Genomic DNA, 54,033 nt, shown 5'->3' on the forward strand with positions numbered 1-54,033 from the left:
TCTGCAGCAGCTGAGGTGTGTAATATGAGATTCTGCAGCTAAGACGTATTGAGATTCTGCAGTAGCTGAGCTGTGTATTATGAGGTTCTGCAGCAGCTGAGGTGTATTATAAGGTTCTGCAGCAGCTGAGGTGTATTATAAGGTTCTGCAGCAGCAGCTGAGGTGTATTATAAGGTTCTGCAGAAGTTGAGGTGTATTATGAGGTTCTGCAGCAGCTGAGGTGTATTATAAGGTTCTGCAGCAGCTGAGGTGTATTATAAGGTTCTGCAGAAGTTGAGGTGTATTATGAGGTTCTGCAGCAGCTGAGGTGTATTATAAGGTTCTGCAGCAGCAGCTGAGGTGTATTATGAGGTTCTGCAGAAGTTGAGGTGTATTATGAGGTTCTGCAGCAGCTGAGGTGTATATTATGAGGTTCTGCTGCAGCTGAGGTGTATTATGAGGTTCTGCAGAAGTTGAGGTGTATTATGAGGTTCTGCAGCAGCTGAGGTGTATATTATGAGGTTCTGCTGCAGCTGAGGTGTGTAATATGAAGTTATGCAGCAGCTGAGACGTATTGAGGTTCTGCAGTAGCTGAGCTGTGTATTATAAGGTTCTGCAGCAACTGAGGTGTATATTATAAGGTTCTGCAGCAGCTGAGGTATATTATGAGATTCTACAGCAGCTCAGGTGTGTAATATACGGTTCTGCAGCAGCTCAGGTATAGTATGAGGTTCTGTAGCAGCTGAGGTGTGTAATATGAGGTTTCGCAGCAACTGATGTATGTAATATGAAGTTCTGCAGCAGCTGAGGTGTATTATGAGGTTCTGCAGCAGCTAAGGTGTGTATTGTGATGTCTACCTTACTACATACAGTAGAAATGTATAAACTGCAGCTGCTGAAGAGCCTCTTTTTGAACCCTTGATTTGCAAAAGTTCCATTAAAAGTAATTATTTTATTATGAACCTTTAGGAAATCTCAGTTTTTACATTAGTTTTGTAGAATAAAGTCTTTCTTGGATGCTGCTTCCGTTGCATTATTTCCCATTGTGATTATGAAGCTTTCCTAGATCTTCATTTATTATTATTTTTACTTCCTATTTTCTTTGGGTCCCGTCCTGCACTCCAGCCATGTGCCAACACGCGTCCGCGCCATTTTGGGGCCGTCTGTACCATTTTTTGGCAGCACATTAATCCATAAACCGCACGCTATTTAGAAATCCTCCCGATTGGAATTGCAAGGAAACTACTCAGTCTTATGGAGGCAGAGCTTTGTCCCCCACACTGGAGGACCGTGGGGTGGATTTAGTGCACTGACCCCCTCTCTATATACCAGCACCCTATAGGATCCGTCTGACACTACATCCCGCCATGCACCGGATATTCTCCACACTCTTCATTGCTCGGATGTCGACATTTCGGCTCATGGTTATAAGTCGCCTCAGTTCACCTTAAAGTTTTGATTCCTGCAATGAACAAAATCGACTGACTCACAGGACAGATGGTAATAAGGCGGATTATCAGACGGCGTTACACAACACAGCTTTACGGGAAGGAATATACACACTGACAGCGACATTTCATCACAGGATGTGCAGTCACAGCATTCATTATCGTATTGTAATACCCTGCACTAATGGGAATTATGTGAACTTCCCCTTTAAACATTGGACCCGATTACCTTTATGCACTGTGATGACGGATCGGACGCCCTGCATTCATGCACATAGCTATTATGTAGCTACATATACAAGCACAAGGATATTGCTCCCTATAAAAAAAACACATTTTACTTACAGGATGTAGACTCCTTTTTTACTTAAACATCTGTATTTTTTGCTAAAAATCACATTTGCTATTGGGTTTCATTAAGAAATTTGCACCGTTTGCCTTCTATATTCTGTTTATGGCACGAACTACTGCTGCTTGGAGAATCGGAGAATGTGTAAGTGAGGTCTTTCTAAAGTTTGAAACTCTTCTGTCTCTTTCTGAGTTCTTCTCAACTGATCTATCACCACATCAAAGTGCAGCTCAACTTTTATGAAGTCATAAATCAGCACAGTTAAAAGACAGCTAAAGTATAACTTTCTCTGTTAGAATGAGCTCACTGACAGTTTCTCAGGTAAATTATTCAAAACGCATGCATTTAAGTAAAAAAAAAAATCCTTTAAAGTGTGCATGGAGTTTCAGGTGACCTTTTAAAATAAGCTGTCCTGTATGTTGTAAGGTTGCAGCCGAACAAGTTTTGGATGGAAGGTATGTGTCACCGAGTTGGCTAGCATCGATGATGTAGGATCCGCAGAAACAGGCTCCAGCATGGATTTTGCTGAGAGTTTTTTTTTTTTTTAATGGGTCCAGGTTTTTGGAATGGTCAGAAGAGCTAGGTGGGACTGGCAGTTCCAATACCTCCAGTTCCAGGACTTGGAACAGCCTATTTAAGACAATTCAGCTCAGGGTCTATGTGTGGAGGTAGAAAAGACCTTGTTTATGTTGCTGGCCTCTGCCAGAGGACTGGTATCTGAACGGGCCAGCCAAGCCCATGCTATGATATGGACTGTTTAATTTAAAATAAAGTAGCACTATGGGTGTAACTAGATGACATGAGACATATTGCCACTCAAATTAAAACCCCATCAACACCCAAAAGCCTCAAATAGTAAAAAGTCCAATACTAAGATGAGTCTCACCAAATAAGTCCTCGTAAGTGGTCAGACCATGCAGCCCCAACACGCGTTTCGCGTGGGCTTCCTCATGGGGCTGTACTTTGTTTTTATTGTCTGATACTATGATAATGCTGCAATAATTTTATAAATATATATATATAATGTTTTTCTGCATTATGGTATTTAATATGGTCTCCTTATTCCCGGTCCATATATTATTGTAACTGAATCAGATCTTCTGTTTTGTGTCCTTCACTTTGCTAGTTTGTCCATATAACCTGTTTAATAATACTTTTTGTAATTATGTCTATGTGAGTAATCAATAAATTATTTTGTGATATCTATATGGGTATTTTGTACTTTGTACTATTGTACTATTTTGTTTTTGTTTACATGAATCTAAGATCAGGAGGCAGTCGGGAAGGAGAAGTGGCTCATAAGTGGAGAAAGAAGCTGATTTCTCTGATTAAATCTTGCACTCACTTGTATTATGTCTTTATTCAATTTGTTAAAAGACATTGCCCAATTAAAGAATCACTAAAGAAATAAGCAAATTGGGCTGCCGATTTGATCCCTCTCTAGAACTTAAATGTGCATGCACAATGTGTACCATCAGCCAAAAAATAAACAAATAAAGTGTGCACAAAACTTGATATCTCATGGATCTTCAATCTGGTCTCCTGGCCTAATTCTCAGCCTGTAGGAGCTTTCCCATCGAAACACTTCTGTTGGGTTTAGAAATCCCATACAGAGGGCGAGATGGACAAACCCAAACTGTACAGTAATGGGCCACAGAGCGAACCTGAGAGGTGCGGTAACGTCACTGAGGAGGAAGGTCCTGGTAGGGCTCTACATACAGTAGATACTTACTATAACAGCATCCATAGAAATTAGCAGATGACTATCTGGAAGAAAAAGACCTCAAAGTTTTTCTCAAATCTCAACCATTGCAGTAAGTATGAGGCCGCCGATCGCGATTCTGTTCCTGAGGATTTTTTAAGGACCTGCGAACTACACAGTAATATCAAAATGCGCAACTAGGGATAAAATAAGGCCAGAGCTATGTGAGTATGCCACTTTTCTTTTCTGTCTTGTAGTATTCGTTACATAATATTTCAAAATGGCACACGTGGTTCATGAGTTTTGTGCAAAGTCAAAAATTATTTTTGTCTTTCACCTTTTTTTTTTTTTTTTCAACTTTTAACTGCAAAAAAGTCACATTATGCAAAATGTCCCAAAAAATTGAACAACAAAAACTCACTCCGGGAGAGAAGATGGGAGCACAGGGACTTTTAGAAAAGTCACAAATGATGGCTCAACCACAAATATCTGGATAGCAAACATAAAAAAAAAACATGTGAATAGACTTTAAAAAGATGCAAATTAAAAGAAAAATAAATGAAAAACACAAAAAAATAGACAAATAAAGGCACAAATGCACTAATGAGTCAGACTCTCGGGCTCTCAATTGTGAAGAATGATGCTCCCATACATTGGGGCGATCCTGGGAGGAACTGAGACGTGACATTGTGGAAAGTGACCGTGGAGCAGTAATGCTATTATCCGGCGTTTTGACAGATCGGACTTTTGCAAATGCAGCAATACTAATAAATAAGCTTTTATTGTCTTGAGAATAATGAAAAACATAAAAGTATAAAGACAGGAGAGATCTGATGCTAAAGAAAGTATAAAGACAGGAAAGATCTGATGCTGAAGAAAGTATAAAGACAGGAGAGATCTGATACTGAAGAAAGTATAAAGACAGGAGAGATCTGATACTGAAGAAAGTATAAAGACAGGAGAGATCTGATACTGAAGAAAGTATAAAGACAGGAGAGATCTGATACTGAAGAAAGTATAAAGACAGGAAAGATCTGATACTGAAGAAAGTATAAAGACAGGAGAGATCTGATACTGAAGAAAGTATAAAGACAGGAGAGATCTGATACTGAAGAAAGTATAAAGACAGGAGAGATCTGATACTGAAGAAAGTATAAAGACAGGAGAGATCTGATACTGAAGAAAGTATAAAGGCAGGACAGATCTGATACTGAAGAAAGAATAAAGACAGGAGAGATCTGATACTGAAGAAAGTATAAAGACAGGAGAGATCTGATACTGAAGAAAGTATAAAGACAGGAGAGATCTGATACTGAAGAAAGTATAAAGACAGGAGAGATCTGATACTGAAGAAAGTATAAAGACAGGAGAGATCTGATACTGAAGAAAGTATAAAGACAGGAGAGATCTGATACTGAAGAAAGTATAAAGACAGGAGAGATCTGATACTGAAGAAAGTATAAAGACAGGAAAGATCTGATACTGAAGAAAGTATAAAGACAGGAGAGATCTGATACTGAAGAAAGTATAAAGACAGGAGAGATCTGATACTGAAGAAAGTATAAAGACAGGAAAGATCTGATACTGAAGAAAGTATAAAGACAGGAGAGATCTGATACTGAAGAAAGTATAAAGACAGGAGAGATCTGATACTGAAGAAAGTATAAAGACAGGAAAGATCTGATACTGAAGAAAGTATAAAGACAGGAGAGATCTGATACTGAAGAAAGTATAAAGACAGGAGAGATCTGATACTGAAGAAAGTATAAAGACAGGAAAGATCTGATACTGAAGAAAGTATAAAGACAGGAGAGATCTGATACTGAAGAAAGTATAAAGACAGGAGTGATCTGATACTGAAGAAAGTATAAAGACAGGAGTGATCTGATACTGAAGAAAGTATAAAGACAGGAAAGATCTGATACTGAAGAAAGTATAAAGACAGGACAGATCTGATACTGAAGAAAGTATAAAGACAGGAGTGATCTGATACTGAAGAAAGTATAAAGACAGGAGAGATCTGATACTGGAGAAAGTATAAAGATAGGAGAGATCTGATACTGAAGAAAGTATAAAGACAGGAGAGATCTGATACTGAAGAATAGGAGAGCAAAGTAAAATGTTACTTTTATATGAAAAGCAGTGACAGTCAATGGAGTTTTACGCCAATGATATACAGTAATCTGTTCCAGGGACGGGTCTGGAGGTGATTACTGGAATCTTCCCTCTACTACCTGTTTCCCCGAAAGTAAGACCCTGTCTTACATTAATTTTACCCCAAAAAGTCCCACCCTGTCTTACTTTCGGGGGAGGTCTTACTAGCTGAAAAAAAATGACAATTTCTTTTTAACCAATAAATTAACATTTATTAACATGCTGTTATACCCCATAACAGTGCCGTATCCCACTGCACACAGCCCCACACCCCATAACAGTGCCGTATCCCACTGCACACAGCCCCACACCCCATAACAGTGGCGTATCCCACTGCACACAGCCCCATACCCTATACAGTACATGTTTCCCTACTTGGTTTTTAAATGCTGGACGTTTTCCTCTGCGGTGCGGCTGTGGGTGCGGAAGGCCTGTGCTGCAGGGAACGCTGTGCCAATCAGCAGGGAAACAGCGGTGACGTGGGGCTGGGGCGGCCAATTACAGCCCAAGCTGCTGGACCAATCAGTGCTCGAACCGGGGGCCGGCGGTGACGTGGGGAACGGGCGGCCAATGAGCTGTTGAGCTGGGCGGATTGCGGGGTTAACACGGCGAGTTAACCCCATGAGCGCTGGACCCGCCCAGCTGCACCTGAGGACACCTCTGGAGCCTGGGGACCCAATGGGGGACAGCGGCGGCCCAAAGGTAAGGGCCTTACATTTCACAGCGGCCCCCAACCCTGCCTTACATTCGGGGGAGGCCTTACATTGAAGGACCCCCCCGTAACCCCCACCCTGTCTTACTTTCGGGGGGGTCCTACTTTCGGGGAAACACGGTAGCAAAAACTGGCTCCGCCACAATCCTATCCTCGTGTGTGGGACGGAGCCAGATATTAGTGTGGGGGATTTAAAACAAAAACAAAAAAACAAACAACGTGAAACTCATGGAACAGCGGGAATAAACATGAGGGCAAAAAGTGGACACTTTTGACACATCCCCTTTATGGCTTATTCACATGTTGCATTTTTTTCCACTTTTTTTTTATCGGTTCCTTTTTTTAAGGGTAAAAAATGTTGCAGTTTACAGAACCAGCAGAATTAATGAGATTACTAAATTCTCCTGCTGCTAGTTTTTTCCTTTTGCAGTTTAATCATTAAAGCATTTTGTCAAATCTACAGCGTGTCAGTTTTTTTTTCGAAAATGCCCATGAAGACACATTAAAAAACCATGCTCGATGTATGTCAGGGTTTTTTCTACCAACGCCCTGTTTTTTGATTCAGAAAAATCCACTGCAAATACTCACAGTGTGCACATAGCCTTATAGAGGAGAGCGGACCTGGAGCTCTGTCTCATTGATTGGGTTGACTTGTTCACATAGTGTTTTGTTGCCTTTTCTTTCTGCATGAAAAACACAATTTTTTGTTTCTTTCGCTTCTAAGTGTCTTGGAACTCAATGGTAAAATTGCTGACAAAATTGAAATGGAAAAAATAGCATTTTTTTTTTCTTTTACTGTATCAAGCTGCTTATTTGCTGCTTTTTTCCTCTTATTTTTACAGCCAAAAAAAACAATAACTTGTAACAGATTTACAACATAGAATCATAGAATGGTAGAGTTAGAAGGGACCTCCTGGGCCATCTGGTCCAACCCCCTGCTCAAAGCAGGATTCGCTAAATCATCCCAGTCAGATGTCTGTCCAGCCTCTGTTTGAAGGCTTTCATTGAAGGAGAACTCACCACTTCTCGTGGCAGCTTGTTCCACTCATTGATCACTCTAACCGTCAAAAAGTTTTTTCTAATATCTAATCTGTGTCTCCTCCCACTCAGTTTCATCCCATTGCTTCTAGTCTTTCCTTTTGCAAATGAGAATAAAGTTGATCCTTCTACAATGTGACAGCCCTTTAGATATTTGTAGACAGCTATTAAGTCTCCTCTCAGTTTTCGCTTTTGCAAACTAAACATTCCCAAATCCTGCAACCTTTCCTTATAAGACAGGGTTTGCAGACCGGTCACCATTCTGGTCGCTCTTTTCTGAACTTGCTCCAGTTTGTTGATGTCTTTTTTAAAATGTGGTGCCCAAAACTGGACACAATATTCCAGATGAGGTCTGACCAAAGAGGAGTAGAGGGGGATAATGACTTCACTTGATCTAGACTGTATGCTTCTGTTAATACATCCTAGAATTGCATTTGCCTTTTTTGCTGCTGCATCACACTGTTGACTCATATTCAGTCTGTGATCTATTAGTATACCCAAGTCTTTTTCACATGTGCTGTTGCTTAGCCCTATTCCTCCCATTCTGTATATGCTTTTTTCATTTTTATTGCCCAGATGTAGTGCTTTGCATTTTTCCCTGTTAAAAAACATTCTGTTAGTTGCTGCCCACTTCTCCAGTTTATTTATATCTTTGTGAATCCTCTCTCTCTTCTCTAGTATTAGCTATCCCTCCTAGCTTTGTGTCATCAGCAAATTTAATCAGTTTACCCTCAATTCCTTCATCTAAATCATTGATAAAGATGTTGAACAATACAGGGCCCAGGACAGAGCCCTGTGGTACCCCACTTGAGACATTCTTCCAACTGCATGTGCAGCTATTTACGACCAATCTTTGGGTCCGATCACTAAGCCAGTTATGAATCCACCTAACAGTTACCTTGTCCATTCCATACTTAGTCATTTTTTCAATAAGGATTGTATGAGATACTGTATTGCCAACTGTTCAGCAATAAGGTTCGGATACGGCTTTAAAGAAGGCTACTACTTGGATATGACACAAATTTATTATACAATGATTATAAAACACCAAATTAATGGAATGGCAGATATAATATTATCCCGTTTTGTTAACTAATTTCATGTGAATCATACAGTCAATATGAATTATAATACATAGAGAAATAAGTATCCATACTATACATTACCAAGTAGTATTGCAACATCACTTCTCCACTGGAGGGACCACAGTGTCAAATGAGAAGGAAATGCTCTGGTCTTGTCGTCACAGAAACCGTACACCCACGATAGCTTCTGGAAATGTCCCTACCTCACTGAACTGGGTCCAACTTTTTATACACAAAATTCCCACATTCCCTCTGTGCAGTATGTTTAGGCTGAGTCATCAGAGTCTTGAAACTGCACAAGACTTCAAGGTCTGTTTGTTATACAGTAGACTACTATAATCTTAGTTTGTTTGAGATTCGTTTGTCATTAGCATGTCTCTTAACAATAGCACAATGCATTACTACAGATTATAACCCAGGCTCTGTTTGCCTCTGGTCAACTTGTCAAAGTTGTCTATCATTGTTCAAAGTTCAACATATGTTGCTTGTTACAAAGTTAACTCTTCATGCTCATAGCATAATGCTCTAAGATGGGCAGCATGACTTCCATAATCACCTATTCTGAAAACTGGATACCTATCGTAACTCAGACACACACTCAGACATGTCAAGATATGTATCACAATCAGTCCTCGATTATTGATGTCATGCATGACCCAATATTGCTACATGAGACCATAAAACATTTTGGTCTCTCTTGTTAATCGAGAATCATACTATTATTGAGCACAAGACTTCCTTGTTCAAGCAGCATAAATATTCATTATCTGTACAGTTGTTATTCCTATTGTCCTAGCTTATATGTAAGAATGCACCACACAACTCTTATATTAGAATACCACACAGAATTAGTTGGAAAGCTCCTTGTAGAATTCCCATCAACCACCCCCCAAGTGAAATATTCAGTATCTATCACTGTTTGTCAACAGGGGTCACTTGTGTGCAAATCAGGATAATGAATCTTTGAAACACAGAGCTTCAAAGACCACAGAACAATTCCTTGTCTTACGGTATTGACACAGAGCAAACGCTTTGTGTCTCAGTATCAAAGTCCAGCATTAATGATATTACACCCTAGTATATTGCAATATTGTGTTTGGATTCAAACAACCATATTTCATATTTGCAATACTTTCTACCCTTGGTCTAATGACCACACTATATCAAAGCATATAAGCAATATATTACAATATGTAGGCTATAAGATATCCATATTTTTATTAGCACCACAGATACTTTGTCAAATGCTTTGCTGAAGTCAAGATATACTATATCTACAGCATTTCCTTGATCCACCCAATCAGTGATTCCGTCATAGAAGGAAATTAAGTGAACAAGTCCATAGGAAAAGTCCATAGGATAAGGCAACAAATCTGTATTAATTTTCAAGAAATGTCGTTTGTTCAGTATTATTCATCAGTACCAGCGGTTTAACCCCTTGGATGCCACTGCCAATCATGATATCAGAATTTAAGAGGTTGTAAACGAGGCAAAGTGCCCCTTCTGATGCCCATGTAGCACTCACACCATGATTGTGGGGTGATTATGGTATTATCATTGGAGCTGGGGGGAAGTCTATGACAGCGATCATTTCACCCCTTCTTGCTGCAGACAGTTTTCGTCTTTGTGCTTTAGCTTTTTCCGCAACTTCTCCCAAGAGCTACAAGTATTTTTAATTTTCCGTTGACAACCCTTAAGAGGACTTCTTTTTTTTTGTAGTTTTGAATGACACCATTTACTTAACCAATATAATGTATTGGAAAAAAGGAAACAACAAATTTCAAGTGATGAAAAAAAATTAATTTTGCTATTGTATTTTGTGATTTGTTTTTACAGTATGAGGTCTTTACTTTGTGTATTAAATGGGTTAATTAATTTTGTATTTTGATAGATCAAACTTTTACAGATGCAGTAATGCCGGATATGCTTCTTTTTTTCATTGTCTTTGTTACGGCTCATTCAGACATCATTTTCTTTGTAAAAAAAAAAAGTTTTTATGGATAGAACTCGTACTTATTATAGTCTATGGGCCTGCTGATCCATGTAATCTTGTGGATCGAGTGATCTACACAAAATCACGGAGACGATCTGAGTTTTGGATCATTCTGACCAGTGCAAGTCCATGGGCCAGTGAAAATATCGGACGGCTCTTGCATGCCAATGTCGAATCTGTCAATCTTGCTGTTCCCTGGCAAATGCCAATTGCCATGCATGGTGTTGAGCTGTGAGCATAACACCTATTTGTGGACATCAGACCCTCATACCAACCTCATGGAGTCTGTTTCTGCCAGTTTGAGCAGACACATGGATGTTGCTGGAGGTCATTTTACAGGGCTCTGGCACTGCTCCTCCTGTGCCTCCTTGCACAAAGGAGTACGTAGCGCTCCTGCTGCTGGGTTGTTGCCCTCCTATGGCCCCCTCCACATCTCCTGGCCTGTCTCCTGGTACCTGTTCCATGCCCTGGACACTATGCTGACAGACCCATCTACCCCTCTTGCCACAGCTCACATTAGTGTGCCATCCTGGATGAGCTGCACTACCTGAGCAACTTCTGTGAGTTGTAGACACCGCCTCATGCTACTGTACAGTACTTCTAGAGGTGAGAGCAATGACAAAATGCAAAAGTGAACAAAATAACAGTAAACAGGACGACAACAGAGAAATGGTCTGTGGTCACCCCCTGCAGAACCGCTCCTTTATAGGGGTTGTTGTACTAATTTCCTGTCATTTCTACGTGTTGTCTGTTCCATTTTCACAACAGCAGGAGAAACTGATTCACAATCATTGTAGCTTCATAAATGGACATGTTGATTTCACAGAAGTGTGAATGACTTGGAGTTCAAGCATCTAATCAGCGTGTGCAAAGGTTATTGGGTAGGGAGGGATAGAAGGGTCAGATTTGATATCTCCTATTGTCACTGGTGGATCCTGTGTTATCAATAGTGTATAGAGATTCTACTTGTAATCCTGCCTCTGCTGATAATGAGCAAGCTGAAAACTCTTCTTGGAAGGAATGGCAGTAAAAATGTAATATTGCCCTAGAGGCCAGTGTGAAAATTACAAGAATACACATTTTTTTATGTCTTTATTAAAGATATAGGGGTATAAACAAAAATCTTTGGCAATTTTTTTTTTTAAATACATGTAACCTAAAAATCTAATTTAAACAATGGTCATTTTCTGATGAAATTTTCACGATGCTCAAGTTAAAGCTATTGACACTCCACCATAAAAAGGTTCTGGATGGGTCCAATTATCCAAGGTGACGGCTCCAACATGGCAGCGATGACAGGCGCTGCCAATACCTGCAGTTCCTATATCAGTATAGACTAATATCATCAATGTCGTCGCTCTTGCACCATGTAATATATGAAGTAACCAGGAATGCCAGGTAGATAGATCCTGTAATCTCTGGCTTATTGTGACTCACAACGCAGTTACGCTCCCGTGTGCTGACTTTAAAATCATAGGGACAGACCATGAAGAAGCATATGTTCTCCATAAGTCACATATGACACGGGTGACTTATCACAGGACGAAAAGTGAAATCCAACCAAACAGCCCGGACATGTGTTAATTATTTGTCGGCTGGCAGCTAAATCTGCATTAATTACCTTGGAGCGCAGCCAGAAAGCTGATATAACACATTATTATCTGAGCATTGTCAGGTTGGACACATTGTATTCATTACTGTACTCAAATAACTTCATTTAAGCAAACAAGTGGTCAGGCCTTTGCTCTGTGATTTACTAAAACTGCCTAGTATTATTTAGCATTGTATGGCAGTATTAAGGGTTTGTAGTTTAAGTAGTATTATCTTGGCCCTATATGACGGTATTATGTAGGGTAAAATAAAAAAAAGTAAAAAAAATAATAGGGCACGAGTGGGGTGAATATCACTTTATTTTCTACCCAAAGCCTCAGTTAGAAGATCATAGAAAACACAAAGTCAGATCAGCGGCGCTTCTGCCATATATACAATATACACTAGTCTAGTAATATGAAAGTTCTGGAGGCAAGACTGATGATTGGTGTTTATCCTCGCAAATAAAATGTGTAATAAAAAAAGGAGCTAATGCGTAAACCCTTCACCTCAAAGCCTGTTTTCACCTTCCAGACCGGGCCAATTTTTTCAATTCTGACAATTGTCACTTTATGTGGTAATAACTCTGGAACGCTTCAGCGGATCCCACTGATTCTGAGATTATTCTCTCGTGACCAGATCACAGGTCTTATGGCGTCCACAGTCCCACCATCTGCCTCATTATAGGGAATCTTCCGCCAGAGGTTCTGACTGAATCTTGTATTTCAGATTTACACAGAAGCCCCAATGTAGGCGCTCAGTTGAGAGCGCAGGATAAATGTGTGTCGAGCCTTTCTGTGATCTTTGGGAGACAGAATGGAAAAATCAACAGCAGGTGAATTGTTTTTATTTATTTTTTACGCCATTCCTCTTGTGGTATAAGTGATTCGGCGACTTTATTCTTCGGGTCGGTGTGATTACAACGATACCAGATTTATATCGGGTTTTTATGTTTGGCTGCTATCACACACTAAAATACGCATTTTATTGTGAAAATTCGTTTTTGCATCCCCATATTTTGAGAGCTATAATTTTTACATATTTCGCTGACAGAGTCATGTTATGGCCTGTGTTTTGCAGGACGAGTTGACATTTTTATTGGTACAATTTTTGGGCACATGACATTTTTTTATCATTTTCTATTCCGATTTTTGGGAGGTAGAATGAACAAAAACCAGCAATTCAGGAATTGTTTTTGTTTTGCTTTTTTAATACTGTTCCACGTGTGGTAAAATTGGTAAGGCAGCTTTTTTCTTCTGGTCAGTATGATTACAGTGATACCCCATATGTTTTAACGCTTTTACACAATAAAAACTATTTTATAGAAAAAAATAATTATTTTTGCATTGCTTTATTCTGAGAGCTATAACTTTTTTATTTTTCCCGCTGACGGAGCTTTATTGCAGCTTTTTTTTTGCAAGACAAGAAGATGTTTTCAGCAATACAATTTTTATTTACATTTGTCTTTTTGATCGCGTATTATTGCCCTTTTTGTTCAGCGGTATGATGATAAAGCATTGTTTTTTGCCTGTTCTATTTTATTTTTTACAGTGTTCACTGAAGGGGTTAACTAGTGGGACAGCGTTTTAGAGCAGGTCTTTATGGGCGCAGCGATACCAAATATGTGTACTTTTTTTGCATAAATGTATTTATTGGAATATTTTTTTTTATTTTTTTTTGTTCTTTATTTGGAGCTTTCTTTAAAATATTTTTACACTTTTCCTTAACTGTTAAAGCAGTATATGGGGTTAAATCAGGTCAAGTTAAGTGGTTGGTGCAGTGTTGTTGTAGTAGTGTTCTGTAGTTTGCTGCTGTACATGTGTTTATCTCCTGGTCCCTGTTCCCGTTTAGTTTATTCCTCCCAGTCCCTATCTTTCTCCAAATTGTTGTTTGGTGCTTTTGTATGGAGGTTTTCTTTTATCCCTGTTTTGTCTTTGTGCCTTATATTTGTGTCCCATGCCTCATGGGATGGGGGAGGGGACAGATTAGGGTTTAACAGAAACATAGTAAAGCTGGAGACTTGGGCCTCTCTACCTTCAAGAGTACCCCTGGGACAGGGATAGTTAGGGTCCCAGTTCCAGGGACAGTTTGAGGCCCCCCTTCCATACCAAAGACCAGCAAAGAGTGACACCTACTGTATATTTTATATTGAAGCATCTAATGAGACTATAAAAATGTCATTGTGAATGGACATGGAGCAGGAGAGCTATTGTGAACTGTAGATCTTGTGTTATCACCTGTATATGTTATCGGTCATTGTAGTTCTGTCTCTGATGATAAGGAAACTGCTGAAAACTGTTCCTGAAAGAACAAGAAGTCTACAATACCTTCAGTGACCATTGTGAAAATTGCAAGATTAGTCATTTTGCCTTTTTTTTTTTTTTTTAATAACAATAATGATATGAAAAAAGCATTGACAATTTTTTTTATGGGGCTCACACTCCACATTGTGCCTGTCTACGGTATTTGTCAGTAAGGGCTATAGGAAAGTAAGATGATGTAGAGCAGCAGTCCTAAACCTCTGTCTTCTCCAGTTGTTGCTTAAACACAACCCCCATCGTGCCCTGATAGGATGATGAAAATATTTCCAGAGATCAGCGGCGCCATGATTCTGATAAAAGTCCATTTTAAACATCAAAGGAAGACTGTTAGTGACCATTATCTTCCTCACATATTACAGACAGCTCAACAATTAGTTCTACTCCGACAGTTTCTGATGATTATTTTGATATAGAAAATTATTTTGGTGGAATAATTTTGTGTTTCATATCATTTTGGGTATTATTTTTTTTAATTTTTTTATGATTTGCCCTCAGAAATGAGATGGGTGGGAGGGCTGCTATGGGCAGATACAACTCATGTAAAAATAGAGTAAGTGTCAATTGAGAAGACAGACGGAGCAAAGCACCATCACTGCCTTCTCCCATACCCGAGCACGACCCATGAATGCATGATCATCCACTGTGGTAAGAACTCTGTGCCTCTGAGTTCTGACCTAAATAAAAAGTGACATGCCACCTTAAATACATAACTCCAAATACTGCCAACCACCCTTAACAAAAAAATTGGACAGCCCTCTACAAGATATGGAAGAAATCTTCTACTTCTATTTTCTACTAGGCCTCATTCATGTCTAACAGTCAGACTTTCTTTGTTGCCCCTAGCGACCAATCACAGCACAGTTTTCATTTTTTAAACTGCTCTGGAGAAATGAAAGCTGAGCTCTGATTGGTTGCTATGGGCAACAAAAGCAGTTTGGGCCTAGTGTATCTCATTTAGCTGTAATTGACTGTTTTCTATGGTTGTGAACACCGCAGCTGCCGGTTATAGACCCCCTGCAGGTTATACAACAGGTCTCCATGTGAAGCCGTCCGAGGCCTCGATCACAGATAGCAAAGTTAGTGTTTTATGTAACTGCAGAGTAATGATGGCTGCTGACTCCCAGAACAGGAATGTCCGGTGCACGACTGATGGAAACATTCACTACAGATCACCGTCCATGACTAGTGGACGTCTGTCCGTTACACACGGGTCCACACAGGAGTGAAAGTTCATGTAACCCCATTGTTTGGACCTCAATGTTCAAAATCGCTGTAAAATCGCATCGTTTTTGCCAGAAAATGGAGATATAATGTAATTATGAATATTGTAGAAAAAAAATAAATGTACCACGATCAAAATGTGCCGAAAGGTGCAAACTGGGGTCTGATATTAATATAGGAGTCTGGTGTGGGGTCTGATATTAATATAGGGGTCTGGTGTGGGGTCTGATAGTAATATAGGGGTCTGGTGTGGGGTCTGATAGTAATATAGGGGTCTGGTGTGGGGTCTGATAGTAATATAGGGGTCTGGTGTGGGGTCTGATAGTAATATAGGGGACTGGTGTGGGGTCTGATAGTAATATAGGGGACTGGTGTGGGGTCTGATAGTAATATAGGGGTCTGGTGTGGGGTCTGATAGTAATATAGGGGTCTGGTGTGGGGTCTGATAGTAATATAGGGGTCTGGTGTGGGGTCTGATAGTAATATAGGGGACTGGTGTGGGGTCTGATAGTAATATAGGGGACTGGTGTGGGGTCTGATAGTAATATAGGGGTCTGGTGTGGGGTCTGATAGTAATATAGGGGACTGGTGTGGGGTCTGATAGTAATATAGGGGACTGGTGTGGGGTCTGATAGTAATATAGGGGTCTGGTGTGGGGTCTGATAGTAATATAGGGGTCTGGTGTGGGGTCTGATAGTAATATAGGGGTCTGGTGTGGGGTCTGATAGTAATATAGGGGACTGGTGTGGGGTCTGATAGTAATATAGGGGACTGGTGTGGGGTCTGATAGTAATATAGGGGACTGGTGTGGGGTCTGATAGTAATATAGGGGACTGGTGTGGGGTCTGATAGTAATATAGGGGTCTGGTGTGGGGTCTAATATTAATATAGGAGTCTGGTGTGGGGTCTGATAGTAATATAGGGGTCTGGTGTGGGGTCTACTATTAATATAGGGGTCTGGTGTGGGGTCTGATAGTAATATAGGGGTCTGGTGTGGGGTCTGATAGTAATATAGGGGTCTGGTATGGGGTCTACTATTAATATAGGGGTCTGGTGTGGGGTCTGATAGTAATATAGGGGTCTGGTGTGGGGTCTGATAGTAATATAGGGGACTGGTGTGGGGTCTGATAGTAATATAGGGGACTGGTGTGGGGTCTGATAGTAATATAGGGGTCTGGTGTGGGGTCTAATATTAATATAGGAGTCTGGTGTGGGGTCTGATAGTAATATAGGGGTCTGGTGTGGGGTCTACTATTAATATAGGGGTCTGGTGTGGGGTCTGATAGTAATATAGGGGTCTGGTGTGGGGTCTGATAGTAATATAGGGGTCTGGTATGGGGTCTACTATTAATATAGGGGTCTGGTGTGGGGTCTGATAGTAATATAGGGGTCTGGTGTGGGGTCTGATAGTAATATAGGGGTCTGGTGTGGGGTCTGATATTAATATAGGGGTCTGGTGTGGGGTCTGATAGTAATATAGGGGTCTGGTGTGGGGTCTGATAGTAATATAGGGGTCTGGTGTGGGGTCTAATATTAATATAGGGGTCTGGTGTGGGGTCTGATAGTAATATAGGGGTCTGGTATGGGGTCTACTATTAATATAGGGGTCTGGTGTGGGGTCTGATAGTAATATAGGGGTCTGGTGTGGGGTCTGATAGTAATATAGGGGTCTGGTGTGGGGTCTGATAGTAATATAGGGGTCTGGTGTGGGGTCTGATAGTAATATAGGGGTCTGGTGTGGGGTCTGATAGTAATATAGGGGTCTGGTGTGGGGTCTAATATTAATATAGGGGTCTGGTGTGGGGTCTGATAGTAATATAGGGGTCTGGTGTGGGGTCTGATAGTAATATAGGGGTCTGGTATGGGGTCTACTATTAATATAGGGGTCTGGTGTGGGGTCTGATAGTAATATAGGGGTCTGGTGTGGGGTCTGATAGTAATATAGGGGTCTGGTATGGGGTCTACTATTAATATAGGGGTCTGGTGTGGGGTCTGATATTAATATAGGAGTCTGGTATGGGGTCTACTATTAATATAGGGGTCTGGTGTGGGGTCTGAAATTAATATAGGAGTCTGGTGTGGGGTCTGATAGTAATATAGGGGTCTGGTATGGGGTCTACTATTAATATAGGGGTCTGGTGTGGGGTCTGATATTAATATAGGAGTCTGGTATGGGGTCTACTATTAATATAGGGGTCTGGTGTGGGGTCTGATATTAATATAGGAGTCTGGTGTGGGGTCTGATAGTAATATAGGGGTCTGGTATGGGGTCTACTATTAATATAGGGGTCTGGTGTGGGGTCTGATATTAATATAGGAGTCTGGTATGGGGTCTACTATTAATATAGGGGTCTGGTGTGGGGTCTGATATTAATATAGGAGTCTGGTGTGGGGTCTGATAGTAATATAGGAGTCTGGTGTGAGGTCTACTATTAATATAGGGGTCTGGTGTGGGGTCTACTATTAATATAGGGGTCTGGTGTGGGGTCTGATAGTAATATAGGGGTCTGGTGTGGGGTCTACTATTAATATAGGGGTCTGGTGTGGGGTCTACTATTAATATAGGGGTCTGGTGTGGGGTCTGATAGTAATATAGGAGTCTGGTGTGGGGTCTGATAGTAATATAGGAGTCTGGTGTGGGGTCTGATAGTAATATAGGGTCTAGTGCAGGGTCTGACATTAATAAAGAAGGTCTGATACTAAGATGGGAGTCTGGTGTGGGGTCTAATATTAAAAAGAGGGTTTCAACTGGGATCTAATATTAATATAAGGGTCTGGTGTGGGGTCTGGGATTAATTTAGAGGTATGATCTGGAGTTTGATATTAATATAGGGGTATTGTATGAGGTCTACTGTAATATTAACATAGGGGTCATATGTGGGGTCTAATATCAATATAGTAGCACAGAGAGGGGTCTGATATCAATATAGGGGTCTGGTCTATAGTCTGATAATATGGGGTCTGGTCTATAGTTTGATAATATAGGGTCTGGTCTATAGTTTGATAATAACATGGGGGTCTGATGTGGGGTGTAATATTAATTTAGGGCTCTGTTCTCTAGTCTGATATTAATATAGGAGTCAGATGTGTGATTTAACTTCAATACAGCGGCACAGTGAGGGGTCTGATATTAATGTACGGGGATCTAGCATGCAGTCTGATATCAATATAGGGGTCTGGTCTGGGGTCTAATATTAATATAGTAGTCTAGTGTGGTGTCTGACAACAGTATAGCGGGTTTAGTGTGCAGTCTGATACCAATATAGGGGTCTAGTTTGGGGTCTAGTGTGTGGTTTAATATTAACATAGGGTCCTGTGTCGGGTCTGATAATAATATAGAGGTCTGTTCTGGTGTCGAATATTGAGATATGGCTCTAGTGTGAGATTTGATATTGATAAAAAGGTCTGGGGTCTGATATTAATATGGACATCTGGTCTAATATTAATATAGCAGGGCCCTCATTCCTCTTGGTATCTGTTATAATTTATGTGATTATTGTTATGCTGTTATGTCTATTGTCTGTACAAATCCCCTCTGAAATGTAAAGTGCTGCGGAATATGTCGGCGCTATAGAAATAAAATTTATTATTATATAGGGGTCTAGTCTGGAGTGGAGTCTGATATTAATACCTAGTAAGTGCATGGCAAGCTTTCTAATATTAATATAGGAGTCGGGTGTAGGGTCTGATAATATAGGGGTCTGTTATGGGGTTTGACATTATTAGAGGGGGTCTGGTGCAGGGTCTGACAATATAGGGGGTCTAGTGTTGGATCTGATATTAATATGGGTGTCTAGTGTGGGATCTTATAAGGGTTTGGTGTGGGGTCTGATAATATAGGGGTCTGGTGGGGGGTTTGACATTATTAGAGGGGGTCTGGTTCAGGGTCTGACAGTATAGGGGGTCTAGTGTGGGGTCTGATATTAATATAGGAGTTTGGTCTGGGATCTTATAATATAAAGGTCTGTGTTGTGGGGTCTAATAATAGGTTAGGGGATTTGGGGAGGGGTATGAAGCTATTATATGGTTTGGTGTGGGGTCTTGTATGAATATAGATAATAGAGTGGTCTGGTATGGGGTCTTATAACAATATAGGGAGTCTGGTATGGGGTGTTATGATAATATAGGGGTCTGATATGGGATCTGATAATAATATAGGGGTCTGGTTTGGGGTCTTTTTCACTAGTTTCCCACCTAATGGGTCATCTGAGCCATATCCTTCCTGACTCCTACAATGTCAGGCAGAAAGAGGAACCTCCACCAGAGGGCGCTGGAGAAATGTAGAAATCCTGCTATAGTGTAATGGAATTGTATCATCACATCCCACTTCATCTCCTGAAGAAAAAAAACAAACCGGCGCCTTTAAAATGCCTTATTATTGTCAGCACTGTCATAAACTGGGATGATATAACTGCACACTACACGCAGACTAACCCTGCTAGACTCCTAATGATTAACAAGACAGAAGTACTTATACTGCTGGTTATGATTGCGTTGTTAATTGTTCTTATGGCCGCTGTTAAGTGTTAATTGAGAGAGAATCAGTCATGAAATCATCTCCTATTTATAGCGCTGAGCTAAATTTAGCATAGAAAAGGTGACCTGTCTTGCCGCTTTCCACCACTAGATGGCGGCAGAGCACACGCAGGTAATCGCTGCATCGCACAGGAGCCCGTGTGCCGCACCCACCAGCAATGGCTCCGCCCTTTCCGGCTTCATCCATAGCTGTAACATGGGATGCCTTGCCCGGAGATGGGAACTTCCGGTGCACACCAGTTTCCTGGGCTGCTGACATTTAAATCCAGCTGGGAAAGGGCTGATGTGCATCTGTGGGTCCAGTCCCCTTTCATTCAGCACTGGAGAGAAGGAGCCTGCAGATTGCATTGCAGGGGGCTTTTATTTTTGCTTATGATCACCGGTTGTATCATTTGCATTGACAGAGCTCATACATTGTTGCAGAGGAGATCACAGCAGAATCTGACTCCTGTTTTTTTTTTTGCATCCTTGGATACATTGGTCCATAAATTTCCAATAAATCTGGAAATATTTTGCTATTTTTTTTTTCTTAAATTTCTATTTTGCAAAATATTGTCCCTTGTCAATTCCCTAAATTGTCCCCACTTCTGCCTCCAGACATGTTCAGCTGGCTGGGGAACGATGACCGGAGGAAAAAGGATCCTGAAGTTTTCCAGACGGTCAGTGATGGGCTGAAGAAGCTGTACAAGAGCAAACTGCTGCCCCTGGAGGAGTACTACAAGTTCCACGAGTTTCATTCCCCGGCCCTGGAAGATGCGGACTTTGATAACAAGCCGATGATCCTGCTGGTGGGTCAGTACTCTACTGGGAAGACCACCTTCATCCGGTAGGTGCCCCATGATGAGGAGGACAGGATTTACAGGGGGCTCTGACTTTTGCTAGTGATATCCATCCCTATTACTGGGTGTCAATCATGTACATAAGGCCACAGGGCGGGGGGTCCTAATCTCCGCAGACCACAACAAATGCTCCTGTGGACATTTTAAAGGTGTTTTTGTTTTCGGCCAATGAGGCTTAATAATTAATGTAAAATTCAGCAATTTTCAGTCCTACTTTGTGCTTCCGTTCCTCACTAGTTACAATATCTCTGCTTGCTGTGGATCAAAAGGATTGCTCTTGTTAACATCTACTTTTCACAGCTGAGAGTTTGCTACAATTGCCTCCATTCTAGATAAACAGTCTGACAGCAAACAGAGATTTTTAAAACCGTGATGGATTAAGTGAACTGGAAAGTCCCAGATCTTTTCTTCTATACAATGATTTTGCTTTGAAAACCTTCTTGTGCTGCTTTTATCTGCCCCCCCCCCCCCCCCCCCTTAGTACAACGGCCTTTTAGAGGCTCTCCACTCACGGAAGAGGCCTGTCATAAATGATGCATGGACAGTAAGTGGAGCAAATGTGCGATTTTTACACAGGACTGCCCATCAAAGTGGAACGTAAAGAGAAAGTAAAACTAAACATATGCTCCAAAGTGTGTTTATATAATGTCACCCAAATGAAGATATAAATGGCCGCTGTCTCTTCAATTAACTTTGCATAGATCAATAGTGCATGCAAATATAAGAAACCTTGCAATGTATCCTATTGGAGAAATCTGCTTTCTTTTCCTTCCTCTGCCTCCTAAACTCCTCATTCTCTCGCTCTCTCTCTGGATGAATACAGATTTTTAGCCATTTTTACATTCTCAGATGGACTATCCGTTCACTGAGGGGTCAGGTTACAGCTGCGTATTGAAGTCTGTGGGGAGGTGGAACAGAGTGAGAATCAGCTAAATGTACACAAATGATATATTTTATTTCACCGATGCTGGATTCACAGTTGCTCTAGTGTAATACCGCTGTGTGATGTAATGTATGCTGCCACTTTATAGTAAGGCATGTATGTTTTTACAACGAGGTTCTTTGGTGAGGGTGTGTGGTTTTTGTTTGTTTTTTTTTTTTTTGTTTTTTTTTCTTGTCAAAAATATTTTACTTAGTGGGTGCAGAAAATCTGTAACATCAAAAGCTCATCATGGGGAAAGGAGTCTGAGTTCTAATTGCCCTAGAGGTGTGTTCGCAGATTCACTACTCAGTACTACCATATAATTTACCTAATTAGTAAGTGTTTACCTTGTCTGAGCGCTGGATTCACAGCTTCACTGCTTAGTAGTGCTGCATACTACCCTCCATGTTGCTGCTACTTTCTAGCAATTGGTTTCTTACCCTAGAGCTGAATTCACTGCTCAGTACTCCTGTATAATGTCATCAATACTACTACTTTTTAGTAAGTGTTTGGATTCACAGCTACACTGGTCAGTACTCCTGTATAATGTACTCCAGGCTGCTTCTGCTTTGGAGAATGTGCTACAGAGACTGGAGAGCAGTAATCCCTCATTGTCTGAGTGCTGTGTACCAGAGCTGGTAGTCTCCACTCACCAGCTCAGAAACAACTGGAAATTTGAGATGGAGCCTGCAGAGGGGAAAACTGATGACAAACGCAGGATACAAGTAATATAATGGAGATAAATGATGTTCTTCCTCATGTTCACACAGTATTGAAGTTGCCTGAAATGACAGGTACTTTATATATTAGGTGTGTTTTCTATTGAATTGGAGTGGTAACCAGCATTGCCTCCTTTACATCACCTGTAGTGATTGTGACTAGTGATGAGCAAATGTACTCGGGTAAGATGTTATCTGAGCATGCTGTGGTGCTAACCGAATGACTTTGGCCTGCTCGAAAAAACATGTTCGAGTCCCCCACGGCTGCGTGTCTCGCGGCTGTTGACCGCCACAACCCATCTAGGGATTGCCTAAAAAAAAAAGTTATCCCTAGATATGTTTCAGCTGTCTAACAGACGCGAGACACGCAGCCGCGGGGACTTGAACATGTTTTCGAGCACGCTGAAGTCCCTCGGTTAGCACCCGAGCATGCTCCGATTAACGCCTTATCCCAGCACGTTCGCTCATCACTAATTGTCACCCAACTTTCCTAGCCCCCTGACTTATTGTTCATTTCAATACATACCCCAACAGGAGCATCACTGTCAGACACGGACACAAAGAGCCCCTGTGCAAGAGCAGTATACGCGCCCTCTGCAGTCCAGTCACTCATCATAATGCTGCCTCCTTCGGAGCTGGTCGTGGCCCCCTGACTTCTTGGGGCCCCTATACAGCTGCACAGGTTGCATCAGTGGTCTGTCCGCCCCTGACTGTCGGCCATATTGCTTGTCCCTCTACTTTCCCAGAAAGCGAAACTTTTCCAAATGATCTTACGAGCAGCGTGAGCTCCCATCTGTGCCCAATATTCCTATTTTTAGCCTGTAATAATTGCCTCCACAGGATAGTCTAGACCCGCGACCAGGATTACATAGAATTAATTTCTCCATCATCTTAATTTAATTAACCCTTTCTGAATATCTCGTCCCATATTTAGGTCTTGCGTTTTTTTTTTTTTGTTTTTGTTTTTTTTATGCATCCAGAGCCTCGTTCTGTAAGAAGTCATTGAAAGGTCATTGTGCCCCAAATGTCTGTCTTTTTCATTTGCTACACAGTGGGATTCGTTCTGCTGCTTCCTGTTATCAGGGGGCTTTAGTGTTCGTCACTGGGGGGGGGGGGATCCTCACCCCCGTGATCACTACCTAATGATGGCACATGACTCCGGAGAGACCTTTAACATGATGTGTGAGTGATAGCGGCCGCTCCCTTTTATTATAAGCTGCTGATTATAGCATCACCGGCCCCTTAAGAAGGTCTCCGCGTTATGATGGGTACGTGGTAAATTATACATGTGGGTTAATGGGGTCCGGAGCTTCAAAGGACATCTCTGCTCATCAGTGATTGATGAGGGGCGCAGTGTCGATGTAAGGGCGAGACACAGAGGCATAGGGGAGATTTTTTTTTTTTGGGGGGGGGGGGGGGGGGGAATGAGGAACATCAGCGGAATGCCTAGAAAAAACGGATCTGTCATCAGCGTTCTGCAAACCAAGAAATAAGGTAAATACCCCGATAACTTCAGGCTGCTACATTTTATCTGCACTGATACATTGTAGCAAAGAGGATGACAGAACCAAAACAGCCTTTTGCGATTCTCCGAAAATAGTTTCGCCTACATGTCATTGTAGCAAACCCTCAGCTGTGACAGGTTTTATGTCTGCAATGGTTTTCAGCCTCCAGGTCCCTTTACCACTGCGCAGAGACTTCAGATAATGGAAACCTGACACGATTTCCCGTTCCCACGCGGCATGTTTAATTTACTTTTCAGAATGTCTGATGTGTCTAACGCCACGGTGCGGAGGAGACGGAGAAAGTAACTTCTCCATCTTCTCCATTGCCAGCGTTTGCAGGAATCGCACTGCACTCAGGCGACATCCAAGTGCAGCTCAATGTTTCACACACACCCATAGACTTGCATAGGTGCGTACAATCCGACTCCTTCATGACAAAATAATGGCAGATGTGCGCTGACCCCTAGTTTAACATTTGGCCGAGTGTAATCTGTGTTTCCCCCGCCCCCTAGGATTGCACTCGTCTGATTCGCTGGTGTGATTGAGCCCTAATGGTGCAGTCAGGAGGAATAGCTGACAGCCAGGTAATCGGCTAGTGGTCATCTCGTGTTTGGTCAGGTTGAGCTGCAGAAGTCTGATTGCAAAAGGGGTTTTGTACCCTATAGAGCTTTACATCTGGGAAATCGACCCAGGGGGTCCTGTCTTCTGTTTCTAAGAAACCAGAATCTCCAGAGGCCTGTAATAGTACTGAGAGAGAGGGAGATATAATCAACGCATGACGGTCATATCTCATGATATATTTTTTTTTTTTTTTTTATAGGTGCAGAAGGGGATTTTGACGTTTTTGTCGCACATCCTCTGCACAGGCAGAATATAGTGCACTGTCCCTTTAAATTTTCGGCTTCTGAGACATGTGTAAGGCACTGCGGGTGAATGGGTCTTATTCATGGCTCCGAACTTACCTGGCAAGGTATGGGGGAGTAATAAATAAACCTAGATTATTCCCACGGGAGAGAGATTGTGAATGTGCCATTGTGCATGATCTTGCTCATCTCGTAACATGGTGTCCGTGGTGCCAAATGGCGGAACTACAATTAATGACATGGCAGCGGCCGGCAGTAATAGTTTTTATTTATGAGAAATTGCATATACAGTAAGTGATTTTTTTCCCTTTAAACAAGATGGCCGGATTCGCCTCTGGTGATTGCCTCCTCCAAGACTCGGACTTTACACTTGGGGCCTGTGCACACGCTGTGCATGTGGTGCAGAAATGTCTGCATATATTGGTAGGATAAATGCCGCCGCGTACAATCCGCCCGTAAATGCAGACTCTCTTCTTACTGTCAGTGAATGGGAACATTCTTATGAAAAACTTAGTTTGCATACGTCGCATAGCTGAGGGTTTGTTACAGTAGCATCCAGTGTAGATATTCCTTGGGCACTTGGCAGAATATTCTGGTGATTCTTATTTGCTGCTGACACAGGGCTTTATCCAGATAATTTGCTGTTCTCCGCAGGAACTTGTGTGTGTGACATCCGCTATTCTTTTTTCCTCCTCAGGTATCTCCTGGAACAGGACTTCCCTGGGATGAGGATCGGGCCGGAGCCCACCACCGACTCCTTCATTGCGGTGATGCAGGGGGATGTTGAAGGTGTTATTCCTGGCAATGCCCTAGTGGTAGATCCAAAAAAACCTTTCCGAAAACTGAATGCCTTTGGAAATGCTTTTCTGAACAGGTCAGTACTTGATCAGACTGAGTGTCGTTAATAATCTACAGATGTAGCAGAGCTGACATTGTCCTTCAACTTTCTTGCTTTTCCTTTTGTGCCAGTTAAAGTAGCAACCAGTCTGACCTTGCTGTGAAGCGGCCATGTCTGCTGCTCCTCCTCCCCTGTCGCGGCGCGCAGCCTCACACACAGGCGGAGACAGACTGCAGCTTCATCTCCCTCCTCACCCTCTTTTCCTCTTCTGCTCAGTTACTGTGCGAGGCCCCTATTGATATAAACCAGTTACTGATCCCACGGTTCTCGGACTGGACGTCTGTGCATCCACTGCTACACGCTGGAATTAGACGACGGCCGGCGTCTGGTCTCTGCATCCAGGAGTGTTTATACTAGACAGTAATGCAGAGCCAGGAGCGCCACGCTGTGTCCAATGACTCGCTGAAAGCAAGATCTGTGCTCCCCCGAGACTGCGTGTGCTGTAAGCGAAGCCAGCAAGATATGATGTACAGCATGAAGGAGATTACAGGGAAAAGGAGGCAATGCCCCAGAGATGGCAGAGTGAAGGCACATCTAGCCTTGGCTTGCTGAAATCTTATGAAAATCCTCATACAGCATGTTGCGGAGCCGGCGTGGTGTAAGCATTGCACTTTCCGGAGCCGGCGTGGTGAGACTTGCACGTTGCGGATCTGGTGTGGTGTGAGATTTGAATATTGCGGAACCGGCGTGGTGTGAGGTTGGCACGTTGCGGAGCCGGCGTGGTGTGAGGTTGGCACGTTGCGGAGCCGGCGTGGTGTGAGGTTGGCACGTTGCGGAGCCGGCGTGGTGTGAGGTTGGCACGTTGCGGAGCCAATAACCAGCTCCGTTTCCACACGTGATTTTAATATCTGGCAAGGCTTTGGCCTCTCTGATGTTTCTGCGTTTCCAGTGCTTTTATTACCCAGATTTTCTTTTTGCCCGGAGAATCTCTATAAGGGCACAGTCCGATATCCCTATAAATCGGACAGATTGGAATGCCGCGCACGGACTGGCCGCGGATCTCCTGACCTGAGTGTGACAGCTGCGTAGAGATACTTGGAGGTGTCGCTCTGTGTTTGGGAGAGCCGCTGGCCAGTCCGTGCACTGCAGTCCGATCTCTGTGTGATGTATCCGACCATCTGACTGCGCCCTTAAAGGCCCAGTAACCCCCTTGTACACTGTGCTGGGAGCGTCAGTCCTCTGGGTCTTGGTGGGAATATGAGGAATGTGGGCAGTGACTGAGGTGTGAATAGTCGCGTACCGCTCCTGATGATCAGGCGGAGAGGTGTGAGGTCGGAATTGCCGGCGGCTCGCACGGAGACCACCTCTCAGTGACGCCACAGGAATGTTTGTCCTCCAAGCTCTAATTAAAAGGCCTGATGGAGCGGGTCTGGTGGGAGTAGTCGTTATTACAGGGTGGGTCACTTGCAGTGTCCCGTGAGTCGTATCTTGCCGCTTTTGTGTGGATATGTGTTTTATACTATATCTCCATTCACCTTTTTTACTACAGATTTTTGTTCTCTTTATTTAATCTACAATGATCTCCAAAGATCCTTTGATCTGAAGACTGTCAGCAGGCAGGTTAGCTGTTGATGGATCTTGTTTTCATTTTTCCTGATTCTCAGTTTCTCACTAACATCAAAATAATTCTTTTAGGAATAGTAAACCGCTGCCTTGGTTTATCCTGCACTAATGAGTCGCAAAACGCCCAAAAATGTAGACCGAACATAAATGGACTAGGTCACCAGGATTTTACTATGTAATCTGAGAATAGCATGATGTCAGGACAGAATCCCTGATTCCAACAACATCACTTAGTGGGCTGCCTGCTGTTAGTTTTGATCTACTCATAAAATCATTTTTATCACTAGAGGACTAGCAGTGTTCCGCATAGCCTCACCTTCACCACTGGCAGCTTTCTGCCTATGCACAGGGTACACAGAAAGATGCCAATTGATGATGAGCAAACGTTCTCTGATAATGTGTTATCTGAGCATGCTCGGGTGTTATCAAAGATTCTGACACTTGAGCATGCTCGGATACCACGTTATCCAAGCACATTCGTTCATCACTTCTGCCAATCAGTGCTGTTTTTTGTGGTTATACAGAGCTCAGCATTCAGAGCACTGCTAGATCTCTAGCAAAGAAAACTGTGATTGGATCAAAGCAGCAGCAAGCAGCCCAGTAAATGACACATCCCTGGAATCTGCATCTCTGCCCCTACATCATGCTGCTCTCTGGTAGCAAAAACCTGTTGCCAGATTCTCTTTAAAGGGTTTGAATGCTTTAGAAACTTTTTTTTTTTTTTTTGTCTCCTCACATTAGAGCTGTACAAAATCCTCTTGTGCGGAGCTATTTTCCAGTTATTTCTGTATCGTTCCTCCGGACAAGTGACGGCTCTGATGGGGGTAGCTGTCACTGGGGTTTCCTGGAATAGCATTATACAGGTCATTGCATAGATGAGCAGATCCAGAGCCTGGGAAAGCTGAGTGATTAACTCTCTAGGCCCCATAATGTGGTTGATTATTACAGGCAGGTTCTACAAGTTCCTGTAATTGCTGTGGATTTTTGGTGGGAGCTTTCTACCCGCCTGCTTCTTATGTAATGGGGCCGCTCTATTCATGCAGGATCCATAACCGGCCAGGGCATTTTCTGGTTCATTGGAGCGGTGTACAACGTGTCCAGAACGGTACAAATTATAGAGGCCGATGAAACCTCACAGGAACGGGCCTCTCCTGCCCCTCAGTATCCGCACCCTGCTGAAACGCTCTGTGCTGCTGGGTGACTGCAACCTCCACTATGTGATCTCTCACAAATACATCCTGATTATTACATTTTTCCCTCTGTCTGTGACCTCCTCTAAGATCAGCGCGCTCCTCTCATTAATTCTTTGTGCTGCTGGGCGACTCTGGTCCATCCGCTATCTAACACTCTGTTTTTATTCAATTACTAGATCACATTGCTGTACTGAAATACTCTGTGCTGCTGTAATTCAGCTCATGACATTGCAATATCAGAAAATTGTACTGAAATACTCTGTGCTGCAGCTAGCCCTGTATAACCTCACCTTTATTGTGCTGCCCCTATCACTCACAGCTTCTCCTGACTTACATTACATGGGTGGACAAGTCTCTTCCTCCCACTCCTCTCCTGAAATACTCTGTGCTCCTGAAAATACCTGAATGTTCTTTCTACTCCACTACATGTCTCCATCCCCCCTTCTCGCTAACATCATGGATGGACAGAAAACTGCTTCCCAGTCTTCTCCTAGGATACTCTGTGCTGCCTCCATTCCACTGTTCCCATTGTGCTGTCGCTTATAGCCGCATGGCACAGACCTGTACCGGTTTAGTGCATATTCCCTCCTGAAATACTCTGTGCTGCTGTGGTCCTCGTAGTAACTCGTCTAATCATTCTCGGAGCCCACGTAGAAGCGTCTACAGTATATCTTCTCATGCTGGCTTGTTCTTGGTTCCTCAGGTTTGTCTGTGCCCAGTTGCCCAACCCCGTCCTGGAGAGCATCAGCGTCATTGACACCCCCGGGATCCTGTCTGGAGAGAAGCAGCGGATAAGTCGAGGTGAGGGTCCCTGTGTCCGTACTGGTGACGATGGTGTAACATGGGTGCCTCCCATGTAACTTGTACACCATGCACAGATTATATGTCCGATCCTTGGATTCCTTGATTTTCAGTCATTTATGAACTAAAAAGTCATCACTGGGATTCTGGTGAAGTGTCAGCTCTCCAGATGGATCGTAGTGAGACGCTGTGCCACTTTGTAATCTGCATTATGTCTGGATTGTTTTCAAGATCACTGCCTGCTCTCAGAGAATGAAAGCCTCCTCGCTCACATTGTGCACACAATCCTACTCATAGTAACCCGTGATGAGTGAACGTCCTCGGATAAGGTGTTATCTGAGCATGCTCAGGTGCTGAGTGTTTTTTGGAATGCTCGAAAAATGCTTGAGTCCCCGCAGCTGCATGTCTCGCCTCTGTCTGACAGCTGCAACACATGCAGGGATTGCCTAACAAACAGGTATTCCCCGCATGTGTTGTGGCTGTTAGAGTTAAGCAAGCGCAGAGACTCGAACGTATTATTCATGCACGCTGAAGACACTCGGTTAGCACACAAGCATGCTTAGATAACACACGTTCACTCACTACTAATAGTAACCTGTCTCCTCCTCGAATGTTGCCGGTGAGTCCTGTTATATAATTCCATCTCTGTCCTGACACATTGTCAAAAACCCACACTGATTGTATCAGTGTAGATAATAGCCGTGAGATCAGCCTGGGCTCCAGGACAGACACTTGGCCATGGTAAAAACAAAATAAACTAATAAAAAAAAAATTTTTTTTTCTGTTTTCCTGCTACGTGTCGGCATGCTCCGAGCTTCTGCAAAGAGCGGCAGGAAAATCTAATGAATTCAATTTTAAGCAAATGTTGTATTTTGTATAATTTTATTGTATTAATTGTTTGCTGCTTCTAAGATCTCTGCTCGCTGTCATTCAGTAAGAATCTTAATTGCTTCTAAAATCAAACCAACAGTATTCCTCCCTGGTCTTGTGATGGTGACGCAGGTCTGCAGCCCGTTACAAAGCAGCACTCTAATTATGCTGTGTGGCCAGAACAGATTAATGGGGTCTTATTAAAAGCATTTATTAAAAATCCTCTCCATGTTCAGGAACGGAGGGATTTGTAGTTTTATAGTTCACTGGCCCCTTCTGCAATCAAGCAGAGGTGGCTGGCTACTTAGGCAATGAGCGCGCACCTTCAGTAATGCGCAGCTCTAAAGCTGGCCGGACCACCAGCTCTGGCCGGCATCTGAAAGCTTCTCTCGTGCTGCAGAAGGAAAACCTACACCTGCTTACTGAGAGCGCAGCGTTCCGGCCAGCGGTGCTCCAAATTGACTGCTATCAGGAGCCCTTGCTTCCGATAAGATTCCTATTAAATAACAGCAAGAAGCAGGTACAGAATGTATTTTGCAAAATTGTATAATTGTTCGTTATAAATAATAGCTTTACTAGAGTGCCCCTTTAAGAAAGCACCCACCGCATACACTCCAGACCCGCTCCTTTTGACCTTACCCTTACTGCGCTGTTCTCCTCTGTTCTCACGTTTCCAGGAGCGACCCCATCATTAATACTATGGTATGGCCGTGATCCGAGATCACCCACGTCCCTCCATGTGCCACACAAGGTCATATGGACTTCATAACGGGGCTAGGATCGGGGTCCCCCCCCACCATGAGAAGCTATGTGCCAATATTTAAACAGGCAAAGTCATTACATATGAGCCCGTCTCTTGGAAGCCACAAAGATTAGTCCTATCTGCAGGATCGTTCCTCCATAACTGGGACTGTCGGCAACTAGGGTGCAACAGTAGTGGGTGCAGGGATTAGTCTCACCCGGGTCTTGCTTCCTGAGGGTGGGGGGGGGGGGCTAAGAAAATCCTATATAACAAGACCAATACCAATGAAGACCCATGATAATTGGGGCGCCTGTTGACCGTTTTTTATTGGGGCCCATAAGCTTCAAGTTTCGCCAATGGGATTCACCAAGTGTGTAATAAAGAATCTCTTCCTCTATTGGACCCGATTAACCTCCTCATGTGCTAGCCTTTATTAAGAGAGGTTGAAAAAAAAAAAAAACAGCGCCACCCTTTCCAATAGGCTGCAACTAGTATTGCAGTTCAGCCTTATCCAATTGAGTGAGGAGCAGCTGTAATGCCAGAAAACCCCAATCCTGTAGTAACCCTGAGACTTGGCATCACAAGGAGGGCAGCAACCCGGCACAATAGTGGCACTGTACTAGGAGTAACATGCTGCTCTTATTCCAGAATCTGGGCGGATTCTGTGCTTCCGGGTGTGATCTCTACGGCCGGAGGTGTTACTGGCACCAGACCATAGCTTTATGTGTCCGCACAGCTGTGATTCTTATTGCCCCAAGGCTCGGCTGTAGCATCACCGGAAATCCTAGTGCGCGGTAGTGTCACGGCCGGTTCGTCGCGTCCTGTACAACCCTTCATGCCTAGAAAAAGGCAAGGCAATGGTCCAGCCTCTCTGATAAAAATTAATAAACCCCAACCCTCCCTTCCTGAGGACACTACTAACCTGACCTGCACAGTGACTTGTCATGAGGATGTGGAGGGCCCTTCTAGGGGTCATCATCATTGTGGCCCCGGCTTCCTCATAATCCAGTGGGAAAACTTCCTGATTCTGCAGAAAATGTGTCTGTCATTACTTCTAAGGTTTTACCCACTCAGACAGCAGAGAGCACACATGTAAGGCAGTAAGCGGGCATCTTGGAGTCTAATGGTAAGTTGGCAATGTGCACCGTACAGACCGCTGGGCACTGTGTATACCCCTGTGACGAGGCATGGGCACTGTGTATACCCCTGTGACGAGGCATTGGGCACCGTACGGACCGCTGGGCACGGTGTATACCCCTGTGATGAGGCATGGGCACTGTGTATACCCCTGTGACGAGGCATTGGGCACCGTACGGACCGCTGGGCACTGTGTATACCCCTGTGACGAGGCACTGTGTATACCCCTGTGATGAGGCACTGGGCACCGTGCGGACCGCTGGGCACTGTGTATACCCCTGTGACGAGGCATTGGGCACCGTACGGACCGCTGGGCACTGTGTATACCCCTGTGACGAGGCATTGGGCACCGTGCGGACCGCTGGCCACTGCGTATACCCCTGTGACGAGGCACTGGCCACTGCGTATACCCCTGTGACGAGGCACTGGCCACTGCGTATACCCCTGTGACGAGGCACTGGCCACTGCGTATACCCCTGTGACGAGGCACTGGCCACTGCGTATACCCCTGTGACGAGGCACTGGCCACTGCGTATACCCCTGTGACGAGGCACTGGCCACTGCGTATACCCCTGTGACGAGGTATTGTGTACCATACAGACTGCTGGGCACTATGTATACCCTTAGACCTTGTGTACAATCCAGTGCTTCTTTCCACCACAGAAGTGCAATGTTATTGCTTCCTTGGTAAATTTTCAATCAGATGATGTAAACATTTATCTGAGCTGCAAAAAAAATTAAACTTTAAACTGGATTAAAAATAAATCTTCCGAGGCATCCGCTGAATAAACTTCAGATATCTGGCAGACACACGAAGCCCCAGCTGCAGATCACTGCCACCTGCTGCCATGATCCCTGCTGGGCGGGTCTGCTGCGGGCAGGATCACAGTGCGGGTACGGACCCCTGCGTGCTGCTGACGCCGCTCCTGTTGGCTCCACAGATCACTATTACCGTCACCTAATTAGTATAAATATATAAAACAAGCAGAAAATGGGAAGAAAGCAAATCCTGGAAGTCTGAACTCGCACAGACCTCAGCGCTGATGGGTCCTTTATATCAGACTGAACAGATATTACCCATGTTTGCTTAAAGGGGCGTTCCACCGGGTATTGGGCTACAGAGAACTAGTAGTCACACTCTTAAAAATTTAAATTAAAGGGACTGTACAGAAACACTGCCACGGCTTCCACGGGCTCTGCTCTGCATTCACAACCAGAATTGGGCTGAGTTGCAATACCATACCCAGCCTGTGGTTAAGAGTGGCACTGTTTCCGAGGAAAAGGATGGACAAAGGAAAAACAAATCCTGACACCCCGTTTAAGCTGTGGGTGTAGGGCTGGAGGCACAGTCATCTCTAGTGAGTGTAGACTATGGAAAGGGGATGTCTCGCTTTATGGCTGCTGTAAGCCATTGCTGACCCTTATATAACAGTGGAGCGGCACCATCCAGCCTTCTGTTTGCCCCCTTCCCTTGCTCTTCTCCGTTGTGTACTCCTGCCTATCTTGGCTCCAGCAGTACAGTATATTTCTCCAGTCCTGTGTGTACAATTTACGACTTCCCCTGCCCTTTAATTAGGGCGGCAGTGACATTCAGCATCTGTATGTGACTTGCAGCAGGACCCGGTACTGTCCGTTCATACCTCAATGCTAGTGACCCGGTCATACATTTCCCACCACTTAGCGGGGTCACGTTTGAGGCCCACCGATAAATATTTCCAGGAGTGTTAACGGATTAACCGTTTATTCTCTGCATGGCTCTCCTTTATACCTGACCAGGGCAGCTGCGGAGCTTTATGTAATCTGGCATCTGATAATCCTGAAAGTCTGATAATCCGTCCCAGAACTGTAGACTGTAATATATGTGCAATGTCAGGATCCTGAGCGGATTGTTTTACCATCCCCTTCATGTACAGAGCCTGGCCGCTGCTGGAGGTCGGGGCACAAGAAACCTCCTGGAAATGCTGCTTTCTGGGAGGTTTTGGCAGATTCCAGGAGGCGTGCTGACTATCCTGTAATTCAGACATCAGATAATCCAACAACTTTCATGTCACATTAATTACCGTATTAGAAGCCTTTTACCGTATTAGGGGTGGCGGTATTTGTTTATAATTGCGGTATATTAATGGGAATTATTGTAAAGTGCAGGTAATCCCGGCCTCGTCACCAGTAGGACACCCCCCCCCCCCCGTGCGTCACTTTCTCTGGATAATCCATACACCTTGGTGAATGAGAAGTCTTCATCCTTGATGCCGCATGTAGCCGGTAGTTGGGGTAGATTACCAGTACCTGCAATGCTCTAAAACGGGTCAACAATCTGCAGCACTTCAGCTGTTGTGAAACTACAGCTCCCAGCATGCCCAAACAGCCACCTGACACACTAACCTGTGGTGCTCCAGCTGTGCCTGCACCTAAGATGGTTATTTGCATCTAACTCCATATTCCCTCCAGCCAGAGGCAAAGCATGGGGAGCATGGCAACTCCATAGTCTACAGTGGCACAAAATATTGCCCTTTTCCCACCTGCCTTGGTGCAGTGAGCGGCCCCCTGGTGACTGGCAAGATGAAGCTATCAGAATAAAGAATTGAGCTTTGTCATTTAAGTCCCTGCCTATGCAGAGCGCAGCAGCAAAAGACTAAGTCATCTCGCTCTCTGCATAGGCAGTGAGAGTATTGAGTCGTTTGCTGTACATTGCTGTCCTGTCTCACTTCTTGTTTTGTGAGGGGCAAAGATGGGGACCACCTGGGAAAGCTGTCACAATTTAAAAAAAAAACAAAAAAAAAAACTATCGATTATTAACGAGAACACTTAGTTCGATTTATGGTGCCCAGGATTACAGCCAGGTATGTTTTTCTATGAAAACACCAAGGAGCCATCTGAGGACCATAGGGAGATCCGAGATTCTGATGCAGTCGCCGACTGGATTCTCCCTGCCCCACTCCAGTTGATTGACAGGTCTTTCTCATGTGTGTACCTACATAGGGGGAGACCTGTCAATCACCTGGAGTGGAGCAGGGAGAATCTGGTTATGAACCCTATTGGATTTGTCTGGTCTCTGTGGTCCTGTTGCCAGGCTCATGATTTTGAGTAGTTTAATATCAGATTTCAACAAAAAGCAGAAACAGGCAGCACAGTGGCTCAGTGGTTAGCACACTTGCAATGCTGGAGTCATGGGTTCAAATGCCTCCAAGGAGTTTGTATGTTCTTCCTGTGTTCGGTGGGTTTCCTCCGGGTTCTCCATTTTCCTCCCACACTCCAAAGACTGATAGGGAAGGTAGATTGTGAGCCCCGATGGGGACAGTGATGATGATGTCTGTAAAGCACTGTGGAATTGGTGGCACTATATAAATAAAAAAGGGGGCAAACTATAATGACATCTGTAATTTCTTACAGCGAGCCTGTTACTCCCCAAACTTAACTTTAAGAAGTTTAAAATTATGTAAGAACTTGGCCCCTATAAGAATCATTCCTATAGTGTCGTTTTAACTTGCTTAGCTTTTCAGAAAAAGCATCTTATTTCTTAGACACGTGAGGGAGATCCCATGCATGGCCTGGCCAAGGACTCCATGCACCATTCACCAGGCCGCGCACCTCCCCTTAGATTGACAGCAGTCTCTTGCCCGTAGCGAGCACTGCCTGAAGTCAAGCCCTGGCCCTGTTCTGCAGGAGCCCAGCGACTGCACGTGTACACACACAGGGTCAGTGCTGGCGCGCACGCCTCCTTCTCTTGGCTGCTCGCTACACTGATACATGGCCGTGTAGCAAGCTACTGCTCAAAACTGGAGAGAGGAATGAGTGCACTGACACTGTGTGCACGTTTTTTTTTTTTTTTTTTTTGTTTTTTTTTTTTTTTTTTGGAGGGAAGGGAATTGGAAGTCTGCCCACAGGTTAGGGTGCCACATACTTCCCTTGCCCTGAGCGCTGGCATCCCGCACTACCCCACTGCCACCAGGTCCTACTACTATAGGAAGCTGAGGTCTGGGGATCTGAGTCCTCACTGCTCCACAGACACCAGTCGTTACTGTACAGTTGTCAGTGGCCACCACTAGAAGTGTTTCAGCACTGACCACTTCAATAAGAGCCTGTGGTACAATGGCATTGCATTGTTATAGATGTAGTGTACAGTATACACCAATAGGGGGCAGCAGAGAAGAGAAATCCTGCAGCCAGAAAGAGAACCTGGCTCCAGAGCTGCACTCCAAAATTCTGCTGAAGTTTAATGATTGGAGCAACACTTTGATGTAAAGCACAATGAAAACTTCTCGAACGTTTATTTTTGAGCTCTCAATATCTGGCAGGAGCTCTGCTGGGGTTGGCCTGGGATCTTAGTGCTTTGGAAAACGTCTGTAAGTTTCCACTGGTTCTATGATTCTATGATTGGTGACTTTTGCTCCACGTCATTTCTCCCCGGGTAGAAGTGGAATCAGAACATGATGAATTATGGATGAGCATTCAGTCCGTGCTCCACCAGCTGTGTTTACCTTCTTCAGCCACTACCTCTGAAGTCCCCACTCCTGCTGGGCCCGCAAGCTGTGTGTAAAGGAAAGAGCTGGCATTGTACAGTGCCCCCTACTGGCAGGGCAGTCACAATATCATGGCATTGCTCCAGTAATCACAGAGTTCTGTCTTGGGTGTAATGAGTGAAGGCAAAGCTGGAATAAAAGGGCGCACTGTGACGCAAACGCCGGCCCCGTAAGCGAGAGGGAAGAGGCGCTCTCTCTGTAAACAAAGATACCAGTGCTTCTCCATAAAACTCTATAGAAAGTGATGCAGAACTCCCCAGCTGGGGTTTTTGCAAATAAAGTTCTTGTCCTACTTATTGTCAAGGACGAGGGTCTTGTGGATTAATGTTTTAAAATGGAAATCCCTCATGGAAGGGGTAAAAAATTGTAGTAATTGTTAATCTGGTATGAGACCCCCCCCCCCCCCCCCCCCCACCGTCAACTTTTTTGTCCCTGTTCTCCCCCGGCTGCAGGACCGCAGCTGTGAGGAGACAGGTGGGTGCTTTCATGTATTCTAGATGATGAAGCTGATAATGTTTAGTGCAAAAAAAAAAAAAAAAAAATTCTTTTCTGTGGAATCAGGTTTTGGCACAAAAAACGCAGCTAAACCTGATGCCTGCGTCTTTGCTGCAGATTTTCAGTGTGGTGTGGTTTGTTTTTTTTACCACCCATTCATGTCCAGTGTGGTGGGGGGGAAAGCATGAAAGTGACATGCTCTATTGTGCAAAAAAAAAAAAAACATGCAAAGCACAAAATTCTGATGACAGAGAAACCAAGGTGTGTGCATGAGATTTCGGAAATATCAGACTTTGCTGGTACTGTAAAAGTAAATCACAGCTGAAAATTTGCATTAAAAGTGCTGAAAAAACATTGTGTGAACTTACCCTAACACTTCTGACCTTTGCACTGAAGAGTTAATAATTTTTGTAGGCAGCAATGCCCCGCCAAGTATGTCTGCTGATTTTTGCCATTATGTAGCTCGTCATTATTCCCTGTCTTCTCACCTTGACACCTAAGGGCCTTGGTCACACACACAGATTTCCTGACATCTTTGTTCACCTGATCTCCTCCCTGTATTTCTTTTAAGTCTGCATTGTGCAGCAGCATCAAAATAATGGGACAGTAACCCAACTCCCATTGCATTATTTTTGCTTCTTGTCCAAAATGGGAACTGATTGTGATAATTCTTAACCTAAGCGAAAGTTTTCAGTTTTCCTTCCTCCCTCATTTCCAGCTCTTTGCATTTCTGACAAAACCAAGACTAGTGCTCATAGAACAATACAAAGATCCTCTTCAAATTCAATAACATGTAACCAATAGTGACATAGTGTTGCTACTTCAATCAAATTTGCATAAAAATATGAAACCTCCTGACAAAACTGCAGAGGTGGTGAAACGCGCGTCGAGGTACAGCTACATAAATTTTTATGCAAATTCTATCGTGTTGCTACTTCACTGTCGCTATTGGTTACATCTTTGCAGTTCTGAGCTTACATGGGGGTTCACATCGACCCCATTATAAATCCAATCGCCATTTTGATTGGGCCCGGTATCATGGCTTCTATTGATATCAACCTTAACAGAGCCTTAAAGAAATGAGTGAATATTTCGCAAAATATATATATGTTTATATTTGTAATAAATATATTTTTGTTTTATAAGGAGTTTTCCCTTTTCCTTGTCAGCCGGAGTCCGGAGGGAGCATGGAGTCTGTTTGCATTTATTCTGCATGCTTCATTTCTTTCTTTTTTTTTTTTTTCTCTTGTGTGTTTTATTCTCTCATCCAGCACAAGAGGAAAAAGGTTATAGCGGTCTGAGCAGATGCCTTTACGGAGGTATAAAAACGCACAAAAGCTTTGGCACTACAAAAAAAAACAAAAACGAACATAATGTATTTTGGCTTCTTCCTGCATGAATAATGAATTCTCTTAACCGCTCTGACAAAGTAACAATCACAGTAACCGCTGCTGAGCATTTGCTACAATGTAAAAGTGCCACTGTGCATTTTACATTGAAACAGTAACTTACAAATTTCTGATTTATGGTTCTGTCTTATGTACTGTATGTGATTTGAAATGAACAACTTTAGTGTAAGGAGACCACTGAACGCTGCCCTAGGTAATGGGCATGTTAAAGGGGTTTCCTGACAATGGTTGATAAATGTAAGACTGAACTACGGCCTCCTTAACAATTCTTGCAGATGCCCAATAGGAGGTCCTCACTGTACCCACCTACACTGGCCTTCTAATGCGTCAGTCAAAACCGTAAAAAATTCGCCCCTCAAGCTGAGATATGGGCTTCTGCTTCATGAAGCCTTCTCATTGTAGGACCAAGTGTCCGCCTTGTATAGTCAGTGACTACATTGCAGGGTCCTTATGCTGCTTTAACAACAGACAGCTCCCCGTATCTCATCTTTCTTGAACCCTGAAACTTCCTAATCAGGGTGTCACATTTTCAGGGGCGTTGCTCCTCGGCCCAGTTGACTAACTTTCAGCTGGTGACTGTGAGCAGTCCGACCATAGAAGAATTCCCCCCCCCCCCCAGTACTTGTAATGCTGGACATCAAAGCCTGTTCTCTACCTGTACTGTCAGGAAGTCACCGACTCCGATTATTGTTGCAAAAGTAAGGAAGGAAATTCCAACACCACCAGCCAAGGAGAGAGGGAAAAGTGTATCTATCCTCTGGTTGGCTCTGTCTTTATTGTCCTTAGTTCACCGCTCTTCAATATTAACCAGAAAATTGAACTAATAAAAACATCATTAAAATAGAAAAATGATGACTGAGACAGGAATTCGCTTTTGATACATTTTGCTACTTTTGAAGTGACACAACTGTTTAGCCACAAAGAGAAAGCAATCAAACTAGGCAACTGTATCCGTTTATTTCTTTTGATGCAAGTTTATATACACAGCATGCGGTTACATAAAGTATCTGCAACTCACACTGATAAAATAATCATGGTTAGGCCGGGGTCACCCTAGCGTATGGCATCAGATGCGATCTGCTAATGACCCTCGGCTCCTGCTCTGCTACTGCGCTCCAAGCCTCTCGCATAGAGAAAATCGGCGCACAGCTGTGGAGGAGGCGGAGAAAGGAATTTCTCCATCTCCCCGATTGCTGGCGTCTGTGTATATCACACCACACTCGGATGATAGCCGAGCGATGTCCGTAGACTTATGTGGGTGCGGGTGAGCTGAGATCCGGCCGAGTCTCTGTGGCAATCGCAGCATTCTGATTCGCCATGAGAAAATATTCGCAGATGTGATCTGCTCCGTAGATTAAAGTGTCACCAGGTTTGGTCGTTATAAGATGCGGCCACCGCCTTTCAGGGCTTATCTACAGCATTCTATAATGCCCCCGATTTTGAATTAGCTGGCATAAGGATTCCATAGCGTTTTTGGCCCAATTCTGCACAGATTCTTGTGGTTCCCTGCTTAGGACCCCACCCTTCATCAGAGTATTGGATTTTCATCTAGGGAATTCGGGATAGCCACAAAATAATTATGGATGTATCTTTTTTTCCTGGGGGGGGGGGGGGGGGGGGGAAGCTGTTTGACTTCAGAAGCTGGATCCACAGCTGATCTTTGTGACCGCCATCTGCGGTGATAATCTGAACCTTTACTTCTAGAAGCCTGAGAAATCTTTCTGCCCGTATACTAAAAAAGACCCAATGATTCATGTGACATCCAAACCTTGAACATTCCCAACTATCGTGATGGACAAATTACCCATTGCCCAGTCCAAGCTGTTTACACGCATTTTCCAGGAATTTGCTCCAAAATCTCTTATCAAAGGGTCACTTGCGTGCATAGAGACTTCTTCCTGAGAATGGTGGCCGCTCCACATAGGATGTCAATTACTGCAGAACACACTTCCTAAATGTGATAAATATGATGTACTGAACTCTGTTCTGATTCTCCTCCGAGGGGTTAATCGTATTAGGCCGCAGTGCAGCAGGAGGCGAGCGCTGCTGGAGAGGAAGCTACGTCCGGTCCCTCCGTACAATGTATGGAAAAGTGGCCTAATCCTGCCCCAATAGTACGAGTGTGAGAGTGATAAACCTTCCCTGTCCTGCTGTAAATTCGGCGCTCTGCATATCCTATTACAGTAATGGAGAGATTTATTCACCTGATATAATACAGCAAAAGCACTCTGTGTATACAGCTAAATACTAAAAATGGAGGACATATATATATATATATATATATCTATCCTAAAAGTACTTAACCACCAATTCCAGCCTCGTCTGAAATAAACACAAGTATAAAACTACTATATTACTGCTCCTGTGTACAAGAGTATAACTACACTGCTCAAAAAAATAAAGGGAACACTTAAACAACAGAATATAACGCCAAGCAAATCAAACTTCTGTGAAATCAAACTGTCCAGTTAGGAAGCAACACTGATTGACAAATCAATTTCACATGCTGTTGTGCAAATGGAATAGACAACAGATGGAAATTATTGGCAATTATCAAGACACACACACACACAATAAAGGAGTGGTTCTGCAGGTGGGGACCACAGACCACATCTCAGTACCGATGCTTTCTGGCTGATGTTTTGGTCACTTTTTTGAATGTTGGTTGTGCTTTCACACTCATGGTAGCATGAGACAGACTCTACAACCCACACAAGTGGCTCAGGTAGTGCAGCTCATCCAGGATGGCACATCAATGTGAGCTGTGGCAAGAAGGATTGCTGTGTCTGTCAGCGTAGTGGCCAGAGGCTGGAGGCACTACCAAGAGACAGGCCAGTACACCAGGAGACGTGGGGGGGGCCGTAGGAGGGCAGCAACCCAGCAGCAGGACTGCTACCTCAGCCTTTGTGCAAGGAGGAACAGGAGGAGCACTGCCAGAGCCCTGCAAAATGACCTCCAGCAGGCCACAAATGTGCATGTGTCTGCACAAACTGTTAGAAACCGACTCCATGAGGATGGGCTGAGGGCTTGACGTCCACAGATAGGGGTTGTGCTCACAGCCCAACACCGTGTAGGACGCTTGGCATTTGCCACAGAACACCAGAATTGGCAAATTCGCCACTGGTGCCGTGTGTTCTTCACAGATGAAAGCAGATTCACACTGAGCACATGTGACAGAGTCTGAAGATGCCGTGGAGAGCGATCTGCTGCCTGCAACATCCTTCAGCATGACTAGTTTGGCAGTAAGTCAGTAATGGTGTGGGGTGGCATTTCTTTGGAGGGCCTCACAGCCCTCCATGTGCTCACCAGAGGTAGCCTGACTGCCATTAGGTACCGAGATGAGCTCCTCAGACCTCTTGTGAGACCATATGCTGGTGCGGTTTGCCCTGGGTTCCTCATAATGCAGGACAATGCCAGACCTCATGTGGCTGGAGTGTGTCAGCAGTTCCTGCAAGATGAAGGCATTGAAGCTATGGACTGGCTCACCCGTTCCCCTGACCTGAATCTGATTGAGCACATCTGGGACATCATGTCTCACTCACGTTGCACCACAGACTGTCCAGGAGTTGGCGGATGCTTTGGTCCAGGTCTGGGAGGAGATCCCTCAGGAGACCATTCGCCGCCTCATCAGGAGCATGCACAGGCACGTGGAGGTCACACACAATACTGAGCATCGTTCCCTTGTCATGAGGCATTTCCACCGAAGTTGGATCAGCCTGTAATTTGATTTTCCACTTTGATTTTGGGTATCATTCCAAATCCAGACCTCCATGGGATATTCGTTTTGATTTACATTGATAATTGTTATGTTTTATTGTTCTGAACACATTCCACTATGCAATGAATAAAAATTTGCAACTGGAATATTTAATTCGGAGATATCTAGGATGTGGTATTTTAGTGTTCCCTTTATTTTTTTGAGCAGTGTACTTTAATACTGCCTCCTATGTACAAGAATTTAACTACTACTACTCCCTTACCTCTTTGTAATGAGAAAGTTCAGCTCTGCTGTTCTGTGTTAGTTACATGTCTCACTCTGGTAACGCCCCTTTCATTTATAATAAACAGTGGAGTGAGAATCTCAGGGAGATCTATGTCCGGCCCATAGAGCTTAAGAGCTCATTTACATATTAAGAAAATGTGTGGGGTTTTTTCGGGATTAGATATCTGATTGCAGATATAAAGCTATAATTTTATTACTTTTCCTATGATTTACATGCCCATAAAGATGACTTGGGGGCATTGATCCTACTGGCAAATAACCTTTTGATATTCTGCTCTTTCCTTTCTGTGTAGTGTGGTGACAGATCTCCTGACTCTACATCCAGTATATGGCAGGGTGTGATCACTATGTAGAGTGTGGAAAACACCTTGAAATCCCATTATTCACACTTTCCATGCCAGGAACAAAGCGCTCTGGAAAGATTAATGGAGACACCTGAGGAAGTGACCGCACTCATGAGCTCCTCGTGTTGACTCTGGTAGTTAGCACTCGCTGATCGTATCTTCCCCCGAGATCCCCTGTGAGCAATCGCATCCACTAATGCCGTAATCCCAGACACAAATAAATGTTCTTGCAACAATACGGCTTCCGCTATCAGCAGAAAATTACTAACGCTGCTCAGAAAAGGCTGAATAATAAAATTGAGAATTTTTTTTTTCCCATTAAAAGTGCAAAATATTTCCAAAAAAACAACATAAAATCCAGTTTGCTTATACTTTTTTTTTTTTTTTTTTTATTTTTCTCATGCCACATTTTATAATATGCCGTGACAGTAAAGTACAGTGTCTCTAATTTTGCAAAAATTCCAGCGCCCTCTTAGAGCAATGTGCTTGGATATTTCTGAACTGATTTAGGCTACAATAAAAAAAGCATAACATGAACCCTGTGTCACAGAACCCCCATAATGGTGTTAATCAAAGGATCCTCATAGCAGTGTCAGTCATAGGGAACCCATGATAATGCCAACCATGGAACCCCTATAAAAGTGGTGGACGGAGGATCCTCATAGCAGTGTCAGCCATAGCATAAATTTGAATGAAATAGAATAAAACTACCCCAGGACTCTCCTAACAAGCACAGTCTAAGGGGGACCTGAAAAACCATCAGCAAGCGGGTTAACTGCTGATCACGGACCTCGTTATGGCTTTTCCTGTATTCTTCTGGCTCACATTAATAAAGTAAACTGTACATATAGGCCCCCTTCCCTCCATATTAAAGAGGTTTCTGAAATTTCAGAGCAGAAGACCTGCCATAAATGTCTGGAGGGATACCATATCTGAGACCCTAAGGAATAGGTATTCGAGGGGGTATGCCCAAGTCCTTAGTCGACGACAGTGGCAGATAAAAGACCCAATGCAGATGTGGCCTCGCATACTCCGCTGTCTCCATTGACATCTATGAGAGCAATGAAACTCCCCCGCTGTCTCTAGAAGTGCTAATCCCACCAGACCAGCGCTCATACACAGCAGGACACCAGAATGCGCTAGGGATACATAACAGTAAAAGTTCCACCAGCAGCTTGCTGATGGATTCCAAATAGCAAGAGTATCTGACTTACCCCATATTAATCTGCTATCCTTTTCTTCTTACTACCTTTGTGTTAGTCTCACGTGTGCCCCTTTTAAAGTGGTTTCTTAGGAACATCGATCAGAACCACAATAATACTCAGCGGAGCAGGACGTTACAATGTGCCATAGGTGCATAATAATACAAGATCCATCAACAGCAGCTTGTTAATGGTTTCCAGGCTGCAAAAGTATCAATTACTTAAGCAATATGTACAGTACTTCTAATCCTCGCAACAAACTATTTAAGAAATCACCATAAACCTTAACAACGCAGGAACTTATTTTTGCTCTTTTTTGTTTTTCCTCTCCTTGTTGTTTTTTTTTTTTTTTTTTTTTTTTTTCCTCTGACATAGCCATTTGAGGGCTTGTGTGTTTTTTTTTTTTTTTTTTTTTTTTTGTGGAAAAGCTGTAGGGGTTTTATTTTTGTAAGTCTTTTTCGGGGATTTGAACTTGCTATCGGTCGATCACTTATACTATATAATGCAGTATCACAATATATTTGGTTCTCCTATGGAGCTCAGCCTGAGGCTCCAGTCACTGCGGTGCCCGATGTGGCTCCGGATCTGTTCTGCAGCAGGACAACAACCCCAAACATCCAGCCAGTATCCTTAAGAACGAGGAGTCCCGGGAGTGGTGATCCGGCCCCACAGAGCCCCAATCTCCCTTCATCCCATCTGTGTGGGAAAACATGAAGAGACAGAAGGATCCGCACGAGCCTCATACACAGAAGACTTGGGGTTGGGTCTCCAAGATGTTTGGAGCAATCTCATTGCAGAGTTCCTTCAAAATCTATATACAGTTTCTAGGGGGCGACAGGCCGTCAAATATTCACTTCTCTTTTGTTAATTAATTATCTATTCTATTAAGTGATTAAAAAAAAGCATCGGAGTAGTTTTATTTTTTTAACGATTCTTACTTTGCAGCATTCTTTCCACACCTGACTAAAAGTTTTGCACAGTTCTCAACATGAGAATACAAGATCCATCACCAAGCACCTTGTCGATGGTTTCCGTGTAGCAAAAGTATCAGAATCACTAAACCAATATTTATTCCTTACCCTCATAACAATAATAATAAACTATAAATAACTATTAATTTTAGAGGATTTCTTTAAAGGGAATCTGTCCGCAAGATTTTACACTCTAAACTATGTATATACTCGCGTAGCTCTTTCAAAGACAAGTCCGGCGATACCTTTTTACATGGCGGGTCCGTTCCTCCGTTATTGAGAAACCTGCATTTGAAACTACATGCAAATGAGGCTGAAGAGCTATGGTAGCTCTCAAGCCTGTGCCACTCCAGCTCAATTCCTTGACCAGCGCTGCCGCCTCCTCCTTGACTGACTGCTCTTCTGCCTGAACTCGCACCAGCATAGAAGCTGTCAGTGAAGCAGGAGGAGGTGGCACTGGGTGGGGAATAGAGCTGGAGTGACGGAGGTTTCAGATCTAGCATAGCTCTTCAGCCTTATTTGCATATCAATTAAAACACTAGTTTCTCAGTAACAGAGCAACGGCCATGTAAAGTTATTATTGGACATGTCTATGTCTATGAAAGGGCTACTTGCACATATAGTTTGGGGGTGAAATCCCTTTAAGAGATGACCTCCCAGCCCTCTGTTGACCAGCTTCTTGTATAACAGTGTAACTTCTGTCGTTCCAGGTTATGATTTTGCCGCAGTGTTAGAATGGTTTGCCGAAAGGGTTGACCGCATCATACTGCTTTTCGACGCCCACAAGCTGGACATCTCCGATGAGTTCTCAGAAGTCATCAAAGCCTTGAAGAACCACGAGGACAAAATGCGCGTGGTCCTAAACAAGGCGGATCAAATAGAGACCCAGCAGCTGATGAGGGTGTACGGCGCCCTCATGTGGTCCTTGGGCAAAATTGTCAACACTCCAGAGGTTATCCGGGTCTACATCGGGTCTTTCTGGTCGCACCCGCTGCTCATTCCAGACAACCGGAAACTGTTTGAAGCAGAGGAGCAAGATCTGTTCAGAGACATTCAGAGCCTTCCACGTAACGCAGCGCTTAGAAAGCTCAATGACCTCATCAAACGAGCGCGACTGGCAAAGGTGAGACATTTATTTTTTAGTTTTCACTTATCTGTATTTATTTTGAGTCTTCTACTCTGGTCACATCCAAAATGGCATTTTTGTTTTATTTTTGTTGTCTGTTATCCTAGAGAGACGAAGCTTTTCTTGGGAGGATGACCACTGTGAAATTGAGATTAATTTTTCATTGTACGGAGAAAAATTAAATTTGACTGCAAAAGTGTTCATACCCTTTTTAAGTATAGTTATACATTATATTGGTATTGATGGGACAGGGGTTAGCGCCTTTATTCTAAAATCACTCTCCAGCTAAACTCTGCTCGGGGTGATGTACATTGAAAGCAGGCCCAAATATATAGTTTTGCGCCCTGGAATGAACAAAGGGTTAGTCTCATTCCATTGTTCTCCTTTCTAGAAAGTGACTTTCTTTGTGTTTGGAGTTTTGTCTTTTAATAGTAACAGGCTGGAGCTGCTCTATTTTAACGCTGCAGTTTGTATATTCGGAGCGGAGTCCATTGAGATGTAATTCATGTCTGGTATTTCCTGCGCTCTCTGTGGATTTCTGCCCTATTATTGCAGTGACCTCTTCATGGGGTTAAAGAGTCAAAGGAAATGGCGTGATGGTTTTCTTGTGTGAAGTACGGAATAGTCCAGTGCTAATAAATCCAAAATGTGCTTTTAATGTCCTGTGTCCTGGTGGTGGAAAATCATAAATATATAAGTTAATGGTCTTTGTAGTCGTAGTCTGAAACCCCCTATAACAGCAGTCTGGATGTGTAGTCTGGAGCCCCCCAAAAATAGCAGTCTGGATGTGTAGTCTGGAGCCCCCCTATAATAGCAGTCTGGATGTGTAGTCTGGAGCCCCCCTATAATAGCAGTCTGGATGTGTAGTCTGGAGCCCCCCTATAATAGCAGTCTGGATGTGTAGTCTGGAGCCCCCCTATAATAGCAGTCTGGATGTACAGTCTGGAGCCCCTCTATAACAGCAGTCTGGATGTGTAGTCTGGAGCCCCCCCTATAATAGCAGTCTGGATGTGTAGTCTGGAGCCCCCCCTATAATAGCAGTCTGGGTGTGTCGTCTGGAGCCCCCCCTAGATCAACAATCTACTTGATCACTAGGTGTTCTGGACTGTCACATGCCCAATGACTGGAGTTTTTGTATTTAGACCTAAGTTACAAAGAAAAGATAATTACGTCACATTATTCAAGTTTTATCTCCTCTTTTTTTCTTTTTTTTTACCCTCAGGTTCACGCGTACATCATCAGTTCCTTGAAGAAGGAGATGCCTGCCGTCTTTGGAAAGGACAATAAAAAGAAAGAGTTAATCGGCACTTTAGCTGAGATTTATGGTCGAATTGAACGAGAACATCAGATCTCTCCAGGAGACTTCCCCAACTTGAAGAAGATGCAGGTACAAGTGGGCTATCATGCCGGGCCATTGAGACCTCTATAGAGTCACCCCAATAATGGAGGACCTGGAGAGTAGAAGGATGTACCGCTAGAAAGATAATGGCTCTGGTTAAAACGTGGTATTGTTTAGTTCAGTGGTTTGTTCCATGTGAGTTTTCCTTTTCTTTTTTTTTTTTTTTTTTTTTCTTGATAAACTTGGGGTGCTTGGGGGGGGGGCCCTTCAATGAGCTTTTGAGAAAAGGGTCTATGAACCTGGCTCCCAACAATTTCTCTTGACCTCCCTTCTCTTTTCAGTTTCAAACCCAACCACCGATGAAACCTCTTTTACGTGTGGTTAAGTCTAGCCCTATGTATCAAGGACATTACCCCAATGACCCCTGTAGACTTTAACTCTTTGGCTTGTTGAGGCTCATGATGCTAGACCACCATGTTGCACAATCTCCACCCACCCATAGTCTTCACCCCGTATTAATTTAGTCATGTCTTTACCTTCTCACCCTCAGAGTTTGGCCTTTAATTCTGCCCTTCTTTGGCATTGTCTTCATCAACCTCTCATCCTTTCTTGGTTCTCCCTTTGTCTACACATTGATCATCTATGGTTTGACTGATAACCCGAGTAACTTGTGAAAGTTACATAATGGGAGGAGAGCTAATTTGCATACTGTTTCCCAGGTAGCATTGCCTGTCACCATAGACACCAGTTACATCTTTTAGATCTTCATAAGGAGAACCAGGACCTCCTGAGAGTGTCTTTTACAAAAGCAGGTTAATCTGTAATATTGAGTTGTGAAGAATTGATGAAATACTGAGATTCTGTCTTTTTTTTTTTTTTTTTTTTTTTTTTATTGGAAGTCTACCATTTTTCTGTATTTTTCTTACATAGGATCTCTTACAATCCCAAGATTTTAACAAATTCCAGCCCCTGAAGAACAAGCTTCTGGAGACTGTAGACGAGATGCTGGCTCATGACATTGCACACTTAATGGTTCTGGTTAGACAAGAGGAAACTCAAAAACCAGTCCAGATGGTGAAAGGAGGTGCCTTTGAAGGTACCCAGAATGGTCCCTTTGGACACGGTTACGGAGAAGGGGCAGGAGAAGGCATTGACGACGCAGACTGGGTAGTGGCCAAAGATAAGCCCATGTACGACGAGATCTTCTACACTTTGTCTCCCGTCAATGGCAAAATCACCGGTGCCAATGCCAAGAAGGAGATGGTCAAGTCCAAGCTGCCTAATACTGTTCTTGGAAAGATCTGGAAGCTTGCTGACATAGATAAAGATGGCCTGCTGGATGACGAGGAGTTTGCCTTAGCTAACCACCTAATTAAGGTGAAATTAGAAGGCCACGAGCTTCCAAATGACCTTCCTTGCCATCTAATTCCACCCTCCAAGCGGAAGGTGATCGAGTGAAGCAGGAGAACATTGAAAGTGTTGGCGATCCGAGAAGTAACAGTTTCCTTCAAGTTGATATGATTAATGTGAAGTGAGCCTGCTGAGGCATTTTGATTTAGCACGATATATCCTATCAAGATGCCGATTGAGCTTTTATTAACAGTTAACCAGAAGCTAATCCTCGTTCCTTTCTGCTGACCTTTACTTAAAGACAAACAATTAAAAAAAATTAAAGGGAAGAAAGACCCTGAGGACGTAACATGCTCTCGGACCTTTGTTGCGTTGTATCGTGCTTCCTCAGTTCTCTTCACTTTCCAGATACCTCGTTGTATTGTTCTCCAGCCTTGTGTTATGCAAATCTGTTTCAGTTGTTTTTATGTCTTGTATGCGTCCATTTTACTGATTGTGATGCTTCATTGTGAGTTCTTTTAAAGGATGTCTTCTCTTGTGATTCTTCTGGCCTAGAAGATTGAAGCTTATCATTGCGTCTCCACCAGACGCGTTCTACACAGGTTGATTCATCAGATGGTTCCTGTTGATTGTAGACCTACTTTGGTCTTGGTTATGAGGTGGCATTAATGGAGAACATTTTGATGGTCCCTGATGGTTCCCGTTCATTGTAGACATACTTTGGTTTTGGGCCAGTTGGGGCAATAGTCTAGAACGTTTTGATGGTTCCTGTACGTTGTGGACCTGTCTTAATCTTGGGTTGGAGAGGGCAATAGTGGAGAACCTTTTGATGGTTTTTTTTAGTCTTGGAATGGAGTGGTTAATAGAGGGGAAATTCCTGAGATCTTTGAACCTATTTAACTATTTGCGTCATGGAAAGCTTGGTGCCCAATATCATTTGACTTTCACCCATTGTTGGGGTAGCCCAATTTTCATTGATATTGCTGAAAAATTGGGAGCAAAGTTTGACGTGAATTTTAACCTTTTGTGGGCACCATTGTGGAGACTTTGAAGGGACCTTGTCAGTCGTTTGGACACAGTGTTATATGACCGGTCTAATTCCTTACCAACTCATGGCAATAGTTGTGCAGGCCTCACATTAACCCTTTAGGATATTGTATTGATGATTGTGTAGTATTGATTCTCCTGTGAAGATGGTAAATGGATGAGAAGACAAAACTTTAGAAGACAGATACTCTAAGAAGTCTTACTGGATTTTATTAGAAGACCTTGAATTTGGGTGTGACTTGATAAGTTTAGATGTAGTTATGTTATTGGGCTCTACACAGAATTAGTGACATTCCCAAGTCACGTGCCTCTCATTGATAGTTAGTGGTTTATTGGTTCATGCAAAAACTGTCTGCCTTCAGTATAAAGCCCCCCCATCCACAATCGATAGCTATCGGCCAAATTATTTTCCCGATTGCCACATACCCAAGGACACTTGGCCGAGTGTTCCTGCCGACTGTATAAGAGAACTCCTCTGGTGGCGGACTATCTCTCGGAGAACAAATGTATCGGTTGCTGGAGATCAGACATCCCAGATCCTTCTCTCCCTCAACATCACCTATCGGGGGTCAGTCGTGAGGACCCCATACCCATTACACTGACGGCCGATCCAACTGATATCGGGCATCCGGCCTACATCCGTCTAATGTGTACCAGGGAAGTGCTCTAAGATTAAGTATTAAAGGAGGAGATCCTAAGAAATGGTTCATCCGTATGTCGATCTCTCGAGCGCACGACTTGTTTTTATAGATCTAAGCTTCAAACTCTCGTTTCCGTTCGTCTTCCCGTAAGCTGTGTTATATCCCTCACCATTTGCATTAGCTTTTACTTAGAATAATTATATATTTATAATAGAATTGTCACAGTTTCAGAATTTTGCAACCCCAGAAATGGCGCTACTCTTGTAACCATGGCCTTGTCAGCTATTGCAGCTCATCTCTAGCCACATGAATATAGGTGGGCTGTAATACTGGGCACAACCATGGAGAAGAGCGGTGCCATTTCTGGGAATTTACATAAAAATATATACATGCCTATTGAAAAAATATATATTATACACCTGCCTCACCTGCCTATTGGAAGTGGACCCACGCTGCTACGTAAATGAACCTGATTGTGCACATTGAACTCTCTATATGATTTAAAGGGGGATACGTCTTAATATGCAGTTTGGGTGCCGTAAGAATAAATTTAAACTTAAAATCTGCTTCTCTCTACTTTTCCTTTATTGCTCTCACTATAAGGCCTTGATCACACAGTCAGTATTCAGTCAGTAATTGACATCAGTATTTGTAGCCGAAACCAGGAGCGGGTGATGAATTCAGAAGTGGTGACGCGATTCTATTATGCTTTTCCACTGATTATTCCTCTCCTGGTTTTGGTTTACAAATATGGATGTAAAATACTGATCATGCGAACGTGGCCTCAAAGTAATAGGATGTGGTTACTAATTAAACAGGATTTTAGTGTTGTTGGGTTTGGTTTTTTTTAAGGAACACTACAGACAAAACTAACGGGTCTAAGGGGCAGTTTTTGAGCACGTACTTTGCCCATACAGAGACAAAGGAAGGGCTGGTTAGGGGTTAAAAAAATAATGTAAGGAGAATTTGCCTGTAAGATCAATCTCCCCTTTCCCCCAAAGACGGGTATGAAATGACTCCATTGACATCTTTATCTGTTGCTTCATTCCCGAAAAACTAGCATTTTAATTAATATGTAAATGAGGCATTAAGTGCTCTGGGTGTTAAAGAGCACTTAAGGAGCCTCTTCAGCTTGATTAGTAGCTCACAGTCAGACAGCCATATAAATCGGACCGCAATGCGGGCCATTTATATGGATACACCTACATAAAAGGGGAATGGTTGGTGATATCAACTTCCTGTTTGTGGCACATTAGTATATGGGAGGGGAAAACTTTTCAAAATGGGTGGTTCCAACTTTATTTTTTTCAATGGGAAGAGGGTCATGTGACACATCAACCTTATTGAGAATTTCACAAGAAAAACAATGGTCTTCTTGGTTTTAACATAACTTTATTCTTTCATGAGTTATTTACAAGTTTATGAACAGTTATAAAATGTGTTCAAAGTGCTGCCCATTGTGTTGAATGTTAATGCAGCCCTCTTCTCCCACTCTTCACATCACCAACCATTCCCATTTTATTTGGGTGTATCCATATAAATGGCTCACCCCGTAGATGCATTGATACATTGTAGCAAGATGCATTGATACATTGTAGCAAACTCGGGTGAGGAATCCATCAAGTCTAGGAAATTCTCTGCAGGATCAATACAACTGTAGCAAACACTCAGCTGTGAGAAGAATTAAAGGGGTTGTCTAGGCAAAATTAACATTTTCCGTGAGGCTTGGTGTGTTAAAAAAACAAACAAACAAAATAAGCGATCCTCACCCCAGTGATGTCACTGATGATGCACGGAGGTCAATCACAGACTGCTGCTGCCGGAGTGGGGGTCTCAGCGATAAATCCTGCGCATAGGCGATTCAAGAATGTACGGGAAGTGACCAGAAGAAGGGGAGAAGGCATAAGTGACGAGATGTCAGCGTGGACTGTTCCTTGATCATGAAGTCAGCAGAACTTTGAATGCAGCTCTGGATATCATTAGAATATAGGACTGAGAAGTGTTTGTTGTTTCTCCAATACAATCTCATTTGTTATGGGAGCCGTACAGTATGCCCTCTGCCTCTTCAGTTCCTGGTTTGTTTGGTTTTTCATTTTTTTTTTTTGTGTAATTGTAAATGAAACTACCGTAATAAAGTCTTATAAAGTGTCCGTTATGAATTACCGTATATTTTAACTTTTAAAATGTCCAATATGAAAAAATGACGTATTTCTGAAAACCGCTCCACATTGGTCTACAGGTTGTGTGTGGTACTGCAGCTCAGCCCCATTCAATTCAGTAGAGACTATCTGAATTCCCCAACCTGGACAGGTGTGACCGTGTTTCTAGAAGATAGCGGCCATGTTTCTCTACTCATGTAACAAAAAAGTCTTTACACTTTCATCAGGAGACTCAAGTTTTAGTCAGCTCCCCTCCCTCCAGGGAGAATGTCTGTGAGGCAGTTTGTGGGGAAGTGGCGCTCAGACAGATCAAAAAGACGAGCTGAATTAAGTAAAAAAAAAAAAGTTTTCTAAAAGATACATTCAGAACAGTGAGCTCCTATAACAAAGCTTCCAATATCAGATGATACTGCGGTGAGAAGATTCCTCCCAAAATAAAGCAAAGTGACTGCACCAGCAGAATAGTGAGTGCAGCTCTGGAGTATAATACAGGATGCAACTCAGGATCAGTAATGTAATGTATGTACACAGTGACTGCACCAGCAGAATAGTGAGTGCAGCTTTGGAGTATAATACAGAATGTAACTCAGGATCAGTAATGTAATGTATGTACACAGTGACTGCACCAGCAGAATAGTGAGTGCAGCTCTGGAGTATAATACAGGATGTAACTCAGGATCAGTAATGTATGTACACAGTGACTGCACCAGCAGAATAGTGAGTGCAGCTCTGGAGTATAATACAGGATGTAAGGCTAAGTTCACACTTGCGTATGCAATGTCTGCGTACGTCCTCCCTTAAGCTCCGCCTACTTCTGCATGTGTCCTGCATACTGATCTTTAACATTGGGTATGCAGGGACATACATGTGTTGTATGCGGATGCGCCCGCATGCAGCGTTTTGACGTGCCCGCCACTCACACTGGAACGCAACATGTCATCTCTATATTTTGCTATATATCCTTTGTTGGCAATGACAGAGGTCAAACGTTTTCTGTAAGTCTTCACAAGGATGGCACACACTGTTGTTGGTATGTTGGCCCATTCCTCCTTGCCCATCTCCTCTAGAGCAGTGATGTTTTGGGCTTGTTGCTGGGCAACACGGATTTTCAAATCCCTCCAAAGGTTTTCTATGGGGTTGAGATTTGGAGACTGGCTAGACCACTCTAGGACCTTCATATGCTTCTTACGAAGCCACTCCTTCATTACCCTGGCAGTGTGCTTGGGATCATTATCATGCAGAAAGAC

The 54,033-nt window shown here is 43.3% G+C and overlaps 1 protein-coding gene across 1 annotated transcript; it reads left to right on the plus strand.

The window, feature by feature from the left end:
* The first annotated feature begins 20,345 nt into the window (after positions 1 to 20,345).
* EHD3 (EH domain containing 3) lies at positions 20,346 to 51,193 on the plus strand. Its single transcript, XM_073556364.1, has 6 exons — positions 20,346 to 20,954; positions 25,674 to 25,850; positions 29,334 to 29,431; positions 45,835 to 46,247; positions 47,473 to 47,637; positions 48,520 to 51,193. Exons 1-6 carry the CDS (start codon positions 20,728 to 20,730, stop codon positions 49,045 to 49,047), a joined length of 1,608 nt encoding a protein of 535 aa, XP_073412465.1. The 5' UTR covers positions 20,346 to 20,727; the 3' UTR covers positions 49,048 to 51,193.
* Positions 51,194 to 54,033: the final 2,840 nt, after the last annotated feature.

Source organism: Dendrobates tinctorius, unplaced genomic scaffold (genome assembly GCF_039654945.1).
Source record: "Dendrobates tinctorius isolate UK_male_01 unplaced genomic scaffold, ASM3965494v1 ptg000232l, whole genome shotgun sequence".
Classification (NCBI taxonomy): Eukaryota; Metazoa; Chordata; class Amphibia; order Anura; family Dendrobatidae; genus Dendrobates; species Dendrobates tinctorius.

What these genes read in the sequence shown, in the direction of transcription:
- EHD3 (XM_073556364.1), top strand. Translation starts at nt 20,728, where the DNA reads ATGTTCAGCTGGCTGGGGAACGATGACCGGAGGAAAAAGGATCCTGAA. An exon ending in GAAGCAGCGGATAAGTCGAG is followed by an intron (nt 29,432 to 45,834) that starts GTGAGGGTCCCT and finishes CTGTCGTTCCAG; the next exon opens with GTTATGATTTTGCCGCAGTG. An exon ending in AACGAGCGCGACTGGCAAAG is followed by an intron (nt 46,248 to 47,472) that starts GTGAGACATTTA and finishes TTTTACCCTCAG; the next exon opens with GTTCACGCGTACATCATCAG.